The 72,089-nt window shown below is 40.1% G+C and overlaps 4 protein-coding genes across 4 annotated transcripts; 2 read left to right on the top strand and 2 right to left on the bottom strand.

Annotated features, from left to right (window-relative positions):
• Positions 1-12,162: 12,162 nt before the first annotated feature.
• LOC308090204 (uncharacterized protein) lies at positions 12,163-20,345 on the bottom strand. The gene is made up of 4 exons (XM_080435268.1): positions 19,800-20,345; positions 18,398-18,520; positions 16,172-16,221; positions 12,163-14,828 (listed from the first exon to the last, which is right to left on the bottom strand). Exons 1-4 carry the CDS (start codon positions 20,164-20,166, stop codon positions 14,769-14,771), a joined length of 600 nt encoding a protein of 199 aa, XP_080291394.1. The 5' UTR covers positions 20,167-20,345; the 3' UTR covers positions 12,163-14,768.
• A 3,768-nt stretch (positions 20,346-24,113) lies between these two features.
• Positions 24,114-36,996, bottom strand: LOC308091097 (uncharacterized protein). The gene is made up of 6 exons (XM_080436438.1): positions 36,946-36,996; positions 34,234-34,349; positions 33,123-33,151; positions 31,676-32,002; positions 28,473-28,796; positions 24,114-27,233 (listed from the first exon to the last, which is right to left on the bottom strand). The coding sequence occupies exons 2-6, from the start codon at positions 34,293-34,295 to the stop codon at positions 27,109-27,111; spliced, it is 867 nt and encodes a 288-aa protein (XP_080292564.1). The 5' UTR covers positions 34,296-34,349; positions 36,946-36,996; the 3' UTR covers positions 24,114-27,108.
• A 9,679-nt stretch (positions 36,997-46,675) lies between these two features.
• Positions 46,676-64,654, top strand: LOC308090134 (histone deacetylase complex subunit SAP30L). Its single transcript, XM_080435180.1, has 4 exons — positions 46,676-47,566; positions 52,168-52,290; positions 56,012-56,110; positions 63,697-64,654. Exons 1-4 carry the CDS (start codon positions 47,360-47,362, stop codon positions 63,823-63,825), a joined length of 558 nt encoding a protein of 185 aa, XP_080291306.1. The 5' UTR covers positions 46,676-47,359; the 3' UTR covers positions 63,826-64,654.
• Positions 64,362-69,223, top strand: LOC308090947 (uncharacterized protein; the record flags this gene model as incomplete). The annotated part of the gene is made up of 3 exons (XM_080436220.1): positions 64,362-64,462; positions 64,676-66,169; positions 66,208-69,223. 2 exons carry the CDS (start codon positions 64,362-64,364, stop codon positions 65,832-65,834), a joined length of 1,260 nt encoding a protein of 419 aa, XP_080292346.1. The 3' UTR covers positions 65,835-66,169; positions 66,208-69,223.
• Between the last annotated feature and the right edge of the window lie 2,866 nt (positions 69,224-72,089).

Genomic DNA, 72,089 nt, shown 5'->3' with positions numbered 1-72,089 from the left:
CTTGAGTAAACGTACTTTGTTACTTTCCACCACTGATGATTGATGGCAGCAAAGTGTTTATACTCTATTGTTAACCACTTGAACCCTAGTGCCCTCTTTCTTGGGGGGAGGGGGCATTCACCAGAAATGGCAGATCTACACAATGCTTATACTGTAGATCGGCAATTTGGGGCGAAAACAAGTGCAGAGTAGACCAAGTACAGAGACAACTCAGGTCTAGAGCAGTGTTTCTCAAACACTGGATCGGGACCCATTTGTGGGGCGCAGATCAATTTGTATGGGTCGCGAGTAAATATCCCTTTATTTTTGTTTCCTACATTTTATTTTTAATTATTATTAGTCCATACCCGTCCGGTGATATGCAGTCAAAGTATTTGCAGACTTTGGGTTATGCTCTTTGTACATGCATTGCATTTGTATTGCTGAACAGCCGTAAACAAAGTAGTAGTAGCAACTATTAGCACCATTCAGGTGAATTAATTATTTTTGAGGCAGGTCGACCCCCATCGAATGCTGGATTATCAGGGGATGGGCCCAGTCAAAGTATTTGCAGACGTTTAGTTATGTATGGGCAAGGCGTGTGTTCCTATGGGTCGATATCTGCTTAGCTGCGACAGTTACAACACACACATGCACGCACACGCACACGCACACACACACACACACACACACACACACACACACACACACACACACACAATTATTAAGAATTAAGAACTCAATTGAATTTGTTTTAATTAATTATATGAATAAAATAAAAGTAATCAGAGAAATTCCCTAAATTATAAAACAAATGTTTAAGAAGTACTGAAAATAGCCGATCTACAAGCTCACAAGCTCATCGCATTGCAAGCAACGCGTTGTGAGCTTGTAGACATCAAAATTCTCTTTTGGGTATCGAGCCAAAACGCTTGGGAACCACTGGTAAAGAAGGTTTAATTGGTTTACTAAATTTGTAGTAAAATATACATGTGACGTGATATGTGATTATAGGATCAGAGAGGCATTCAGCCGGTGCTCGAGGCTGGCACAGTGGTAAAGTTCCCGCCCACCACCACGTGGGTTGTAGGTTTGAATCACAGCGGTGCATCCGGCTTTGTCGAGTGTCACTGTCTATATGAACACAGCTGGCCCGTGGGCGGGTAGGGTGATGTTTGTCACTGCACATACTCCTACAGGCTGCGGCGTCCTCCTGTCCTCACTGGCAGGTGAGTCAGTATGGATACCACACCAGTGACAACACAGAAATGTGTGTGGGGAGGAATCAAATGGTATAATGACTAGAGTGGGGTGAAAAAAGTGGTAAAAAGCAAAAATAATAAAGTGGGTCTCAGCCCCTGAGCCACTGAATAACAATGAATATATTCATATTTTCCATAATATTTCAACAATACTATGTATGATTACTGCCAAGAAACATGAGTTTTACACCACAGTACTTTTACTTTACTTTATTTGTTTATTTAGACAGTACACCGCATATTAAAGAACAATACATATCAATGTAATGTAAACACACCGGATTTAGCAAAGATGCTAATTTACATCCACAGTCCCCACATAAAATACATAAAAACTAAAACAGGTAGACAAAGATGGCATTACCTAGGCCTTCTTTTTTATCTCATCTGCAGCCAGCGAGTTTATTATTATTATATTATTATTCAGTGCTATTCAGGAATCTGGGAGTTATCTTTTATTATTTATTTTTCCTTAATAAATTGTGCTTTAAGCCTCTAACTGTCCTTTGTCTTCTGTGCTGGGTTGGGCTGAGATGCCACAACATATATAGAGGTTACAGTAGGCCAGTGTTTATCAACCCTGGCAAACGTCCCAATTTTGGTCCGCGAGTACTGCTGAGGTGTGCCGTGCCGTTTGAAGAAGGTGTGAACCCAGCCCCTCGAGAACAATAGCGAGCGGCGATCGTCCGTCAATCGATACGGCCATCATCCGTTTCACACACAGCCACGGCCCACGCCCTAGTCCATTCAGTGTAGCGACCATCACCCATAGGAATGCAAATATGTTGGCCTACCTGGTACTGTATAAAAAGGGCACAGGGTATATGCTTTGGCACTCAGTATTACTACATTGTGGGTCGGAACGGGCCGATACGGCGGCCAAGAGCCAAGAGGGGCTGTCATATTATAACCTGCCATGATGATGAATGTCCGACAATAAAACACTAACTAACTAACTGTACTAACTTTAAATCAACATAAGTGTTAGATTTCTTATAAAGTGCTTCTAAATCGCTCCAGGGTGTTAGTGTGAACGTAATCCACATAGTTTTAGTGTTTAATTACTCCACGGAGATCGGGAGATGGTCTGTTCACTCGCAGCTGCGGTAACCAAAAGTCTCGCCCCAAAGCACGCTACCCCCATTTGTTTTAGCGGACCAGCGGTTCTTGTATTTGTTTTACTGAGGATAAGGTTAGAAATAAGTTTAGTATTAAGCATAGTTTTACTGATGCGAAGTTTAGGAATAAGGTTAGGTTTAGACATAGTTTACTGAGGTTACGTTTAGGAATACCAGGTGGGCGACTGTGTTTTGGGGCGAGTGTTTTGGTAACCGTCTGTAGTGGGTAACTGCGCATGCGTCCGCAATAATGCTATCACTTTTTACTCTGGTAAGGTGAAATCAGACTCCTCCAGTCAGCACTGACCCAAGTTTGTATATTTGTAGGCCAAAGACATTTTGTAATGTTTGTAAGGTTTCTTTATTACATCTTGTGTACATGAGTAAATATTTTGATATATATATATATATATATATATATATATATATATATATATATATATATATATATATATATATATATATATATATATATATATATATATATATATATATATATATATATATAGGCTATGTATACACACACACACACACACACACACACACACACACACACCGTATATCTAGGTGTGCCCTGGGATATTTTGGCTATGCCAGGTGTGTTGATGTGAAAGTGATAAACACTGCAGTATAGGCTATACTGTATGTCAACTGCACATAGTGGTGAAAATATGACTGGAAAAGTCATTGGTCTTCAATATTTTTCAGGCCAAGGACCTCTTGGCTGATAGAGCTGATTCATACTCTCACAGTAAAAGGATGTAACACGTTTAATAACGCACATCAGCAGAAGGAAGGACACATTTCTGAGAAATATGTGGGTTTGAAGTGTTTAGGGCGTCGTGCATGACACGTCCAAATGTGTTGTCAGGGCTTTTTAACAGGGTTAAACGGTCCATTAGTGGCTGTATTGATGACATGGTGGCACCCTGGGCATAACGTGTTGACTGCTGTGCACTACATCTTTTCACTGTATGGCAGGAAACTGATGACAATCTAGAAAAAGGTGCTCCTCGGAGCATGCCTCCTTCAATGCATGAGAGCCAACTGATCTTCTTATCACCTGACAGGGGATTGTTTCCCTGGTTGGACGTACCGCGTGGAAGGAACACGTTATTTCAACCAGTTCCTTTCCCCTCCATCAGGCGCCCCGGCTGTCATGGGGGAGGCGGTATAGCGACCAGGATTACTACATGTTTTTGTGAGGGTATTAACTACCCTAGGAGACACGGGGAGAACATGCAAACTCCACACAGACTAGGCCCTTTCGCCAACCCCACCTAGGGTATGGGCGCTGATGACGCAGAGGAGAAGACACACCCCCAGCTCCCACAACCAGGCCTAGCGGGAATGTAAGTGTAATTTCCTGGAAATTGCACGCTGTGTTCATGATATATGGCATTTTGTTTAAAACGGACCACTCCTGCAAACTTAGCCAATCAGGATGGAACATGAAAAATCAGACAGATCTGTGTTGATCACATGCCTATATAGAGAGATACTGTGTACCGATTTGCGTGATGTTTGGACAAAATCTGTAGGAGTAAAGGTTTTGCCTTCAGCCTGGTGGAGACAATAGATAAGAAAGAAAGAAGTATGACTAAGTTAGAGAAGTGGTCAGGCGGGTCATGTCAGAAGATCAGCCTGGGAATGTAAATTAAGGAAGCCTGCATAATGTATGGGTTATTGTTATATCAAAATAATGAAGTAGTGAAAGCACAATCAGCTGATCGATTGGTGTATCAAGTAAATACTAACTAAAGGCAGTGGTGTAAATTAACTAAGTACATTTACTCAAATACATAATTACAATTTTGTACAATTTTCATAACTTTTACTTCTACTCCACTACATCTCAGAGGCAATATTGTACTTTTACCCCACTATAATTTTATGAAAACTAGTTACTTTGTAGATTGAGATTATCTACAAAGTACAACGCGATTATATACAAGCTCAAAACGCGTCACAGTGCGACGCGTTGTGAGCTTGCAGATTGGCTATTTTCAAATTATTTTTAAAGCTGTAAAGCTGTGAAATGTGACATTCTGCATAATGAGTACTTTTACTTTTGGTACTTTAAGTATATTTTGATGCCATAACTTTTGTACTTTTACTCAAGTAAATGTTGAATACCGGACTTTTACTTGTAACAGAGTATTTCTACGTGGTATTGATACTTTTACTTAGGTAAAACATGTGAGTAGCCTACCACCACTGACTAAAGGGCCCCAGCATGATGTCTGTTTTACATACAGTGTTGTACTGCACATGCTGGACTATTTCATGACAGTTTGATATTTGACACTATTCACTTTCCCCCACACTCTAGACTGATGATAAAATATAAAAACAGAAGTATGACCACGTTGCAGAAGCTGTTAATGAATCAGCAACTTCATGTTGACAATTGACATGTGTTTCCCAGTAGATATCTCACACTAAAATGTTGCTAAATACACAAAAAGTGGTTCCTTGGCTCGTAAACAAGGTCAGCACACACACACACACACACACACACACACACACACACACACACACACACACACACACACACACACACACACACACACACACACACACACACACACACACACACACACACACACACACACTCTGCTTGCCTGTGTGCAGAGGCAGCTTGTGTGTAACCACTACCACACTGACACATGTAACTTCTTTAGAAATAGGAACCATCCATTCATGCACCTCAAAGTGTGCGAGGGCCAACATACACACTTTCACATCATGTCATGTGTTTTCTGAAATTCTTCTTTTATTATTCTTTCATATGGTATTTAGTTATTTTTTATGGTTTATTATTGCAATTCATTTTTACTCTTATATACTCATTATATAAGATGCAACATCCCCCCCCCCCACACACACACACACACACACACACGCACACACACACACACACACACACACACACACACACACACACACACACACACACACACACACACACACACACACACACACACACACACACACACACACACACACACAGAGCTGCTAGCTCTAGTATTTTGCTTTCAGGTGGAAAAATGACAAAAAAAAAGAATACAAAACCTCATTGGGATGGTCAAAGCTCAAGTCAGGTCAGACCTTATAATGCTGATGGGAAAGTTAGCTTCACATGTAAGGAGGAAATTGTTGGTTTTTCATTTATGTGACTGAAAATACAGCATCCTAAAGATGATAATGGTGACACCACAGCATAAACTACCGTTTAATAGATTTGAGGGGAAATATTATACTTGACACATCAGGGCTGATTGTAGGACCACAGAGAGGCACATAGACCCTGATCATTAGGGTCTATGCCTCTCTGTGGTCCTATGTTATCGAGTTGATTAGCACATTGGTTCTCAAAGTGGGGTCTGGGGACCCCCAGGGGTCCATGGGGGGGGGGGTTCCAGGGGGTCCCCAGCAAAATGTGTTAATATAGCACCACAATAAGTTTAACCACCTTTTATACTTTGGCTATTTTTGAAAAATCTTGAAAATGTCTGCAAATCTTTGAATATATATATTTTTAAGCAAACTTTTAACTCAAATCTGCGCTTCTGGGGGTCCCTGGAACAGCATATTTGAGATGGGGGTCCGCGGCCAAATACATATAATTTTGGGGGTCCTTGACATGAAAAAGTTTGAGAACCACTGGATCAGCACTCTGAGGCCACAGTGGCTTTGATATGCCCCGCCCACTCTGCCTCCATGCAGCTGATTTTACCGTTTTCTCCCCCGTCTCTTTCCTGTAGTCTACACTCTCACACAGACTACATACACCCTGCTTCCTGTAGAACCGGACGTGAAGCGCTTGTGCTCACAGAAAGCAGTGGGGGAAAGTAACTAACATGTACTCGAGTACTGTACTTAAGTACAAATTTGAGGTATCTTTACTTTACTGGAGTATTTTAAATTTTCAGTACTTTTACTTCTACTCCACTACATCTCAGAGGCAAATATTGTACTTTTACTCCACTACAATTATTTGAAAACTTTAGTTACTAGTTACTTTAATTTAGATTATTATTACAACACACACATAATGAGTACTTTTACTTGGTACTTTAAGTATATTATGATGCCAATACCTTTGTACTTTTACTCAAGTAAATTTGGAATACCAGACTTTTACTTGTAACAGAGTATTTCTACATTGTGGTATTGATACTTTTACTTAAGTAAAAGATGTGAGTACTTCTTCCACCACTGACAGAATGGACATAGAACTGAACTAGGCCTTTATAAGAGCGTAGCGTGCTGAGAAGGTGACAAAAAGGCTGACAAAGAGGATGATCAAAAGTAGTTACATATAAGGTCATCTGCCAGGAGCAAAGACAACAGTCTATGTGACTTCTGAGACACTGTGTACGTGACAAACACAATACCAATCCTTTATTTATTTCACTGAGTTATAATACATATTTAATACAAATTCATTCTTAACCCTTAAAGTATTTCAGTGGACTTGATGTCATTGTTTTATGTGATGGCCTTGTTGTTCTGGCATTTGACCTTTGTGACCTCAAAACAATTACAAGACCAAAGGCTAATTCATTGGACTAAAAAGATGAAATTCCAGCTTTCAAGTTATAGAAGCTGTCATTTTGTATTTCTTAGAGAGGGGGTCCCTGATATGCACTCTGACACTGGGTGCTGAGTTAACCATTTAAGCCCTATTCTGTATTATACTTTGACATACAACGAATAGCAAAGATAGCCGATCTACAAGCTCACAATGCATCGCAACGTGACGTTTTTAAACTTTGAAAATGTGTGACCATCAGTGAACGAGTGACCGATAGTGAATCCTGTACAGAGCCTGCTGGTGTGACAGAGAGGATGATGGTCAGAGATGTCACACACAGATTGTGATGTTGTGATACACGTCGCCCTCTTGTGGTTACATTCAAAGCTTTGAAAAATACTTCTAATATTTTAGTTTACTTGATGATGCAAATAAGAATAAAATACTTGAGAAACAATGAATGAATGTAATGAATCAATGTCAATCAATTGAATTGATGATATCCTGACATAATTAATTGACACACCTGTGTGTAAACACACTTTTTACACAGAGACAGGGCCAGACCGAGGCAGTAAATTAACTGGGAACCAGAGAACTGGGCACTTGACAGAATCAGGCCCGGAGCTGAGCTGAGCTGTTGAGAAACCTGGTCCTGTTTTTGTGTGAGAACTGGGTACTGTTTTGGAGGAGAACTGGGCCCATTCCCTGTTTTACATTTTAGCAGCCATTTCTAATCACTCATGAACAATGAGGTATATTGTTAACATTCAGTGCAGATACATTTACATTTATATTTACAGCAGATTAACTCTCCATAATCGTTCCTATACACAACATGCTGTGTCAACAATACAGACGGACGGACGGACGGACGGACGGGCGGACGGGCGGGCAGGCAGGCAGGCAGGCATATAAGATAAGAACAAGTAAATTCAGAGAATATTCACACATATTTATCTATTTATGCTATTTTTTTGCTATTTAAATTTAAATAAATAAAGTAAATTCAGAGAATATGTGTGACAACTGGTGAACGGGTGACCGGTAGTGAATCCTCTACAGATATCAAAGTCCCACTGAAGTGACAGAGAGGAGAATGATTAAAGATGTCACACAGGCCTCTGTGTACCTTCCTGAGACATACTGATATACAGTCACCATGTTGCTGTTTCCTTGAATGTAGTTTTATGCGTGATGCAGTTTTGAAAAGTTTAGTTGCACACAATAGAGTATCAATTTTTCAAACTTAAACCGAAACCTAAATATCATACAATAATATCTGTTTTGTATGGTTTAGGTTCAGTATTGACACAGCCCAGATGGAGGCACTGTTACACAAATCCTCTGTCTAGACCAGCTGGTCTCTGGTATACTGTAGGGGGGTCAAGGTCAGGGTAGGAATTTCATGAAGGCCATGAAGGTCAAGGCTGCCGTTGCCCTCGATCACTTTGGCCTTTCTGCCCTTCAAAAATGATCTGCCCTGAGGTCACATGACCTTGATGACCCGTCAATGCTGCCCCCATGTAGCTGATGTCACCGTCTCTTTCCTGTAATCCAAGGGTTCCCAAACCTTTCAGGCCGTGATATTACATAATATTTGACAATTTGGCCAATGTTTGGCCAGTATAGTTTGTTGTTTTTATTTTTATTTTAGAGGTATTAAAAAGGTCTTTATAAATGTGCTGATACCCTGTATATACACTTATACTGTATGTTGGTTTGTTTACTGTTGAGTGAGAAAACAATGTTGCATATTAAGATAATCAACTGGGGACCCCCCAGAATAATTTAAGGTCCCCTTGGGGGTCCCGACCCCCAGTTTGGGAACCACTGCTGTACCGTTCACAGAGACTACATCCTGCTTCTGTAGAACAGGACGGGAAAACCGTTTGTGGTTACAAACGGTTTACAAGAGCGTATAGTGCCAAAAAGGGTGACAAAGAGGATGATCAAAAATAGTTACATATATAGGTCATATGCCACTAAAATCTGCCACTCTCACTAAATGGGGGGGGGGGGGTATCTAAATGACTGGGAGGTTGTGTGTGACAGTGGCACTGAAACACAAACCAGGCAGAACCTCCTGATATGCCCCCTGCTGGAACATAAGGTCATCAGACAGAGTACAGAATTACACATGGTTTTACTAGACATCAGTGTCTTTTGTTGAGGTTGAGATTGAGGACATTGAATCCTCATCTTCAAACCAGTCCAGTGAGTCCAGAGTATGACATCTTTTTTTTCAGGAGTTTGTACAAATATCAGTAATTTGTAAATACCAATCCTTAAATGCATTCTTAACGCAAACATTCAATTCATTATTTCAGTGGACTTAATATCATTGTTTTATTTGATGACCTTGCGGTCCTGGCATTTGACCTTTGTGCCCTTAAAACAATTACAAGACCAAAGGACAAGTGGCTTAATTTGCCCCTAAAACAAAAGGGATGAAATTCCAGTCCTGAGTCCTGGTATTAATATGTTTGTCCTGCTGTATGAAAGCCTCACTGATGTGACAGAGAGAATGATGGTCAGAGATGTCACATGTTCAGTAGATCAGTGATTCTCAACCTGTGTGTGTGTGTGGGGGGGGGGGGGTCCCCTCATGATTTTGGGGAGGGGTCCCCAGATGACAGTGAAGTGACAATTTTAGGACTTTTAAGACATTTTTAATAATACCTCAACAATTAAAGACCATTACTGCATCAAAAGTAATCAACAAACTATACTATTTAACTGGTCAAACATTGGCCACATTGTCAAATAGTATAAGATTATTCTTATTTTTTTAAATAGCTCACAACGCCTCGCAATACGAGGCGGTGTGAGCTTGTAGATCGGCTATTTTCACAATATTTATCTGTGGAATCAAGTCAAACTAAATGTAATGCCTCAACTCCTACAATTCCAAGTGCTTGTCAGGGTGGGGGGTCGGTACAAGCTCGGTACAAGCTTAATTTGTGAGCTTGTAGATCTGCTATTTTCACTAGTTTGGGTCCCAGTCAAATTTCTCTATGTTGAGTTAGAGCTGTATACAAAGTCCTGAAAAGTGCCCTTTTATTTCACATATTTAAGTTTAACAATATTATTTATGAATCATTAAGGTATAGAAAAGAAAGGTAACTGTAGGTAACTGTGTACGTGTTCTCATAAAAAAATAGATAGAACTAAAAGTTTCCACTGCTTTTCTAAGTAATGCCAGCAGCTTCTGGGTACGCAGGTTCCTCCCCTTAAAGTCTCTTCTAAGTACACAAAGGTGTTAAAACCACAGCTGCTACAGATAGAAAACTTTCCAACCACAAATGTAGCTGTGCTGTGAATGGGGCCCCCATGAGGGTCCCATTCTTGTCACAGACTCAGTCACAGACTTTGCCTGTGTTGTCTACTGTAGGTCTTGTATTTCTATGTGTTGTGTTCATGTTCTACTTTTCAGGGTTCTACTGTTCATGTCTTCCCCAGATGTGTCTGAGTATGTTAGGGCTGTTCCCCAATCAGTCCTTGTCAGGTCGTCATTGTTTAGTGTCACATCATGTTGGTTTAAAGCTAAGAAACAAGCAGGTGCGCTTCCTCTGGGTGCCTTTTTGTTAGGCAGTGGGTGCTCAGATACAGAGACAAATAATATAAAATATATAGTGAAAAAAGCGGCACTTTGATTGATTGATTGAATACTTTATCAGTCAGAAATGTAAACAGCACGAGGTACAGTCAGACATTAAGGATAATAAAACACCACTGGTCACCCTCATGTGTGTTATTTGTTATCTATCAAAATAATAAGCAGTGAAAGCACGGCCAGGCGGCCAGCTGATCAGTCAGTCTATCAAATAAAAACAAACTAAAGCATGATGGTCCATAGTACCTGACCCCTATACGGTCTTTTTATAAAACATACAGTATTGTACTGCACAGGCTTAGAAATGTCCCGGTGACACCATCCTGGTGACACCATGAACCTCCTGGTGACATGGGGGGCTTTGTCAGTTTCTCTTTACAATGGAACTCACTCCTAACCCACATCATAACAGCCCCCACCCTTTCTTCTTTCAAAACTGTCATCAACACCCATCTCTTCACTCTTACTTTCCCACCCATCCTGTTTATCACCTCTATATTTATATATTTTAAATAGTTTTAGTCCTGCAGCTGTAGTCCCTTTTCTTTTCTTTTTATAAAAATGTCATATTATGACCCTACACTTGCAGTAGTATGACATATAGAGTGGCTAATTTGTATCATCAAGTGTCAGTGTTCTACTGGAAACAACAAAAACTGTACATTTAAATTACAGTGGCCCTCATACATAATGTGTTATTGTTATAACACATTATGTATCTGTCTGTCATTTAATGGAAACAAGCCAATGGCTTTCTTGGGTTTTTTAATTCCTATTAGCTGACCTTGAATTGAACTGTACTTTCATGTGCTTTTGCAATCTTCTAATAAAGTATTCAATCAATCAATCAATAATAGTAATCATAAAGTATCATTCAGATTATCAGTCAGTCTATCAAATAAATACAAAGTAAAGGTGCAGTGGCCCAGTAGAAAATAAAATGGTGCTAAATAGCACTAAAAGTGGTTATTTGGCTCCTAACCTTAATTGGTGCTATATAGCACCTGTCTTAAAGCTTCTATATACCCCTTTTGTCAAACGGTGCATTATACATGTAGCAGTGGTTCTCAAAGTGGGGTCTGGGGACCCCCAGGGGTCCTTGAGGGGGTCCCAAGGGATCCCCAGCAGAATTAGTTAATTTATCATTTAGCTTTAACCCTATACGCATTTATTCTATTTTAAAGTAGCCGATCTACAAGCTCTCAACGCATCACGATGCGACACGTTGTGAGCTTGTAGATGTGCTATTTTCAAATAATCTTGAAATCGTTTGATTAGAATTGAGAATGATCAACAATGTCACACCCTGAGACATGCTGATATATAATCACCATGTCACCCTGTGAGGAAAATAGCCCTACATCCAATTACAGAGAATGACTTGACAGTCTGCTTCTTTCACTGCATGTAGTTTTATGCATGCAGCTCAAATCAGTTTTGCAAGGTTAAAGTTTATATAGTAACTGTTGCCCCCGCTACCAGATTCCGGATAGGCGGTTTAAGATTGATGGATGGATAGTTTATAACCATACACCAAAGGGTTGGTCGCTAATTAATTGGTCCAGTGGTTTGCGAGATTAGTTCAGATTAGCTCAGATGAGCTGAGAAATGTACTGTCTGTAGCTCTACTGCTGATTTATACTGCTATCAGAATCAGAATAAACTTTATTGTCACATCACAGGTTTACAGGAGTAAAACAATGGGTGAAATTAGTATTTGGTGCAAATTCCAAAGCTTTTGTTATTTCCATAAAAGAGAAAGGGAAGAAGAATAAAAAAAATTAAAAAACAACAATTGATTTACATATTTACACATGTATCCGGTGCAGTCAGTACCTGAGGTTAGACATAAAGGTACATGAGCATAGCTGCATATATATATACGTATATTACAGTAATATGATACTGGATGCTATGGACGTAAGTCAAGGTCCGTACCGCTTTGTACATGGGATTAAGGTGCAGAGAGTCGAACTCATAGTCCATACTAGAAAAAGCGCTCCTCGGAGCACAGGTCTCCGCCAGGTCAGGTAGGTTATTGTGGCCTCCTGGTGGCGCTATATGTGGCCAATGTGAAAAGGGTGCCATTTCTTATTAGGCCTTTCACGACAATCGGACACTGCATTCATGGCTTGAGGCATTTGTGCAAAAAAAATGTTTTGCTAAATTAGACCTGCTGGTGGCGCTATAACAGGCCAATGTTAAAAGGTTGGCATTTGTTCCTCAACATAGTGTGAAGGTGCTTGCAAAGTTTGACCACAATCGTTCATGATTTGCGGAGTTTTGTTCAAAACAAGCCACTACTGCAAACTTTAGATGTCAATCTTAGCCAATGAGAATGGAATATGAAAAATCTAACACATCCGTCTTGATCACATGACTATGGAGATCATGTGTACCGATTTGCGTGAAATTTGAATACAATCGGAAGGAGTAATATAAAAATAAAAATAAATGTTTTACGTAAGTCGGCCTCCTGGTGGCGCTATAAAAGGCAGATGTGAAAAATGCAAGGCAAAGGTTTTTCCTTGACCTCTAGGGAGTGCGCATACAAAGTTTTACACAGATCGGTGCTGTTATAGGTACAAACATGAATTTGCCTGTTATAGCGCCACCATGAGGCTGATTTGAACATTTGCAAGTGCCATTTCTTCCTCTGCAAAGTGGAAATATGCGTGCAAAATTTCACGGAAATTGCATGCTGTGTTCATGATTTGAGGCATTTTGTTCAAACCGGAGTACTCCTGCAAACTTTGGAAGCCATTTTTAGCCAATCAGGATGGAATATGAAAAATTTGAAAGATACTATGTACCGATTTGTGGGATTTTTGGACAAAATCTGTAGGAGTACTGTCAAAAAATATGTTTTGCACAAATTGGCCTCCTGGTGGCGCTATAAAAGGCCCATGTGAAAAATTTGGGGCAGAAGTTCGGAATTGGCATCCAGGGAGTGTGTGTGCTCAGTTTCGCTGCGATCAAGGCAACGGTGGCGGAGATTAGCTGGTCACAGACGGACGGACGGACGGACACACGGACACACGGACACACGGACGGACGGACGGACGGACGAACGGACGGACAGGGGGTAAAACATACTCTCTCGCCATGCCTTTCGGCCTGGCGGAGACAATAAGGGTTAAAAAAGAGGGGTGGCCAAAGCTGAATTGTTAGTGAGCCCGCCTGGGACTCCGGAGGTCCTGGAGGTCCCAGGTACGATTCCAGCTCTCAGCAATGTATCAAAGTGTCCCTGAGCAAGACACTTAAAGGGCTAGACCACTTTGGTAGAGGTTTGGGTTGTGTAGTTACCTTGCCATGACGTAACTCCAAAGGTGGACAAGAAAAGTTTATGTGCTAAAAGAGTGACACTGAGAGCTGTTTCAGCGTACAATGTAAGTCAATGAGGAGCATATTTTGACTGATCAATTTCTAATCAATGGAGCAATTATGTTAGATTTCTTGTCCACCTTTGGAGTTACATCATGGCAAGGTAACTACACAACCCAAACCTCTACTAAAGTGGTCTTGCCCTTTAACCCCTCACTGCTCCCCTCTCCTCGCTCCTCTGTGGGCACTCAGCACTCAGCTGGGTAAAGCTGAAAACTGAAGTTCCCCATGGGATAGGTATAAAATAAAAAAAAGGTAACTGTCCCTGGACAGGTAGGTCCATGACCATGGGGAAGAGCAAAAGTCCAAGACCATTCTGACAGGTGGTGATCATGGCTTGTTCATCAGTCTGACGGTAGCCAGGTGGATGTGGAAGCTGTTCATGGTGGTGTTGTTGCTATGATGTCATCACTGCCTGTACATGTGTTTGTGATTTCATGATGACATCACTGTCTGTACCACTGGTGTAAAGTAACTAAGTAAATGTACTCAAGTACTGTACTTAAGTAGTAAGTACAATGTCAAGGTATTTCTACTTCACTGGAGTATTTTCCAATTTTTACTTTGTAGATTTTGATTATTATAACGAAACATACAATACTCACTAACCAGCCCTATATACATTTCGGCCATTTGAAAATAGCCGATCTACAAGCTCACAATGCATCGCGATGCGACGCATTGTGAGCTTGTAGATCTGCTATTTTCAAAAGATTTTTGAAGCCAAATCAGGTTTTCTTTATGGTTTAGGTTCAGTATCAACACCCTATGTATGTACGCCCCAAATACTTCACACACCGCCCAGATGGAGGCGCTGTTACACAACTGAAAGCAGCACCTCTGTTGGTCCAGGATCAGACATGGAGGGGTCATGCAGGATTTTTACGTATCGTCTCGTATGTTGAACTGCTAGGCTGGATTGTATCGTACTGAAACCAGTCAGGAAAAAAAGAAACATGAATACATTGTAGTCGTAGACAGTAGTATGGAGTTTGTTGTGGTGGGGAGGACACCCACTGTGCCATAGTTTAAATCTGAGACAGTATAAGTTGTATTTATTATAATTATACTAATAATACTAATAATACTAATAATTATCATTATTATTATTATTATTATTATTATTATTACCCTTATTATTATTATTACCCTTATTATTATTATTACCCTTATTATTATTAAAGCAGTAGAGTAACAATTTAGGCAGAGGATTCTCAAATCCTGTGTTGAGGGTCACACAAGAAAAGGAGCAATTTCTGGAAATGAAATATGTAAATAGAACCAACCAGTTCTTTAAAATGTTTTGGATTTTGCTGAATTATACACAGCAGTCTGTGTCAGCAGACAAGACTGATAGACAGACATATTTCTCTCATCATGCTCAAATAGTTTTGGAGGTTAGTTGTCATAAATGTACACGTATAGCGAATAACTAAAATTACAACGCAGAATAAAACAACACAAACCACGTTGTGTTACGACATTTTATTATTATTATTAAAATTATTATTAAAATTATTATTATTATTATTATTATTATTATTACCCTTATTATTATTATTAGTAGTAGTAGTAGTAGTAGTAGTAGTAGTAGTAGTATTTTTAGTATTGTTATTAATAAGAAGAAGAAGAAGAAGAAGAAGAACAATGACTTTATGTATGTACTACAGTGGTGGAAAAAGTACTCACATTTTTTACTTATGTAAAAGTATCAATACTGCAATATAGAAATATTCTGTTACAAGTAAAAGTCCGGAATTCAAAATATACTTGAGTAAAAGTAAAAAAATATTGGCACCAAAATGCACTTAAAGTACTGAAAGTAAAAGTACTAATTATGCAGAAAGTCCCATTTCAAGTTTTCAAATGTATAAAAATCTTTTGAAATAGCAGATCTACAAGCTCAATCGCGACGCATTGTGAGCTTGTAGATATGCTATTTTCAAATGGCCGAAATGTATACAGAGCTGAAGTGATTAATGTATGTTTTATAATTATAATCAAAATCTACAAAGTAACTAGTAACTAAATAAGTAACTTCAAATAAATGTAGCGGAGTAAAAATACAATATTTGCTTATGAGATGTAGAGGAGTAGAAGTAAAAATACTGAAAATTGGAAGTACTCCAGTAAAGTAAAAGTACTTCAAAAGTGTACTTAAGTAAATGTACTTAGTTACTTTACACCACTGTGTACGTACTGTACATATGTATGTTCATACGTATATGTATGTATGTTTGTATGTATGGAAGACATAGAAATGTCCACTCACCACTGGGTCGGGGGCCTTGGGTCTGTTACGGCATCGAGCTAAACAAAAACCTTTAAACATATAACAGACACACATTAATAATTAGATCAAAAGGAAAACACTTTTTTACTGTGCAAAATATTATAATTCTTTATATCATACGTAAAAGTCTAACTGAATGTCCTGAATTCCTAAAATGTAACCCAGAACTAATCTTAATGAAAAAAATATTATTTTATCCAATCTATATAGCGTATGTCAATACAATTTATTACACGGCTTGGTTGAATGCTTGATTGTAATTGGTCAATCACTGAATTCAGCTGTGTGTTATTTTTTAATAATGTCCGCTGAACTCAATAACAGACCGCCATCTAATCAAAGACTCAGAAACAAACACACAATGTCATTTACAACTAAACGTTGCTCTCAAGAATGGTTTCAAAAACATTTGAAGCGAGAAATAGACAATGCTGTAACGAGAAAGCCTATTGATTATCACACTTCCCGTTGTTTTCCGAGGCGACCGCATTGCACTGGATGCACCTGGCATAAATTAATGGACTACTTTCAATACCGCAATTAAATCCTTTGTTTTGTTGTTGCTTTTGGGTCAATTTATCAATGTATTAAGGCGCTGTGTAATAAGCGAGATAATTAATGGGGAGCAGGTCATTATTGAGAAATAAATTCCTCCAGGGTGATTAGATCGCTTCACTAGCGTCAGGGTCTAATCACCCTATCGGGATTTATTTCTCAATAATTACCATTTAAAGTAAAGTAACTAAATACATGTACTCAAGTACTGTACTTAAGTACAATTTTGAGGTATTTTTACTTATTATACTACTGGAGTATTTCCAATTTTCAGTACTTTTACTTCTACTCCACTACATCTCAGAGGCAAATATACTTTTACTCCACTACAATTATTTGAAAGCTTTAGTCACTAGTTACTTTTGATTATCATTACAAAACATAGATTAACCACTTCAGCCCTCTATACATTTCGGCCATTTGAAAATAGCCGATCTACAAGCTCACAATGCGTTGCGATGCGACACATTTCAAGCTTGTATATCTGCTATTTTCAAAAGATTTTTAAACATTTGAAAACTTCTGAAGGACATTCTGCACAATGAGTATTTTCTACTTTTGGTACTTTAAGTACATTTTGATACCAATACTTTTGTACTTTTACTCAAGTACATTTTTAATTCCGGACTTTTGCTTGTAAGAAAGTACTTCTACATTGCAGCATTGATACTTTTACTTAAGGAAAATATGTGAGTACTTTTTCCACCACTGCTTTTTACTTATTCTTTTTTACATGTCACATCAATCTCTCTATATATATATATATATATATATATATATATATATATACAGTATATACTCTACATACAGTATATACATGAACAGAGCTTTATAGTTGAGGTCATATCTTGTTTTGTAATTATTTTGTTTTATTGACTTCTTTATGCCCTATAACTTGTTTATTTGGAATATTGGCAACTATTTGTTACTTTTTGGAAAATAAACCAGTGTTGCCTTGTGCTATAACTGCTTGGTTTGACTGCTTGGACACTTATCTAATGTTTGGTCATCAATACAATACATATTTGGGATTGTACTATTGGTATTAGGAAAAGAGACCGACTCTCCATGCTTCTCCTACCCACCGATGAGCACTCATCCTGGGCATCAAAGCCAACAAAAAAAACCTGATCTACAAACCCACCTCGTGTGGCCCTTAACCAATGATATATTAACTTGGTTAAGTCATAGTGACTTCATCATTAATTAACAGGAATTAAATTAATGATGAATTCATGATACATTAATGGTGAATTAATGTATAAGCTAATCATTAATTAAGCGTAAGAGTTAATTACGACTACAAGTTATTTAAACGTGAATTTGCTAATAAGTTGTGACCGAAAAAGTTTAACACTTTGGCGCAGTGAAAATTTACATTTGAAACTAATAAGACTCAAGTAACGATCCTTTTGGTTTTATAAATTGTATTAACATACTACCATACAGATTGGTTAAAATAATGTTTTATTAATTAAAATAATTCCTGGATTGCAGCTTTAAAGTAGTGAAACAGACTCAGATCACTTCAACATTCAAGATTGATTACAGAAGTACATAAATTACCACACAGTTTTAATTATTATTGTTGGTATGAAATACCTACTCATGTGACCTTTAAAACACTAACCATCTGAAAGTTGTACAGACCTGTTATCAGAATGACGTTGAGAACCAGAGACACGACCAGAATCACGACCGGAGGTATGATGACTATGGTCCACAAGGTCAAATCCGACGGACTGTCTTTGGTTAGCAGCTTGCAGTCAACGCCTTTCCAACAAAAAGGTGAGAAATGTACCATTTGAGAAACGCGTCACTGAAATAATCTTATTCATATTTAGTTGTGGCTAACTTTTCGGAAGCTTTGCAATCAATAGTGATCCCTGTTAACCCTTATGCCTTGCTTTAAAAAAAAATTACGTTGGGAGCTAAGAACTTGAACTTTAAATAGCAATAAAATTATGAAAATATTATATGTTTTCCCAATTATAAAAAGATGAGTTCTTGTTTAAATTACATAATTATTTAATTAATCTCAATAAAAAATAACCATTTAGATGCCAGTTTTGATATATACCACTAACAACTTTTTGAAAAATACACTATAATTCAATATTCTAAAAACAAATTTGACTTTGATTATAATCAGTAGAACCGGCTGATCCATCTGAATCATAAGTGAGAAGATTGATTTCGGTGCATTATTACTTTTTGGTTTTATATTGCTTCTGTAAAGCGACTTTGAGTATCTAGAAAAGCGGTATATAAATCGTATGTATTATCATTATATATATATATATATATATATATATATATATATATTACTTTGTATAATGTCAGATTGAACAAAAAGTTGCTTTGGGCGTGTTAAGGAACATTGTGTATTTACTGCAATAAAATGATCAAAGATCAATATTTTTACCCACACATTTACATTTATTTGACTTTGATTATTATTAGTATCATTGGCTGACCCAAGAGACTGATTTTGGTGTATATTATTACTTTTTGTATAATGTCAGATTGAAAAGGGAAAGTTACGTTAGGAGTGTTAATAAGCTTTGTATTTTGAACTTTAAATTACAATAAAATTATGAAAGATCAATACCTTTTTTTCATGAAGGAGTTCTTGTTTAAATTATTTCATGATTTAATTAACCACAATAAAAAAGTTACCCTTTAAAAAACCCTGTTTTGATCGTACAACACTAACTGTATAAAAAAAATACATTAGGCTTATATTTCAATATTCTAAAATGATTTGATTTGACTTTGATTATTATTAGTATCACCGGCTGACCCATCTGAATTATAAGTGAGAAGATTGATTTGAATGCATTATTACTTTTTGTATAATGACAGATTAAACACAAAAGTTAAGTTGGGAGTATTAACTACAAGATTTGTACCATAGACTTCCATTATAACTATAATAATAATAAATAATCATTATTTGAAATTAATTTTGCAATTAATTTCACAATTTCACAACATTTTGTGATTTACTTCATTTTTACAAAACTTCAGTCAGGAATCTTAGCATGCTTACCAGAGACGAGATGGAAGATTTCATTGGAAAAGGTGGTGTTATCTACATGGGTGCAGTAAAACAATGTCATGTCTTCCAAAGTCATGTTTTGAATGAACAGACTGTTTCCCAGCTTCACAGAGTATCTTTCTTTGAAAGTCTCATTAAAATGATCAACGTCTTCCACTTTTTTATGGTAAGTTCTCAGAATCTGATCAGGGGTTTGCCCCTCTATCTCCCTGTGCCAGATGATATTATGTTTATCCAGAGAACAGGGCAAGATGGCATTTTGTCCCGGTTCCACAATTATATTGGTCTGTTTCAGAGTGTGGACAGAGGTCATAAAAACATCACAGAAAAACAACAGCATCTGTACGAGTTTCTCCATGTTGTTGTTCAGCACACACACCTACTGTCTGTCTCTACTACACTGTCTGTCTCTACTACACTGTCTGTCTCTCAGCTGTCCTGCTGTCTGTCTCTACTACACTGTCTGTCTCTCAGCTGTCCTACTGTCTGTCTCTCAGCTGTCCTACTGTCTGTCTCTACTACACTGTGTCTCTCTCATGTGCTACTGTCTGAATGCATTAGAGGTATGAAAGTGGAATAACATCTTCCTCTTTAAGAGGTTTGACGTCAGTCAAGCCTCCTCACATAAATGTGTTACGCCTACTTCAGTAACCTCAGAACCAACTGAATGTAGGTACTGAGAGAATACTATAGCAGTGACTTCCTGTTCATCATGATACACCCACACAGCTAACTTCAACAGGAAGTTAAAGCAACTCCTTATTCAGAGTGAAATCTGCAGAACTTGTTGAGATATGTTGCCGTTATAACTGTAGATTGGGGGGAACGGTGGCGCAGTCGGTAGCCCTGTCGCCTCACAGCTAGAAGGTCCTGGGTTCAATTCCCACCGGGGATGCTGTGGGCGCTGGGGGCGTGTTCTCTCCTCCGCGTCATCAGTGCCCATACCCTAGGTGGGGTTGGCGAAAGGGCCTCTCTGTGTGGAGTTTGCATGTTCTCCCCGTGTCTCCTAGGGTAGGTACCCTCACAAAAACATGAAGTAATCCTGGTCACTATACTGCCTCCCCCTGGTCAGCCAGGGCGCCTGATGGAGGGGAAAGGAACTGATTGGAATAACGTGTTCCTTCCACGCGCTACGTCCAACCAGGGAACCTCCCCCTGTCAGGAGAAAAGAAGTGGCCTGCTTGCTCCTCAGCGTCCTTACATAGTCTAAACCAGTCGTGCATGATTGGCCAATACGCTTGTGCTAGGACGCGCTGTGATTGGCCAGTAGTCACTTTGAGTGACAGTTGGGGCAAACGCTCTCACCAAAACATTATTTACTATTTTGTCCCTATCGGCACATAACTCGAACGGCGCTGAGTCGGCCCAAGCGAACCTCGCAACGTTCGGCGCGGCAACTCGCTCGCTTTAGCTCGCTCGGTGGTGCCTTGACGTGGCTCAAGTTCGCAAGAGCTTCAGCTTGGGCCCTCCCTAGGCTGGCAGAGGGAGAGTAGCGCCCAGGATTACATAGGCAATTGGCACTGGGTGAAAAAAATATGGGTTACGAAATCGTGGGATAAAAAATAATAATAATAACTGTAGATTGGAAAGCAGAAAATCTGTGGCCAGCATTCTCAGTTTCATAATTTTCTTATTAGGCTATTATTATTATTATTATTATTATTATTATTATTATTATTATTATTATTATTATTATTATTATTATTTACATTACACAGTCAATATGCAAGGGATGGACAGTGAGCCGGTCTTTATTGATGAATAAATCCAGGTGATTAGCGGAGGAGAGAATGAAGAATCTATTTGATTTGAAATGCCCATTTTGTTTTTTTATAAGACTGTTGTTTTGTTTGTGAAAGTAAATGCCTCCGCAATCCATCCCTCTGCTTTTGATATCTCCCCGGTCAGTAATTTTTATGGCCGTTGGGGATGTGTTATCCCTGCATCTGTTCAGACTAAATTAAATGCAAAGTGGAAATGTAGTCTGATGTGATTGATATTTATATTTGATATCACAATGTAATATTTAATTAAAAACATCTTAATCACATTAACCTCAGATACCTATTTTATTTGCCAATTTGGCTACATGTTTTGCCAATTTTGAATTCTGTGGTGAACTCTGTGTCCTGTTAATGCACTTTCACCATTCTGCCTTGCTGTGCTGTTATATGTCATGCTGCCATGTTTATTCTGAATTGACATGCTGCCAGTGGTGTAAAGTAACTAGTACTCAACTGTACTTACTAATTTTGAGGTATGTTTTTTACTTAAGTACTTTTACTGAGTATTTCCAATTTTCAGTTTAGTTACTTTGTAGATTTCTATTACACAAAACATGTATTACCCACTTCAGCCCTATATACATTTTGGCCATTTGAAAATAGCCGATCTACAAGCTCACAATGCGTCGCATCAGCTTGTAGATCGGCTGTAATGCAGTGATTTTTAATTCATTGCATTACAGTATTTTATTAGATATGTTTATTACTGTTATTTATTGCGGTACACTGCTGGTTCTCCTGAGTATGTTTTTTGTTTCTTTTGTAAGCATGCAAATGATAATGAAACCTTATATTATTATTCCGGAGGGAGGGGTTTACCAGGCTACCTTAAGTTCAGACAGTGTATCCCACTGAGCATGTGCACAGTAGGTGTACACTCTTATCAAGTGTTTAGCAATATTTTCTAGTAGGTGTACACTCTTATCAAGTGTTTAGCAATGTTTTCTTAATTTATTTTTCAGAATAGAATCAATTCAACAACACCCCAATCCCTACTATTGATTATACACTGTGCTGTACATTACAGCTTAACAATAACCAATATACCAATATGATATGGCCAGGGAGACATTTTTACTCAAACATAATGGTTGGAATGGATTCAGCACCCGTGAAACCCCCTAGTTCAGGGGTTTTCAACTGGTGGTCCGTGGACCACTGGTGGTCCGTGGAGGTATTGCATGTGGTCCCTAATCATGCATTCAGTATTGTAGGAAAGTGAAGATTTTTTTTTTTTTTTAGAAACTTGTATTTGAGGAATTAAAGACATTATCATCATCATCAGTGGTCCTATGAGGGCTTAACCACAAAAGAGGATCAGCTCATTGCCATGTCCACAGACTCTGTCAAGAGGCACATGTATGAAACACATGGGTTGTCAGGCACAATTCCCAAGGCTTGCAGTAAAAGCAAAATGTATTTGACCTTTTGTAACTACGTATCTCTGTGACAGTAGTATTTTCATGCTGGCATACTTGAAAAATATGTACAGGGCAAGGTTTGAGCCAGAAAATGACATGAGACATGAGACTCAACTATAGCCAAGAATAGACAAACATGGACCACCCGTGATCATGTCATGGACCACTAGTTGAGAAACAGTTCACTCAATGACCTAAGATGACACTTCAATGTTGTTGACAGCAGTTACTGGAACTTCCACAGAAAAGGGAACTGGAATCTCAAGAAGTGGAAGTGTGGCCTGGTTGAGTCATCATTATTAGGAAATGTGCCCATATAATAGCATGTGTCTGCTCTAATATAGAGGGCTGGATGAAGTAAGAGAAATTCTCAAAAACACTCAAACACTCAAAAACGCTCTGCTCACTAGCATTATATTTCAGTTAAATAATGACTGTTAATTAAGGGCTTGATTAAAAAGTGTTGCGCATAGTATTGTGCAATGAATTATATCAATTATAACAGTCATTATTTATGAACATGTGTCTATGGACAATTGGTTGAGAAACAGTGTTATAAAGGGTTAGGCATATTTTAGTTCTTATAACTCTAATCATACGGAGTTATAAGCTGATCATAATATATTATAGACCTGGGATGCATAGTGTTAGTGTTACCAAAATAAACAAAGCCCATATCCCCTCCCAACAGAACAGTGGTCCCCAGGTTGAGTCTTAGTCAGGGTGGTGGTCCCTGGTTCACAATCAGTTGAAAGCCCCTGCCCTAGTTAGACACCTCATAAGTTAATTTTAGACTTTTATTTATTTTTTCATATTTTTCACCCAAACCCTCTGGGCTCTTTAACTTTGATTGGCTCTCCAGGATTTTCCACAAGGATTTGGGTTTGCATTAATTGAGAGGTGATTCTAGACACCTATAAGAACACATTGGTGAAGAAAGCTATTGGATTTGGTAGTACATTTTTTCACAGATGGTCCAAACATCTTGCTAAAATTCCCTAACTACATGGACAAATCAAAACAAAAGAAACACAAAGTATAATTTGTTTTTCATTGATTGAATACTTTAATAACAGTTTGCAAAAACAGGGCACGGTGGCACAAATGTATAAAAAAGAATGCTAAAAGGATGACCCAGATAAGCCATTAAGGTCATGTGTATTCAATTCATCGAGACATTTAAAAACAAACAATAATATACACTATTGTGCAAAAAAATACATATGAACAAAAGATATGTGCAGTAAACAGTTGGGGGGGGGGGGGTGACATTGTCATCACAAGGAAGTGATCCTTGTGATGACAGTCTTTGACAAATTGGTTATAAATACACAATTTAAAATGAGATCCCCACGCACTCAAATCATGATGACATTTAAGAAAACAGACAGATATACACTACTATGCAAAACGTCATACAATCAGCTTACAGGTATGAGAAACAAGAAATATATACAACTAGAAAATGTGCTCCTCGGAGCACAGGTCTCCGCCAGTACTGTTCCTGATTAATCCTGTCTTACCTATTTATATTACATATTGTCACGTGTCACTTGACCAATGTTAGCTTGGCTGATGGAAGCTCACTTCAAAAAATATAAATTATTTTTTGTATGACAAAAAATATAAATGATTTTTTGAAGTGCGTCACCTATTGCTATTTATAGGTTTCTATGTCATCATGCGTCTCACTAGTCAATCAGAGCATTGGTGACAACAATATTGTCACGCGAAGCTTGACCAATGTTAGCTTGGCTGAGACGGGGGGACACACGGAAGGACGGAGACAAAAACATACTCTCCACCTCTGGCGGAGACAATAAACAGTTCGAGGAGGGGGGGGGGGGGCTTAGGTTAAGACTTTCACAGGGGCCAGTTTGGAATTGCAGCCTCCTGAAGGTGTTTTTTTAGGGCAGTTTTGAAAGTCTCTGGTACAGTAGGTTATACTCAGATTCACTCAATGCACTTCACAATACCTTTTCAGACATCTCTGTGTATTCAACATTATAAAACCTTATAACCTTTGAACCACTATCTAAGCCGGCATATAAAAATAAAACAAAACTAAATGAGTAGTCAAACCTCAGGCCTGATATCTTATTGTCTTGAGCATCGACTGAATCTGTAACAAGTGGGATTGTACTCGGCCCATCAATAAAATAATGCTGAAAATTAACAAGCTTTAAGCACTGTTGGTAACTGTGACTAGCCTGGTAAACCCTCCCTCCGGAAATCTAATTTCTATTTGATTCCAGGAGTGAGTCTGGCCTGATCGCCCATTCTGCAATATTGGCTGCGGGCTGGAGTTGGGCGGGAGTAATACAGTTGACTGACAACCCCTTCAGCCAATGATAATTTTTCCCCTTCAGCCAATCAGCAGTTCACCAGTCTAATGTGACGCAACGGGACTTTTGAGACGTTCATGCCCAAAATGGGTTGCCTTATTCGGATACATGGGTGTCACTGCCCACCCCTACCGGTTCTCTAAATTTTTATTTTTAAATAGGCTTTGTCATGATTAATTGACCACATATATGAAGTTAAACAAGTAAATTCTATCCAAACGATATCTTATAAGTAAATTCCGTGCCTCAAAATAGAAGTTAGAGAGCTTTTTGAAGTAAAAAAATAGCGGAGAATATAGCGGACATGAAAAAGATGGCTGCCGTTCGTGTTTTGGGTTCACTCGAACTCGCCACCTGATTGGCCAACTGTCGCTGTCAATCACAGAACGATGTGCGACGACGCTGATAGGCTCGGTTAGCTGGTAATTTCACTAGAAACCCCCACAATGGGCTATCAGGCCAGACTCACTCCTGGAATCAAATAGAAATGAGATTTCCGGAGGGAGGGTTTACCAGGCTAAACTGTGACTGCACAATACCCTTGTTTACATTTTTTAACTCTATGACTTCCTCTTTCTATATCAATGTAGCGCAACATCAGGCACACATGCACACGCTCACGCATACACGTGCACGTGAGTGATCGCCAATTGAAATAACGTATTTAATATGTAGGCTTAATTATTAACCCACAAGATAAAACTGAAATCCTTATCATTGGCACAGACGCTCAAAGGCTTGTAATAATGAATACACTCGGAAATCTGTCCTCACAGGTGAAACCAACTGTGAAAAACCTGGGTGTTATCCTTGACCCTGACCTCAATTTCGGAAAGCACATTAGCATATGCCACTAAAATAGCCTTTTATCATCTGAGAAACATTGCAAGAGTCAGACCCTTCCTCTCCCATGCCTTTGTACCATCAAGATTAGATTACTGTAACGCACTTTACACAGGCTTGCCTAAGAAAACTACTGAGCGGCTGCAACTCATTCAAAATGCAGCAGCCAGAATCCTAACCAACACCAGGAAAAGGGATCACATTACCCCTGTACTTGCGTCCTTGCACTGGATCCCTGTGAAGTTTAGGATAGCTTTTAAAGTTAGTTTACTTGTTTTTAAAGCCTTGAATGGTCTAGCACCTTCCTATTTGTCGGATTGCCTGCAGAAGTATGTCCCAGGCCGCACCATCAGGTCACTCGGTGCTGGACTGCTGACGTAGCTATCAACAAATGGTAAGCTCTGGTGCTTTGGTAGCTATGCACCGAGGATTTGGAACTTACTCCCCCTGCATATCAGACAGGCAAGCTTGTCCTGCCCATAACTCCATCCTGAGTCCACCACAGCTAAAAACCTGAGCGAATGTGCTCTAAATTGCGTATTTTTATCACAATGTTATATATTATTTTTTTTCATATCTGACACTCCTAATGACATAAAACTGTCCACAGTGTCTGTGTGAGATGAATCCCTCCGGAAGTCTCGCAAACCGAGATTTCGCCCATGATCACTGATGTAAACACTACGGCGGCCCATTTGGGACAAAAAACACTGTCCGATATGAACAAAAAATATAATAAAATTGCGATAAAACTACGCGATCTAGAGCATGGACCGTCCGCTCAGGTTTTTAGCTGCGGTGGACTCAGGATGGAGTTATGACATGTTTCTACTGTACCACTCCTCCTAGGATATAATAAATCATATAAAAGGTAAGAAAAACGTAGTCTAAAATTCTAGTTTAACAGTTAAATGATACAGAGAACAGAGAACATATAAGCCATGGTTATTATCACATCACATGGTACAATTACCCTGCCTCCACTCGACACTTCAGTGGATGATGCAGTGGGTTGTTTCTCTATGGGTTTGCCTGAAAAAAGAAAGAAAAAAAGGGTATAGTTAACAATTCAAAATGGCTGACAACAAAGCAGTGTTGTTATCTATCTTAACGTGTTACACAGAAACAACTCTTTAACCACAGGATGCTCTTTATGTTGCTGTTACCCAAGCCTGTCTTTTGCACAAAACACTGCAGCCCGTCTGTTAACAGGGACTCAGAACATGTCCTCCCTCCACTGGCTCCCTTTATTTTATATAGGTTTCAGTTTAAGATTTCATTGTTCATTTTTAAATCTTTAATTGGGTTGGCAGTGGCACCATTAGGCCTATATATCGGAGCTTCTTCATGTCATTACCCCCCACCAGGTCTTCCTTTCATTTGGCAAGGTCAATGAAAACCAGCCCAAAATAAGCGACTAGGCAGGTTAGTCCAATTTTATAGTCTAATGTTGTTTTAGAGCTGTGTTTATCAAACACTTTCATGTCAAGGACCCCGAAATTAATATGTATTTGGCCACGGAAGCCCATCTGAAAATATTTTGTGCCAGGGACCCCCCATGCAAGATTTGTGTTGTAAAGTGTTTCACAGACATTCCTCACATGCGTTGTGAGCTTGTAGATTGTCTATTTTCAAATAGCCGATGTATATAGGGCATAGCAGTGGGGGGCCATTTTGTGGTGCCACAGATATAAAACCCATTACTGGTTCCTACAGTGATTTCGGAAATATTTATATAAATTATTTTACGCCTCTGAACCTGTGAATGGTGAATCATGACCATAAAACATTTGATTCTGTGTCAAAACATATTTGAAAAAAGGGTATTTATTAAATATAGTATAATATAATTAAATATTCAAATATATTCAAAAATATTCAAATATATTCAAAAATATTCAAATATGTTTTGACACAGAATCAACCAGCAATTACCAATATTTACAAATTACTGTATAGTCGAGTCTGTGTCTCGCGCTGCTGGTATGAAATGCTTGCCTTAGCCGCAGCTTTCACTACACAGTAGCAGGAGTTGGTTGGGCTTGACGTGCCGGGACGGCTTGTACACGACCCAAAACCTGTCTGGTTTTCTATGTTTAACTCTATGTAAAGTGCACCCACAAACACACACACACACACGCACACCTGCACGCCCACCTGCACGCACGCCCGCCCGCACGTACGCACACACACACACACACACACACACACACACACACACACACACACACACACACACACACACACACACACACACACACACACACACACCTTTGACAGTGAGCTCCAGTTGTCGTTGGTATAACATGAGGATATCACAGTTGTAAGGCCCAGCATCGTTCAGACTGACGTTCATCAGAACCACAGAGAAGTTCCCCTCAGCGTAGAGATGAGGGAATGTACGGATTCTGTTCCTGAAGCGTTCCTGATAGGGTAATAATAAGCGTTTCTGATAGGTTTTGCCGTATATGATGTCAATGATGCTGTATAGGCCTTTGTAGTACCAGGAGACTACCAGGATTGATGAAGTGGTGTAGGAACAGGGCAGCAGAACGTCTTCACCTACAAACGCATCGATCCTCTCATGACCATACACTACGCACGCACGCACGCACGCACGCACGCACGCACGCACGCACGCACGCACGCACGCACACACACACACACACACACACACACACACACACACACACACGAAGTGAGTAAAATCCTCAACATATTCTTCACGACCATAACCTCAGATTTGGTTGAAAAACTACCCCCTCACTCTGGGTGCTATGGTGAAGAGTATGTTGACTCATTTTACGAAAAACAGGGTGTACGCAAAGATGATTTTAAACTCTCCCCTGTGAAAACAGAAGAGGTGTTTAAAAAATTGAGTGCTCTTCATCAACACAGAGCCACAGGCCTCGACAATATCCCCGCCAAATTTCTAAAAGACTCAGCCGCCTCCATTGCTCCAATCATTACCCACATAATAAACCTCTCCATCATACAGGGACGGGTCCCTAACGATTTCAAAAAAGCAAGGGTGACCCCTCTGTACAAAAAAGGAAACAAATTAGACCCTGGCAACTACCGCCCTATTTCTATTCTTAGCTCCATCTCGAAAGTCATGGAAAAAATAGTCTATGAACAGGTCGATAAGTATCTTGCCGAGAAAAATCTAATCTACAAATTCCAATCTGGTTTCAGAACAAATCACTCCACTGACACATGCCTTCTCTATTTGAACGACTCCATCAAACAAGATGTCGACAAGGGCAAATATTGCGGCATGGTCATGCTGGACCTCCAGAAGGCCTTTGACACCGTTAATCACCCAATCATGATCAATAAGCTCAAAGCAATAGGTTTTGATGATACGTCAGTGAACTGGATGAGATCCTACCTGGAAGGGAGGGAGCAAGTGGTGGAAGTAAAAGGCACCCAGTCCCCCCCTCCCTGTGACTTGTGGTGTTCCTCAAGGAAGTAGACTAGGACCTTTACTGTTCCTGATATATGTGAATGATATGTCTTCAGCCTGCGACTGCAAACTGTTCCTGTTCGCAGATGACTCGGCCCTGCTAGTCTCGGACAGGGACAGGCTGCAGGTTGAGAAAACTCTCAGCTCTGAACTCAACAAGATCTGCATCTGGCTCTCTGACAACAAACTTTCATTACACCTGGGTAAAACTGAATCCATCCTCTTTGGGTCCAGTCCTAACCTTAGCAAGGCAGAGAGTTTCACGATCAAAGTGGGTGATGATGTCATCAAAAGAAAGGATGAAATTACCTACCTGGGCTCCATCTTGGAGGCAAACCTCTCTGGTAACAAAAACGCCGAAAAAGTGATCAAAAATGTCAACCAAACAACACGCTATTTGTGGAGGATTGATCGTCTAGTCAGTAAGAATACTCTGAAGATTCTTGCAGGGGCCCTCATTCAAGGTCATTATGATTATGCATGCACTTCATGGTATCACAACACCTCCAAGGCCTTAAAGGAGAAACATGCGCTGAAACTTCCTGAGAGGCTACCGCTAACGCCGACCGATTTAACACTGGTTGCTTGTTTCTTTCCAGAACCTGGCAACTTGGTGTTGCCAGGTAGAGAAACAAGCAACCAGTGTTAAATCGGTCGGCGTTAGCCTCTCAGGAAGTTTCAGCGCATGTTTGACTATCATGAGACTCTACAATGAGTAGTAGTAGAGAAAAAAATAACTTTGCATCGGTTACAATAGACGAATTTCCCTAAGCCACGCGCTCCCATTATGACAACGGAGGGGGTTGACAAAATGACGACAGGGGAATCTCTGGAAAAAAACAACACCACTGTTTACGTCGGTAGGTGAGTAACGAGACATCAAAGATAACACTTAAAATGTCCGGAATTCTCCTTTAAAAACAAGGCTCCAAACATCCCAAAACAAACTTGTAAGGCTACTTCTTGGCCTCAATCACAAAACCCATCTAACCCCTGCTCATTTTGCTAGGATTGGATGGCTTAGGGTTGAGGACAGAGTACAGCAACTTGCTATGGGCCTGGTCTTCAAGATACACCACAACATTGGGATCCCCCTGTATTTGTCAAAATACTTCCAAAATGTTAAAGTCCATGATCATAACACCAGAGGCAGCTCCACAAATCATGTTCAACCCAGATTTGGCTCAACTAAGGGAATTAACTCGTTCTCATGATATTCATCAAAAATGTGGAATGCCCTACCAAAAGGAGTAAAGGAGTGTAAAACCCTACTCACTTTCAAAACTGCCCTAAAGATACACCTTCAGGAGGCTGCAATTCGAAAATGGCCCCTGTCTAAGTCTTAACCTAACCCCCCCCCCTCTTTCATTCTCTTCTTTTGTATATATTTTTTTCTCTCTTCATACCAGTAACCTGAAAGCTGATTGTATGACATTCTGTATAGTAGTGTGTATATCTGTCTGTCTCTTATATGTCATCATGATTTGTGTGCATGGGGTTCTCATCTTAAACAAGCCAAGTGCTTAATGAGTCTTCCAGTTTAGTAGACCTTGTATTGTGAATTTGTACTTCCATGTACTGTGATTCCCATGTCTTCTTACTAAATAAAAGTACATCAATCAATCAATCACACACACACACACACACACACACACACACACACACACACACACACACACACACACACACACACACACACACACACACACACACACACACACACACACACACACACACACACACACACAGCACAGCACATTTTCAACAGAAATAATGACTATGAGTGACTGTGGGTGAATAATGGCCCTTAAAAATAAGCATGCCTTGATGAACATATAATATCACACGCACGCACGCACGCACGCACGCACGCACACACACACACACACACACACACACACACACACACACACACACACACACACACATACACACACACACACACACACACACACACACACACACACACACACACACACACACACACGTCACACACACACACACCAACCTGTGACAATGAGCTGTAGTTGTTGTTTGTAACCAAGTATTTTACAGTAAAAGGCCCCGTTGTCGTTCAGACTGACGTTCATCAGAACCACAGAGAAGTTCCCCTCAGCGTAGAGATGAGGAAATGTACGAGTTCTGCCCCTGAAGCGTTTGTCCTGAGGTTCCAGATCAGGTTTGCCGGCGATGATGTCATAGAGGGAATGAGCGTCTTCGTAGCGCCAAAACACGTTGTAGGGCTTTGATGAAGGGCTGCTGGGGTCAGGTCTGTAGGAACAGGGTAGCAGAATGTCTGAACCTGCAAACACACTGATCCTCTCCAGACAATGCACTACAACACACACACACACACACACACACACACACACACACACACACACACACACACACACACACACACACACACACACACACACTAAATAATTAAAAACAATTATTACTAGGTCAGATTTCCAGAGAATCTTAACCCCAAAGACAAATCCTGTTAATTCATGAAATATATGGTTTTGTAGTTGTATTAAGGGGTACATCAAAATCTGCTGTATATGAGAAAAATGTGTCCATGACCGAAAAGTTTGTCCGTGAATTTTCTTGATAGACACTTTTACAAACACATTGGTGAATAAATCTCTTGGTAAGGAATTTCTTGGATTTTATTTTAGAAACTACAATTTCCCCAATGTATATGACTTTCAAGCACTTTCCTCACATTTGATCTCAAATCAGAATATTTTTAAATATGTTTCAGCATAGTGGGGGCCGCCATCTTTAAAAGGTCAATTTTGAGGAATTAGCAGCCATTTTGAGCTGCAGCATCCCTTAATACCTAAAAACACAATTTCCCTTCAGCCCTTTAAATAAGCACACATCATTTTCTGAAATTCTGCCTAAACTATATAACCAAAGACGGTCAGCAATGCAGGAATAGGCTACTGTAGACTGTTATGATGTTAATATGAACTGGAATATGTACTGTAGACTATTACGGTGTAGCACATCACTATAGGAAATATAGTGATGTGGAATGGTTGATTAAGCAATTATTTAAAGTATAGAAATATTATCAATGATTGATTATGCAATACGTTTTCTGTTTTATATAGCTTAGAAATATTATATATATATATATATATATATATATATATATATATATATATATATATATATATATATATATATATTTATATAGCATGGGAATATTTTCGTTTTCAATGATTGAGTATTATACAATTGATTTTCAATAGATTATTCAATGCAAGAAGGGTAGGCACTATAAGCTATAGCTTCAGCCTATGCCTTTTCGGTCAAGCAGTTTTGTTCTGCTTTGTTTTTGTTTTTAATTGTTTTGTCTTTTATTGTATGAAATGCCATATGTGTGTACGGTTTTTGTTGCCCAAAATAAACTTTAACTAACTAACTAATTGGTAATGCAGTGTTTATGGTGATCTTACCTGGGTTAAACAGCAGGAAGATCACAATCCTGTGAAATAAACAGTCATATTAACACTTAATAAACATACATGTCAGTCATATTAACACTTAATAAACATACATGTCAGTCATATTAACACTTAATAAACATACATGTCAGTCATATTAACACTTAATAAACATACATGTCAGTCATATTAACACTTAATAAACATACATGTCAGTCATATTAACACTTAATAAACATACATGTCAGTCATATTAACACTTAATAAACATACATGTCAGTCATATTTAAACGTATAAGAGCTCATCCTCACTAATACACACCTAGGAGGTTTAGACAACTCCTTGTTGTAGTCCTAATTATCTAGTATAGACAGACTAGAGTCTAGACTATTCAGATGACATCTGCCTGCTATCTGACCATGTGGAGCAGGCACAGCTGCTCTTGTCTAGAGTGAGCCAGAGTGTGCCAAGGTTGAAAGAAAACTGAGGTGATCACCTATAACACATGGGATGGGACTTAAACCTGTAACACTGTTAGAGGTGATCCACCTCTAACAGGAAGGACTGCGCTGAAAGAAAGTCAAGGACTTCAAATAAAGTCCTTGCTCATGGGTCAGTTTGGAGAGCTCTGAGTCTGAATGGCATGTTAAAGTCCAACATCCCCCGACATATCAAGCTCAGCTTCTAGTCTTGTTACTGTAGAGTCTGTTCATTTACAGTAGCTCTGATTGTTGGACCCTAATAAAGCATGCCCTACAGAAGTCCCTGGTCACTGGGCTAACAAGAGTAAGTAAGAAGAGAGCAGCCAGATTTGCCCCTTCATGGACTCTATTTCCTCAAAGGTTGAATTAGTTGGGGCTTGTGGACATTAGCTTTTGAGCTAGGTGGGAGTGGGTTATGGCTTAACGATGTGAGATTATGTGTTTTTATATATGTATGCATATATATGTGTGTTGTGTTTACTTATATGTGTGTATTCATTTTGTGGATACATAATTTATTTTTTGTTGTCTTATATATCAACCATATCTTTTTTTGGTCATAGACAACAGGAGCTCCCAGCCAGCAAACCTGCTGTGGGAGCCGACACACATCAATCAAGACAGTGTCCTATACACATACCGTCGCAAATGTATGAAAGATGCAGGGGTGGAAAGTACTGCCAGCTGTGCCGAGCTAGCCATATGTATGGAGGATCGAGATGACTGGAGTTGTCAGAGGGCTCGTCTGTGGGTGACCTAGAGAGATAATGAGACAAGTTGCGTTAATGTGAAGCCAGAACAAAGATGTTGCACGCACGTCCTTGTAAATACGAGAGCTGCTCTCTAAAGGACTTCTTCTAATACCCCAGTTGTATTTACACTGTAAACAGAAGGTAAAAGACAAACAACCTTTCAGCGTATAAGATCAAGATTTATTTAAAGAATTAAGACAACAAAACACATGCACTCAGCAGTGCATCAGACCTGAGGTAATCCTTGCCTAACAGATGCACTCAGCAGTGCATCAGACCTGAGGTAATCCTTGCCTAACAGATGGCAGACATATGAGGCCTACACTAAAGCTGTGGCCTCCATAACACTCTTCTTAAGTTGAGTTTTAAAAAATCAGAACATACAGCCTTTAATCAATAGATTAATCAGTTATGAGGTGGACATTAGCCAACTCATAACCACTATCTAAATATATGGCTAAAGGATCACCCAACTTAATAACTTCAAATAAATGATAAGATCAGTCCACCCACTAATATGAGTATTTGAGTACTTTAAAAAAAAAACGTTATCACATGATGACACAATACTGGCTTGAACTTTTCCCAGATAGAGGGATGGAGGTGAAAGGATAGATAAAGGACCTATTCATAGAGGCCTAAGACGTCAGAATCAAGCATATAAGCAACATTAAAATGTTTCCACAGAGACGCGTCTCAAAATATGACCTGCATGAGCCGACCTGGCTGGGTGTTGTAGGTTTTTTGTGATACATCCTCCAGGGGAAAGTAGTGTCCTTTGCTGACTGCACTACACCCCACGGGGAACATTCTTTGCGTAAAAAACATTATTGAGACAAAGTCACAATAATATAAATAAACTAAAATGGGCACTAGAAAAGTCTGAATAACTTAAAAATGATGTTGTTTGGAAGTGAAAATAATGCATTTTGTTCATATCTGTTGTAAGCAGGGAGCAGATATGTGGTCACCAATATTTTTACTGGCATCATGGCAAGGTAACTACACAACCAAAACCTCTTCCAAAGTGACATTGTGCTTCAAGTTTGTTTCCACAATGCTAACTGTAACCTAGTTTATTGTGTGCTACTGAATACCAAAGGGAAAAACATAGATACACATAGAACACATATGTTACAAGCTAAGCAACCAAAAGCAAAATGTTTATTTAGTCAGTAATTAAAATAATATATCAATATTTTAGACCGCGTCTCAGCATTGGTAATGTGTGACAAATTGTAACACAAACATACTATTTGTCCCACATTTGATTTGTTGGGATCTGGTCACCCTGCATGGCAGTTGACACAACCCGGGATTGATTTAAAACTTCACTTGTATCATAGTAATGTCCCACTTTATATTACGAAAATACTATCATTGAGAGATTTTCATGTCAATAATTTTTTGCTGTAATTATGGTTGTTGAAAATGACACACTTATTCAATAGCTTCAGCTGACATCTTGAAAAAGGCTAACTCTTTTCTGCTTCACCCAGAGATTTTAATAAATTCACAAATTCATTAATAATAATAATAATAATAATAATATTACTATTATTAATAATAATAATAATAATAATAAACTTTATTTGTATAGCACCTTTCATGACATGAAATGCAGCTCAAAGTGCTTTACAGAGCAATAATACAATTACAGTTAGAACCAAATTAACAATAAAGCAAACAAAGATAAAATAAAATAAAATAAAAGCAAGCAAAAGCAAAGGCATAAAACAACATTAAAATAGGGAATACAGTGAGGAATTAAAAATCAACCAAAGAATCAGCTAAAAGCAAGAGTGAAGTAATAGGTCTTGAGCTGTGCTTTAAAGCTATCGACAGAGGCTGCCTGTCTTAGGTGTAATGGGAGTTTATTCCACACTGTCGGTCCGTAAAAGCAGAATGCTGCTTCACCGTATTTTTTATATGTCATTGTAGGCACCTCGAGCAGGTCAGCACTTGAAGACCTGAGGGCCCGGTTTGGAACATATCTCTCTAGGCAGTCAGAGAGGTAGTATTAGTATTATTAGTATTATTAATTATTCTTGGGCCTTTTTTTCTATGGCCTGATTTGACCTAGTTTTGACCCTTTAGCCTAGTAGGATACTATGTAGTTGTTTTGTTGCCTTTGCAGTTTTTTTATGCCAATGTTTTTTAAACCTTGCAGCACTTTGAGGTTTACGAAAATGTAAAGCGTGTTATAAATAAAATGTATTATTATTAGCAACCTGCTAATTGCCAACTAGCTTGTAAAGCAAACTTTTTTTTTCTTTTTTTTTTGCGTATTTCTGTATTCTTGGTTTTTTTCATGCTAAAACATGCTGACGTAATTTTGTTCTCATTTTTGTCAAACTAAGTTCTGAAAATTGATTTTTTTGTTTTGTTTTGTTTTGTAACTAAGGTACGCTACAAATAGGGCATTGGCATATACGCCCCGGCTTCAGCCTACACCTTTTCGGTGTCACCTCTGTATCTGTAAACCAAACTGAAGTACCCACAGTATTCATGTTATGTTAAAGCACCGAAATAAACTATGTAGCCTAAAACTAATTTCATTACGTTTTGATGATAGAAAAAGTGATTTATGCTCCACTAACCTCTTCAGCAAAACACCGTACAGCGCGCGTGTGGTAAACCTACAGTATTCTCTTCCTCAAGTTAACAATGCTGTATGGGGGGTGGGTGCGTACTGTGACAGGTCCATGACTGTCATCACTCACTCACTCACTCACTCACTCACACAAACACACACACACACACACACACACACACACACACACACACACACACACACACACACACACGCACGCACGCACGCACATTCTTAACACACAGGCCCATTTCACTTTCTTTCTTTTTTTTAGATAGGAACCATGCACCTCAAAGTCTGCAAGGACCAACACAAGCACTTTGCCATCTTGTCGTAGGATTGGCGCTTTTTACTCTTATATACTCATTATGTAAGATGCAACAATAACATCTTGAATCTAGAAACTTGTTCAGTTTATGTTTCTATGAGACGTCAGGGGATGGGGTTTTTGCAGAAAGGTGTTCTTTGGAAGGCAGACGGTAGGTGGGTTGAAAGCCACCCACCTGTTATTTCCTCAAACACGCGCTATACTAAAAGACCACATCCTGTGTCCTCTGTGCCCTACGCCCGAGGGGTTTCATATCTACGGTTGCATGCACAACCATCACTCTTTGCAGCAAAATATGAAGTAAAGACTCCTGTATATGCATGCATAACACCAACACACGTGACAACACTGGTCTGTGTGAAAGACATCAAACCTCAGAATGGTAAACTAGTGTGTTTTTCTCCCAAAGCATCACAAAGCGTAGAGAAGAGACGTGTTTACAAAGCACTGTTATTGACAACATTTACATCTTTAAGTAAGTAAATAAGTATGTTACACTTTCAATAAAGCACAGCAGCAGAACGGAAACCCACCCATATTTATTAGAAATGTGTTGGCATGAAATGTGGTTTCATTTGAACACTTTAGCTTGACAGGGTCTATGTAGTTTAGCTTTGTTTTCTAAATATGCTACTGACCTCCAGTAATGAAATGTCAAACAATAAATTCAGTTTCTATTCATTTTGTAAGTGTATTTGTTTTTTGCGTGTGTGTGCGGGGGGGGGGGGGGGGTGTACATTAGGCCACCTGCCCTGCAAGCGACTAAGCGCTGTTAGTCTGTGTTTTAAACCAGCTTTGGCTCTTGCACCGTCAGTGCACAGCAGTCAACACATTTTGCCCTAAACGAGCAATGGTTGTGTCCAGTGTGAGGATTTAATATTGCCTGCAGCAAGTCCTAAGCACTGTATAAAATAATGTTTTGTGAATGATGAGCATGTAAATAAAATATAATAAATGTATTCACTTGTAGATTCACAATTGAGAGAGATAGAACAAGAAATGTAGGTACAGGCAAGATTTACAATTATTTTAAGTAGTTACAAACTTTGCTGTTTTATTTCTCGGGTGCGTAGGATGTTTGTGCATGTGATGAGGACAGCATGTGTCTGTACAGCATCTGTAAGTTCAAGCTCAATGCCAAGAACACAAAAGTAATGGCAGAACCATTGCTATACTACCAGAGAGGGACTGTGCTCGAGGTAGTCAAGGACTTCAAATGTTTTGATGTCTCGACTGCCTCGATGGAACAGTGTCTGGCCTTCAGACAAGGGCACTTGCCTGGAATGCCTTGTATGGGATGAGGAGGGAAACATGGACCCCCTATGGTGGTATGTTTTTTCCACCACTGATGGTGAGCCCACTGACACTGTGGGAGCCAACCCAAGGCTCAGCTATGAGGGTGTAGATACACTGCTGTGTGACAGCAAGGCTAGAAACACTAGAAAGGGCCTGGGCCGTAGCGTGACGGTCCAGGCACCCTAGGCTGCAATGCCAGCCTGACAGCGTTCCCGACGACCTTTGCTGCGTGTCACCCCCCCCCCCCCACCAAAAAATCTTTAAGAAGCACTGGAGAGCTCTGGACCCTGATGCTGGATAGGAGGAGTGTGGAGAGACCCAGGAGTCCTGAGTTGGTGTTGGCTATAGGCCACACCCTGCTATAGGCCACACCCTGCTATAGGCCACACCCTGTTGGCTATAGGCCAGACCCTGCATAACATCATGGATCTCTATACCAAGAGCTGGTTCTGGTGACCAATAGACATTTCTTTAATTTTTAAAGATTTATTTTTTGGCTTTTTGCCTTTATTGATAGGACAGTAGGCTGACAGGAGATGGGCAGAGAGATGGGGACATGCAGCAACGGCCGTCGGGATCGGGACTTGAACCCACGACACTCTGTCAGGCTACACTGAGCCTAGGTGCCTGGACCGCTACACCAGCGATCCGGGCCACCAGTTGACATTTCTGTCAACAAGAGTTACAAAGGGAAGTTGTGCTTCAACAATGTGATTCTCAGTGGAGTGATAAACCCCCAAACCAGTGTATCATATTCTAAACAATGACAATATGGAAAAGGTAGCAGCAGATCTCAAATTCAGGTCTAAGTGATGCGTGATTTTCTATTGTGATAGTAAGCCAAATGAAAGAAGTGAAATGTATTTCTATCCAACTATTATTGTGGGGGAAGGTTCAGGATCAATACCTTTTTTGGGTGTGTGATCCGGTCGGGAGCAGAAGCAACCCTATATGCCTCACCCCCAAATAACCCCGGCCTCGATCAAGGGCATTGTAATTTTAGGGCCTACCTAATAAAATCCTTGATGCGGCGTCGTAGTTTAGCTTATTTTTAAAATACAAAATAAATATAAATGTAAGTGTACTTTCCGGAGACTATTTACACTAGTCTACCTTTGTAATCGATTCAGCATTTAAATTGGGTAACCAAAACAAAGCGGCTCCGCAAAACCTGAAGCAGCAAAAACCGAAAGCTATTTCTTTTCTCTTTTTTTTTTGACCGGATCACACGGGCCATTTAATAACGAATACCAGGCTTTCCTCCGAGGTGGAAAGCCTGGTGATGCGAGGTTAGTAGTGAACCAGAGCTGATATTCTGGATAAAGGCCTAACTAGACAGACCAGGGCTGGATCCCTGAATGGGCATGCTGGGCCCAGGGGGCCAAAGGTCAGGGAGGCCCTCCAGATATTTAGGCCAATTGAGACCCACTCAGTCAGCAGAAGGGACATCTAAGTGGGAATCTTAATTAATTAAAGCGCTCCTCATATGTGTCATTTTTACAACATTAATAAAGTACTGAAAGCACTCAGGTATCTTATCAATACTACCTTTAGCCCCAGCATGTCTGTTTTTAAAACCATAGGCCATTGTACTGCACAGGCTTATGAAACCATCTCATATTTTGTTACTACTTACTTTTTTCCAACACTCTATGGAAGGGAACTGATAATAAAACTAGAAAAAGTGCTACTCGGAGGTCTCTATGTCAGGTAGGTTATTGTGGGCCAGCAATGTTCGGAATTCGCTAATCAGGATGGAATATGAAAAATGTATCGGATCCGTCTTGATCACTTGACTATAGAGATAATGTGTACCAATTTGCGTGATGTTTGGACGCAATTTGTAGGAGTAATATAAAGAAAATAATTTTCACAAAGATCGATCTCCTGGTGGCGCTGTAATAAAGTGGTGGCATTTGTTCCTCAAGGTTGTACGAATGTGCGTACAAAGTTTCACCGCAATCGGACATGATTTGTGGCATTTTGTTCAAAACGGGCCACTCCTGCAAACAATAGATGTCAATCTTAGCCAATCAGGATCAAATATGAAAAATCTAACAGATCCATCTTGATCACATGACTATAGGGATCATGTGTACCAATTTGCATGAACTTTTGATAACATCTAAAGTATTATCAAAATTATTATCATCCTGGAGGCGCTCTAAAAGCCAGACGTGAAAAATGCAGGGCAAAGGGTTTTTACTTGGCCTCAGATTGGTGCAGTTATTGGTTGATTTCAAAATTGGCATTTTTATTCATTTCTTTGTTATGGTTTATTATTGCTGCTACAATGTGTGAGGAACCAACCAACACAAATTCATATTTACTCTTATAATCTCGCATGTAAGATGTAACAATACAAATATGTTTGCAGAGATGGTCTTTTGCAGAGAAGTGCTCTTTGGAAAGCAGAGGGTTGTGTGGTTAGGCTTAAAGTATCGCCTGTTATTTCCTGTTCATGTCAGACCTTACTATAATGCTTATGGGAAAGTTTGCTTAACATGTGGGGAAGAAACAGTTGGTTTCTCATGTGACTGAAAATACAGCACCCTAAAGATGATAATGGTGGCACCACAGCATAAAATAACGTTAAATAGATTTGAGGGGAAATATTACTTGACACATCAGGGCTGATTGTAGGACCAAAGAGAGGCACATAGACCCTAATGATTAGGGGCTATGCCTCTCTTTGGTCCAATGTTATCGGGTGGATCAGCACTCTGAGGCCACAGTGGCGTTGATGCGTTGATGCCCCGCCCACTGGCCCCCATGCAGCTGATTTCACCGTTTTCTCCTCTGTCTCTTTCCTGTAGTTTTCACACTCACACAGACTACATACACCTGCTTCCTGTAGAACCGGACGTGAAGCGCTTGCGCTCACAGAAAGCAGTGGAGGAAAGTAACTAAGTACATGTACTCGAGTACTGTACTTAAGTACAAATTTGAGGTATCTTTACTTTACTGGAGCATTTTAAATGTTCAGTACTTTTTCTTCTACTCCACTACATCTCAGAGACAAATATTGTACTTTTACTCCACAACAATTATTTGAAAAATGTTGTTTCTAGTTACTTTGCAGATTTAGATTATCATTACAAAACATTCATAATGAGTACTTTTACTTGGTACTTTAAGTATATTTTGATGCGAATGCTTTTATAAATTTGGAATACCAGACTTTTACTTGTAACAGAATATTTCTACATTATAGTATTGATACTTTTACCTAAGTAAATGTGAGGACTTCTTCCACCACTGACAGAAAGGACTGAACCAGGCCCTTATAAGAGCGTAGCGTGCTGAGAAGGTGACAGAAAGGCTGACAAAGAGGATGATTAAAAGCAGTTACATATAAGGTCATCTGCCAGGAGCAAAGACAACAGTCTGTGTGACTTCTGAGACACTGTGTACGTGACAAACACAATACCAATCCTTTATTTATTTCACTGAGTTATACCACGTATTTAATACAAATCCATTCTTAACCCTTAAAGTATTTCAGTGGACTTCATGTCATTGTTTTATTTGATGGCCTTGTTGTCCTGGCATTTGACCTTTGTGACCTCAAAACAATTACAAGACCAAAGGCTAATTAATTGGACTAAAAAGATGAAATTCCAGCTTTCAAGTTATAGAAGCTGTCAAAAAAGGTGATAAATAGCACTTAAAGTATTTCTTAGAGAGGGGATCAGTGATATGCACTCTGACACTGGGTACTGAATTAACCATTTAAGCCCTATACTGTATTATACTTTGACATACGACGAATAGCAAAGATAGCCGATCTACAAGCTCACAATGCATCGCAAGGTGAGCTTGTGGATCGGCTAATTTTGCTTTTGAAAATGTGTGACCATTAGTGAACGAGTGACCTTAGTGAATCCTGTACAGAGCATGCTGGTGTGACAGAGAGGATGATGGTCAGAGATGTCTCACACAGAGTGTTATGTTGTGATGCATGTCGCCCTCTTGTGGTTACATTCAAAGCTTTGAAAAATACTTGGTATTTTAGTTTACTTGATGATGCAAATAAGAATAAAATACATGAGAAACAATGAATGGATGAATGAATGAATGTCAATCAATTAAACCCTACAAGTTTACACAGAGACAGGGCCAGACCGAGGCAGTAAATTAACTGGTAACCAAAGAACTGGGCACTAGACAGAATCAGGCCCTGAGCTGACACCAAAATGTACACCAAAAAATGTGATATGATATGAATCGTGTGAAAATGTGTATTTACGTAACACTAGCTCAGATAGAGATTTCTGGTTCATCCAGGCTTTGTTGTTAGAGAAGCAACGCACCTTTTTTTGGGACACACACACACACACACACACACACACACACACACGTGTGTGTGTGTGTGTGTGTGTGTGTGTGTGTGTGTGTGTGTGTGTGTGTGTGTGTGTGTGTGTGGACTCATTTCACTGTGCAAATATTATAATGTGGGGACTAAATAATTACAATCATAATCATTGTAATGCAACTACTACTAATAATGAAAACAATAATAATCTGGGCCATTGTCTCCACTCCCTTCCTTCAGGCACTTGCAAATCAAATCAACAGATGTTCCCTGATCTTCGTCTAGGTGGGGGGGATTCTCACTGACCCCCACTCACATGAACCTCCTCTTATTTTAATGTGAAGTACTGTGTTTAAATAAAGGTGAACTGAAATGTGACGTTAGTATGGTCCCACTCTCCAGCCAAAGGGCTGGAGCCAGGAGAGGGCTCCAAGCTGCTATGATGCTGTTTGTACTTGTTGCTGAATGCTGAATATAAACCAGATAATGATTCTGAACATGGACTCTGGACGTCTTCTTATTTTAAGCAGCTATGCCTGGTAACCCGCAGTCTAGTTATGCTTCATTTATCATCACATGTGTAGCAGTGGTGGAAAAAGTACTCAAATGTTTTACTTTAGTAAGTAGGCTATCATCAATACTGCAATGTAGAAATACTGTGTTACAAGAAAAGTCCGGAATTTACTTGAGTAAAAGTACAAAGGTATTGGTATCAAAATATACTTAAAGTACAAGTAAAAGTACTCATTATGCAGAATGTCCCATTTCACACAGGTTTTCAAATGTATATCAACTAGAGGTCCGGTATTTTGGAAATGGCCGAAATGTATATATAGGGCTGAATGTATGTTTTAATAATCAAGATCTACAAAGTAACTAGTAACTAAAGTTTTCAAGTAATTGTAGTGGAGTAAAAGTATAATATTTTTGTTAGATAGAGTAGAGTAGAAGTAAAAGTACAGAAAATTGGAAATACTCCAGCAAAGTAAAAATACCTCAGAATTGTACTTAAAGGGATATTTCACTTTCAAATAAAATAAACATTTTAAAAATATATTAAAAATAAATGAAAAAAGTAATGGAAAAATCACGGCCCCCTCACGCATTAGAGTGTCCTACTAACTTTTTTCATTTTTTAAAAATATTTATTTTTAATGTTTATTTTATTTAAAAGTGAAATATCCCTTTAAGTACAGTACTTGAGTAAATGTACTTAGTTACTTTACACCACTGGTGTGTAGTAAGTCAACACAGCAGCTGTTGCAGCATGACTTCAGTATTGTAAATAATGCACGCATTACAGTGCGTGTTTATTTCTATTTTTACCCATTTTGAAAATACCTGTAAGATCCCAAGTAAATACAAGAGTATGTACAAGAATGTCTACTTTGATCAGAGTTTCACTGTTCTCTTCTCTCTACAACTACAGTATGGGAATTCTGGACTTGACAGATAGCAGATCTACTAGCTCACAACGCCGCACGTCTACAACGCATTGTGGGCTTTTAGATCTACCATTTTGGGCACAAAACAACTATGACGCAACGTGATCCAAAGATACCAAGGATACGAGGCTGACGTCACACCTTCCAGTGGAAGGGTTTTACCGCGCGAGCTTTTTTATTCAACAAAATGTCCTTTTTTTTTTGTTAGTTTTTTCTACTGGCAAGAACGTCGCGACCCAACCACTTTCCCCCAGTGACGTCATTTCTGTAGAGCGACCCTTTAACGTGTTGTTTTTAGTCTTGTTGTGAATCAAAATATTACGCACACTTCCTGATTGATCATGACGTCACTGCCTCATCCTTGGCGTCTTTCAACCCAAGTCACGGCAGGGCAGGGGATCCAGGAAGCGACAACAACGTCAGATTGCCATCTCCTCCAGCCAATCACAACTCGAGGTGCTGCACACGGGCCCCGCCTTCTTTCAAACACCTACCAATGGTCGACCAGGGACTGTGTGCTAAGGCTTCCGCCTTTTGAAGGGGGGAGGGACTGCGTTGCAGTCAGTGTTGCCATGTCTGCTTATTTATAAGCGACGTTGGTCTTGTTTTACTGTAAAGTTGCTTGTAAACAGTGGTGGAAAAAGTACTCAAATTCTTTACTTAAGTAAAAGTACCAATACTGGAATATAAAAATACTCTGTTACAAGTAAAAGTCCAGAATTATAAAATTACTTGAGTAAAAGTACAAAAGTATTGGCATCAAAATGTACTTAAAGTACCAAAAGTAAAAGTACTCAATATTTGAAAATAGCCGATCTACAAGCTCACAACGCGTCGCGATGCGACGCGTTGTGAGCTTGTAGATCTGCTATTTTCAAATAGCCTATAGGTTTAAAATAGGTTTAAAGTGGTTAATGTATGTTTCATAATGTAATAATTTACATCTGAAAAGTAACTAGTAACTAAAGTTTTCAAATAATTGTAGTGGAGTAAAAGTACAATATTTGCCTCTGAGATGTAGTGGAGTAGAAGTACAAGTATTGGAAATTAGAAATACTCAAGTAAAGTACAAATACCTCAAAATTGTACTTAAATACAGTACTTAAGTAAATGTACTTAGTTACTTTCCACCACTGCTTGTAAATATTGGTAGTTGCGGGTGTTGCTTTTTTTTGTTGTCCTTGTTTCTTAAGTGCATTTGCTTATTTGGGTTCTAATGTTGTTTTTTCATGTCAAGGACCCCCAGATTAACATGTATTTGTCCACAGAACTTTATCTGAAAATATTTTGTGCCAAGGACCCCCCATACAAGATGTGTGTTGTTAAGTATAGTTGCTTATTTAGGATTGTTTCACAATTATCTTGTCCCGGCTAAACCCCATCTGAACAAGTTTTGTGCCAGGGAGCCCCGCATACCAGATTTGTGTTGTTAGAATGTTTAAAAAAATGTTCCCCAAATATTCCATATTTTATTGTTTATATTATCACATTTTCAAAGCTGGCTCATGTAGCCTAGGACCTAGGCCCTATGTCATTGGTTCTCAAAGTGGGGTCCGGGGACCCCCAGGGGTCCTTGAGGGAGTTTCAGGGGGTCCCCAGCTAAATTATAGATTAGGCACCAAATGGACCCTAATGGGTCTGTATAACTCTGAGAGTGTACAGTGTACAAATGGAACCAAATGGACCCGTTAGGGTTAAATTGACATAGATTTTACAATATAAATTGCGGTCCAAGTGATAGAAATGCCATTAAATGGGGGTCTGTAGCAGTGGTGGAAAGTAACTAAGTACATTTACTTAAGTACTGTACTTTGTTTAGGTATTTGTACTTTACTTGAGTATTTTCAATTTCCAATACTTTTACTTTTACTCCACTACATTTATTTGAAAACTTTACTAGTTACATTGTAGATTTTGTAACGGCGGTGCGACACATTGTGAGCTGTTAGATCTGCTATTTTCAAGATTTTTATGCATTTGAAAACTTGAAACTTGACATTCTGCATAATGAGTACTTCTACTTTTGGTACTTTAAGTACATTTTGATACCAATACTTTTGTACTTTTATTCAAATACATTTTTAATTTCTGGACTTTTACTTGTAACAGAGTATTTCTACATTGCAGTATTGATACTTTTACTTACGTAAGTAAAGAATTTGAGTACTTTTTCCACCACTGGTCTGTAGCCCTAATGCATGTCAAACTGGGGGTCCTTGAAATTAAAATGGTTGAGAACCACTGGCCTAGGTCGCCTCTTTTTGGGCTTGTTTTCATAGACCCGGTTGCTTGCTTCTCTCGCGCAACCCTGGCAACACTGCTCGGGTCGTTCATTGTACAAGCTGTTCTGATTGTTTCAAACAACGAAGGAGCTGCGTTTCATTTAAACTGTTCGTTCTTTTTTAAAGATAACCTTCACACCGCTGTTCTTTTATCCAGGCCGGTGCTTCTTCACAGTGTAACGCGGACGTGTGTGTGTGTTTTTTTATATAGTGTCGTTGTTTTAAAACGCACGTTGTGTTTGTGTCAACCATAGGAATTCATCACTGCGTTATCAGTCACGGCGTTAGCATTAGCATCGAAGCTAAGGAGCTCCAAGTCACCGTCTTGTCTGGGGGGAGAAGAGTGCTGTTTTGTTGGATGATGTGACACAGAGTCACACCGGGGTGGGAGAGGAAAAGAACAACAAAAGTGCTTAATTACCGAGTTATTTGTCCGTTTATCTTCTGAAATCTCAAGAATTACGGTAGAAACGCGGCTAAAAGTTGCTAAAAACAGGCTAAAGTTGAACCCAAGTCTTCCAGGAGGAGGAAGCAACAACGAGGGAGGAGGGCTGGGTTTGGGTTCAGGTTGGAAGGTGGAAAACTCCAGGAAAACCTTCCCGATTGAACAATTTTACTCGATCAGCTATCTTATCTGGCATCGATTCGGTTCTGATCGAATCGTTATTCGGTGCAATATCGGGCTCCGATCGATTAGTTATCCCCGGGTTATATATATATATAATAAGATCAGATCAGGCTAAAATAATATAATAATGAACAACGGGTTCAGCACGGAGGAGGACAGCCACGACGGCGGACCCCCGTCGGGGGGGGGTGCTCCGCCGCCGTTCTACGGCCAGAGCTGCTGCCTGATCGAGGACGGCGAGCGCTGCGGCCGATCCGCGGGCAACGCCTCCTTCAGCAAGAGGATCCAGAAGAGCATCAGCCAGAAGAAGCTCAAGCTGGACATCGACAAGAGCGTGAGAGAACAACAAGAGTTCTTTTATTAGTGTGTGTGTGTGTGTGTGTGTGTGTGTGTGAGTTAGCTCCATAAAGAACCTCTCACTCCGCTATACAGCTCCGAGATGAGGTTCTATGTCGTTACCTTCCAGAATCGGGTGAACGTCCGCCAAGGCTCCGCTGTTTACCCTTTTGTATACGTCGTATCCCAAAACTAATGGTAGATTCCAAGCCGCACGGATGTTTAAAGTTTGGTTCGGGGCATAATATTTTAGGTCCGGAGCGAAACTACCCGTTTAAATGGCTCATTTAGTCAGCCTGTGGCCATGTTTCCCATTCAACCCGGAAAACCCCCCTACGTCCGCTGCCAGTACTGCTCCCGGTTTGGCTACAATGGGAAAACATGGCCACAGGCTGACTGAATGAGCGATTTAAACGGGTAGTTTCGCTCCGTTCCTAAAATGTTATGCGCCGAACCAAACTTTAAACATCCGTGCGGCTTGGAATCTACCATTAGTTTTGGGATACAACGTATACAAAAGGGTAAACAGCGGAGCCTTGGCGGACGTTCACCCGATTCTGGAAGGTAACGACATAGAACCTCATCTCGGAGCTGTATAGCGGAGTGAGAGGTTCTTTATGGAGCTAGGATCCTAGGTGTTTGCTGCTATCGTAACGATTGATTGGCCGTCGCTTGCCGACAACCGGGGGCAGATTTTAAACGAGATCTAACACAAAAGAGCAGTTAGATCTTCTTGTGGGGCTGTGTGGGGGGGGGCATTGTCATGTTGATCACACCAGGCCGAGGGGGGGGGGGGGGGGGGAGAGGACAAGCCCTGGGACCTGTCTGTCACCGGGCTGCTAATGTTGTAAGCTTCTGATCTTGACTTCTTCTCGGTCGAGCGACATCGTGTCGCTCGCCGAAAAGGGAGCCTCGATCGCGTCCCACGTACGGCGGGTTGTTGGCGGCTCTTTGACGGCGAGCGACGGCGTCGCACTTTGTGCTTTAGCAGGTCGGCTTCTCTTTTGTCACTGAGAGCCGCTGTCCGCACTATGGAGTGTTCACACACACACACACACACACACACACACACACACACACACACACACACACACACACACACACACACACACACACACACACACACACACACACACACACACACAGAGGTTGATGTTAGTGTTCTTCATCAGATTGTCTTCTGGTTACTAATAAACATGACGCTACATGTAATCCTTGGTTATCTAGTACTCACTAGCCTGGCGTTACAGTTACTTCTGACCTTTTTGCATGTGTTGGATCAAGGTTTGACATTCGTGTGTGTGTGTGTGTGTTGCTTTTCAACGCCCCTCTCCCAAACAAATGAGATGGAAAAACGTTTTGCTCTAAAGGACACATTTCTCTCCTTTCTCCCAGCAGTCAGCTGGTTAACTATAGCTAACAATGTCAGCCACACGGCCAGGAAGACAAACCCGTAGTGGCCGTTTTTGTTTAACTTTTATATCTGGACGGGTTTAATACACGACGGTCTGTCGCTGAGCTGAAGTGTGTTGTAGTGTGTGTGTGTGTGTGTGTGTGTTTACAGTTAAGCAAGAGCCTGTTGTCGGTAAAATGGTAGTCTACATCCCATAGCCCGGACGGGTGACGTGCGCTGTGATTGGTTAGTTGACTCTCAGAGCCACAACAATGCCCCAAAAGTGTATTAATCCACTCTGTAGGCAGCTATGAGCTCTACCGTGTAGAGTTTGGGTTAATGTAAGATGTCATGTACTGTACACACACACCTCTAGTCATTTAGAATCATTAGCTTGCTTTTTCTTGAATCACTTTTGAGAAGCTCTTCCGTGTTGCTTCCAGCGTTGCTGCGACAACCGGGACAGCCAATCGCAGCTCGACTGCTCTTCCGCGCCATGGGATCTAGTCTCTGCCCCCCTTTAAAATGGCTGTTGCCAAGGAAGCCAACAAAGGTGATTCGATGTTGAGGGGAAAAGTAACCGACTGTCACTTGAATAAACACAACTCTCTGTGTGTGTGATATGTGCTGAGCTGTACTTTGTGTCCCGTCATCGTGGTTGTTCACTCAGTTTGACATGGTGTTTCTTTCAGTCCCTGCTTGTGTGCCAGGGAGATGCAACGTGATTGTGCACATATTGAGAGGGAGAGAGCATGACTGGCTGCAGGAGTTCTGAGAAATGTTTCCGAGGCAAAAAGAGAGAGATCTGGGTGGTTTAAAACACTGCTGTCAGCTGGCGATACCGTGGAACCCTGTTGTGCATTTGTTGGAAGTGAAGGGAAGAATGTTTTTATAACATTGGTAAATGCAACATTTTGGAATGCTTTGTTGAGCGGATGCTAGACGTGCATGAGACCTGGAATATATAGCATGGCAATAAATACATTTAACCACTTTCAGCCCGGCCATCCACATTTTGGACCAAACTAAAATCTTCCCCCGAAAATAGCAGAGCTACAAGCTTGCAAAGTGGTTAAAACAAAGCTTACAGATGTAAAATGATGACTGCCCCCATTTTTTCCCCTTTGTCTTGTTTCCTCGTCCATACTGGAAGAGGTTGAGCACATAGTATGTCCTAATGCCCCCCCAACGGTCTTAATTATGAGTCTTTCAGATGGTATTAGAATAGACGGCCCACAGAGAGGTTTCTACGTTGTGTGGCTGCGATAATCCCCACCGGCTGAAGAAGCGTTGTTCTATCAGGAGTTAATTGAGGTCGCAATGAAGTGTTTGATTCTCTGTAGCAGTTTTAAAAATAGCAGTGAGTGCACCGGCCCCCGTTGTGTTGAATAGGAGACAGTGTTGTCCCTGAACCATGTGTGTGTCAGCCTGCTTTGTACTTGATTTCAGTACTGGAGCATTTATGTGCCCGTAGCGATGTCACCATGACAGATTCATGCGCTAGTGCTCTACTTTGTGAATGGCCTGCATTTATGTTGCGATTAAACGGACATGCGTATCCCAAAGCCAAACGGATTGGGTGTTGGATCCAAATACACCTAGTAGTGACCTAGAATATCTGTATATATGTACCGTACATACAGTATCTTTGATTATTTGGCCTGTGTCTCTCCTGCTCTATCCTACCTTTAGCCTCTCTCTCCTCAACGAAAACTACAAATGGTGGAGCAGCACACTTCTTGACACCTGCAAACCTCTGACGTGACAATAAAGATGATAGAAAAAGAAACAATTCAGCTGCACACCAAATGGCCTGTGAAAGGATTTTTAACCCTTTAAGACCTGAGGCCGCTTCTAAAAAAAATCTAAATCCTAAAAGTTTTTTGGAAAAAAATATAAAAAATAAATTTTCACGGTTTTTCAAAAATAGCAGATCTACAAGCTCATAGCGCGGCACTCGGTGCCGCGCTATGAGCTTGTAGATCTGCTATTTTTGAATAGCCAAAGACATCTAAAGTGACACAGATGCGTTCCAGGTATCAATGGGTTAATTTGCTATGTGTTGTGTGCAGATCTTTCTGTTGCTACTGCGTTTATATAGCGCCGTGGTCCTATATACAAAGCTTGTTATCGTGCATGTATGTATTACATCAACCCATTCGTTCACACACAGGCTGCAGAGGCAGCCATGAAAGGCACCGGCCTGCTCCGACCTCCGGTGCAGTTTGGGGTGCATAGTCCTAGTCTGTTGTACTGTTAGAATGGGCACTGTGCATTACCACAGTCCCAGGTAGAAGGTGGCATATCCAGCTGGTTCCGGTTCATTCTCCCGTTGCTTAAGTTTGATTGGCTCAGCAGCAGGTTTGAACTGGAAACGCGTATATGAGCCAATTAAACTGGGCTATGAGAAACTGGAACAGCCTGAAATGGGTAAATGCCACTTCTGAAAACCTTGGACTACACATTGGGAATCACCTTTATTGTCACATCACAGGTTTACAGGTGTAAAGAAGAGGTAGGTCCACATAGCAGCAGGTATATTTACATTAGCACGAATCTACGTTTTTAACTTTCTTTTTTTTTTAATCTCCATTGAACACCTGGTTGATCTCTCTTTCTCTATGTCCAGCCTGTTGACGGGCTCACATGCACACAGAGCCTATTGCACTGAATCTGTGGCCTTGGTTTGCGCACCCTGTCTGTGAGGGTTAGTGTATATACTTGTCACTTCTGTTCTGTTCCGTGTGTGTCGGTAATGTTTGCATGCACAGCTCTGACCAAGTCCAGTTGAGTATTATGGTCTGTCCATATCAACCCACGTGCTTGTAGGTTCTAAAGTTGACCATTAGAAGGTCACAGAACGTTCCTTGCATTGGTCTCTCAGGTATCGTTGTGCTCTTCAGTAGCAGAACACGGAGCATTGCAGCATCGGGTCTGACCGTGGCTTCCAGCCGTTACGGACTCTGTCTGTGTGAAGAACCTAGTTTGGTGTTAGGGGTCTCAGGTCAAGCGACTCATAAATGCAAGGCAAAACTCTACAATGAGAAATTGGAAGCTTTAATACATGTTATAGTTCATAACATAGGTACAATTCATTCATCAACCAATGTTATACACTGTATATGTCTCACTGTACATGCATTGAGCAAAGATGTGTTTTTATGTATGGGTGTATGATTAGTTTGCTGTGTGTGTTGTTGTTGCAGGTGCGTCATCTGTACATCTGTGACTTCCACAAGAACTTCATCCAGAGCGTCCGCAACAAGAGGAAGAGGAAGACCAGTGACGATGGAGGAGAGTCTCCTGACCACGACGTAGAGGTTCCAGAGGTACGCCCCCACCAAAATAAATGCCTTATTCATACTTTGTCGTGACCCGTATAGCAGTGACACATTGTAATGTAGATTGTAGATCTGCTATTTTCAGGAAGTGACACCATCTTTATGTCGGAGTATGAATCAAGAATTAGGGTCCGTGTCAGAAAGCGTTTTGAGTAGAGATGCACCGATCAATCGGCCGCCGATCAAAGTAGCCGGTTTTATATCAAACCAGCCGCGTCGGTGACCGGCCGGTCACTGTCATAAATTCCAATTTTATGCCGGTCAAATTGTATGGGCACAGCGCAGAAACGGCATGATGATTAAGTCGTGCGAGTCTATTCTGTAAACATTAGCAAGTAGCCTATAGTGACAGCCTACAGATGGTGCTGATTACCTTTGAAATATAAGGATACATATATCGAATATATATGTTATGGAATATATTATACTCATAATGCTGCGTGCAGTTATAGCGGGACCGTACCTATGTTCCCCGGGTCCTATGTTCCCCTCTTTCCTAGGGAGAGCGGGGAACATAGGACCTAACCTAACCCTAACCCTAACCTTAGTGGGGGAACATAGAACCCGGGGAACATAGGGATGACCCCGTTATAGCCTAGTCAATGCCGTGACTGTCGGTCCGTCAATCACAGAGAATTTAAAGGCAGTAAGTGCGTCACCAGGCTTCTCAGACGGTCCATGCAGTTGAAGTTACTTTTAGTTTCAGTGACAGACAACTGCATGGCAAAAGCTGATGCAGGCTACAGAAAAAAAACAGCATTTAACACATTGGGTGCCAGAGGTTTATTAAAATATTATACGTTGAGTGCCAGCATTTCTTCCATCCACTTGCGTTATACATTTCGTGCTGTGAGAAGCCCCGACGCGGAAATGCATGTAAACAAAGCGTGCGTGCGAGACGGCGGAGGGTCCCGACTAACGCCTGGAACAATAATATTTCCAACGCGACCCTCCATTGCAGCGTGATCGCCGATCGAAAACGGCTCGTTTCCACCACATTAAAAAGAAATGGAGATATTAAGCTTTTAATCAAGGAGATAACATTGAAAACGCCGACCGGAAGGATTTTTAACATGGAGCCACATCCAGCCTCTTCTTCTCAGAAACTGCTTGGGTGATGTCAAAGTTTCGTTTTAGCGCCCCACGTGGCCCACATGTATAAAAATAGAATTGGGTCAAAAACGGTCCGGACCGTTTTCGGCACTTCTCGTTTGGACCCTCAAAAACGGTCCGGACCGTTTTTGGCATTCAATGTGTTAATAAACATCCCTGTTATTTTAGCCAGTTCCAAAGAAAAATCACCCCCCTGTCTCTCTTTGCATATGTTGCTGAAAAGACAGTACAACTTTGGCACGGCCTGTGTGTGTGTGTGTGTGTGTGCTCATACAGACAGTAGCTGCTCATTCCTCCTACCTGCAGGGTTGCCTCTTGTTCCAAATAAATTACTAGGCGCCATCTAAAAAGTCCTTAATGCAGTAAGCAGCTTCCAAGGACAACTCAAAAAGACGTGATATTATGTCATGATATCATCCATCCACACCGCTGGTTTAATTCATGTGCCTACAGACGTCTCGTAATATATCCAGCTGTAGCCTATTAAAGCTCGTTAAGACTCTTCCGAAAGTTTAACAAAGTCCACTGAGCAACAGAGAGTAGTTTAACTTTTTAAGTCCCAGAGGTTAAAACAAGCCAAAACAGTGACATACGGTAATATTTTGCCTTTGATATCATTGAAAGAGACTAGACTAGAGAGACATAAGGTAAATGTATCACCATGAAAACAATTAAATGCAGGGATATATGTCCTGCTATGTGTCTGAATGGGAAAACCTTATTTATTTATTTGAGCGTTTAGTCAAAATAAGAAAATAATTTTGCATTAGGATAAGATTTTGTTTGTTAAAAAAATATATATAAGAATAATTGTAATAACTGATCTCAATATAGACCCATAATAAGTTTTAATCATGCAGCTGTATAACAGTGACAGCCATGACAGTAATGGTACAAATAAAAATGCATTTAAAAAATGATATAGGCGACAGCAGGGGTCTTCAACGTTTTTCTGGCCAAGGACCCCCTAGCTGAGAGAGAGATCAAGCAGGGACCCCCTCTATATTGTATAAAATTGTGTGTCAGATTAAACTTTTTTTACTTGGTCTGCCTACCTCTTTGCCAGTTCTCAAGTTCTCATTAAAGGGATGCTAGGTTTGAAGTGGTTAATGTAAAAACATATTTATCATATCACTCAAAGATTTGGTGTCCCCCCCTGTAGTAACTCTGAGGATCCCCTAGGGGTCCCGGACCCCCTGTTGAAGACCCCTGAGCTACAGTATTTAATGTTCCTCTCTTTGTAATCACTTTATAACCTGACACCGTCAAATGGAAGAAAGCTTGCGACACACATTTTGTTTCACAGCGTACTTGCATCTGAGACTCCGGGCGCAGAATCGATGACAGACAGTTTTTCTTTTTTTCAAGCTACTAGGCAGGTGATTGGATGATCCCGCCCCTAGCAGCCGCTGATTGGTTCGGACACGCAGTGTTCGGCCATCTCTACTCCCTTCGCAATCCCAGACCTCCCTGAAATCAAATGCAAATGAGATTTGCGGAGGGAGGGGGTTTACCAGGCTAATCACTTTAGGCCTTTCGTTGCATCAATATTCTAGCCATGTCATAATATTAGACTGGATATCTTCTGTGATTTTGGATATTGTACTATTGTGATATGGCATAAGTGTTCTTTTCCTGTTTTTTTTATTGGTACTCTGTATTGGCGAATACACAAAATGAAGTACTTGTTCTCGGCCTGAAAAAAAATCTAGTTGTCTAGTTCTTAGATAGAAAACCGGTATCGGCAGGTCAGACTTAAAAAAAAAACGGTTATCGGTGTCGGCTAAGGATTTTTCAATCGGTGCATGTCTAGTTTTAAGCTGGTGGCACCTGCCTGCCATGCATTTATTTCTCTGGTAAAGACGCTCTGCAGTGCTCCTCTCCCCTGCACCCGAGCGCCCCGTTTCAGCGCTCTCTGCGTCCGCCGTTTTCTCTTTTGGCGCAGCACCCTTTGTGCTTCAAGCAGAGAATAGCTCAACTTTTGGAGGAGAGCGCTGCTCTATTGATCCTCCTGGCAATCAGAACAAGAACTGCATTAAAAACGGAAGGCAGTGCTTCCTGCTTCTTACTCGGGGAGAAACGTCTTGAGTTTTTTTTTTTTTTTCTAGGGGCTTTTATTGAGTCTTTGAGTTTTTTTTTTTCGTTTTTTTTCCCCACAATGTTTGTAACCCATTTTTTTCACCCAATTGCCTAAGCTGTAATCACGGGCGCTACTCTCCCTCTGCCAGACTTGGGGAGCCCCAAACTGAGCTCATGCTTCCTTCAATGCATGAGTAGTGATTATCACATGACAGGGGGGGAGTTTCCCCGGTAGGACGTAGCGCGTGGAAGGAACACGTTATTCCAACCAGTTCCTTTCCCCTCCATCAGGCGCCCCGGCTGACCAGGGGGAAGCAGTATAGTGACCAGGATTACTGCATGTTTTTTGTGAGGGTACCTACCCTAGGGGACACGGGGAGAACATGCGTCTTGAGGTTTTAATGTAGTTGTTGATTGGTTTGCAGCCATTCCTGCTCTCTGTTATATTCTGCCTTTTGTGTTGCTGTCGACGTGACTGATTTGGACGTGTGTGTGTGTGTGTGTGTGTGTTTCTCAGGTGGATCTGTTCCAGTTGCAGGTGAACACATTGAGGCGTTATAAGAGACACTACAAGCTTCAGACCAGGCCTGGTCTCAACAAGGCCCAGCTTGCAGAGGTAACACCACACCTGGACAGCTGACAACAAGACAGGCCACTTTTTGCCCATACGTGGGCTATAGGGGTACAACCGTTAATCGGAGAAATCGACTAAGCATAGTCTAGGCGCGCTACTGGAGGGAAGTGCACGTGTGTGCACTGGGGTTACAAAGAATGTTTTCATACCTCAATATTTATGTAAGATCTCAATGTCGGGTTTTTCATGACCCGCCACGGAACCGAACCCGCCTCAACCCGCGCCGCAAAACTATATATAAATCAAAGATAATCATGAGTCAGTGTGAGTGAACTGCTGCGCGACACCGTAGGCTACATCGCATATCAGTATAAACAAATTAATATATGTTTTGGCCTTTATATCTCATTCAACCTTAATATGCAAAACCTACAGCTTGTGTTTAGTTTTGTTAATGTAATACATGAATGATGGCGCAAGAGAGGTTGATTACTTGCCTTAGTTGCCTGCAATGTGTGTCACCAACTTTCGCCACTAACACTTTATCCATAGCAGACAGACGGTCACTGTGCTTGCTTGTATAATATCCACGACCCATACGAGTTCTGGTTTTGACGGGTTTTATTATCGTCAAGTGGGTCCGGCTTGGTTCATATTCTATCGCTTCGGGACCCCGGTTCTGTTTATCATTACACCCGAGCGAACCACCCGTACGCAGCGCTGATTAGGAGGAGATGCAGCTGTGTTTAGCTTCATTTGTGCTTCGCCGTATGGCGGTGTTGTTGCGTATCGAAAATATCAAGACATACAAGCTCACAACGCGACGCGTTGCGACGTGTTGTGAGCTTGTAGGTCTGATATTTTCAGCGCGCAACACCATGGTACGAAGAATAGGCTGATCTATGGGATAACTGCAGCACAGCACCAGGCTGTCAGGAATGAACCCACACTGACATTGTCAGATCATGATAAAAACTTTAAATAATTATGATGGGTTTTAACTAGGGGTGGGACGATATATCGATATATCGATATATCGCGATACTTTCTCCCCCGATAAATAATCTATATCCTCCCGGAAAATATCGATATTAAAAATAAAAATAAAAGTTTTTTTTTTTAAGTTTGTGATACGTTGTTTTTCCTACTCTGTATTTATGTAATGATGATTTTGAACTGTTTGGTGCTATTTTATGTGTTTATGAATTGAATACAAGGACTATCGTGATATATCGTTGGTGAATTTTCATGCAATATATCGTGATATCGCAATATATCGATATTTTCAGATATCATGATATATCGTTGGTGAATTTTCATGCAATATATCGTGATATCGCAATATATCGGCATTTTCAGATATCGTGATATATATTCTTATCGTGGGCCTAATATCGTGATACATATCGTATCGTGAGGTAACCATATCGTCCCACCCCTAGTTTTAACACATTCCATGCCAGAGTTTAATATCATAATGTACTCACCAGTGCCAGCGTTTTATTGTTGTTTTTTTGTTTTTTTCATGTCGCCATAGACCTCGCTAAATCCGTTCAAATTGCGCGTTCATTTGGTTCTAAACACACAGAGGATCTGTGTGAGACGAGCAGTGAAGACTGCTTCGATTTGTGATCCGCCATCTTGAAGCTACAGCGGTGAACGCTAAACAGTGATCAGCGAGGAGAAAAACAACAACCGAGATAATCGACTTTTAGGTTTCGTCCTAGACAGGAAGCGGATACGATCGGAAAAACCGGAACCCGGATAATTCCGTTTACGGTGGTGCTACCGTTACAAAAGTGCACTTTCTTTTTTTCTCGAAAAAACAAAACAAAAAACCACTTTGCGTAGATCTACGCGATTGGCACGTGTCGGCTTTAAATAGGTTCGCGTAGATCTACGTGATTGGCAGTCAATGTGTTAATAGCGTCACATGTATCATGGGACACAGAACTACGTTATGTTAGTGGTATGTTTTTCTGACTGCTCAGGAGGTAGAGCAGCCGCTTCCCCTAGAGTTGCTGTCAAGATGTCCTTGAGCAAGACTCTTATTTAACCTATTCAATCCGCGTCACTGTCATTTTGGATTTCTTTGGCTATTCAAAAATAGCAGATCTACAAGCTCATAGCGTGGCACGGAGTGCCACGCTATGAGCTTGTAGATCTGCTATTTTTGAAAAAAAGTTAAAATTTTAGTCTTTGAATATATATATATTTTTAAAGTTGTTACTGTCAAATGTCTCAAATGTCTTATTGTTTCTGAAAAAAACTATTGTTGCTATGTCAGTGGTGCTCAAACCTTTTCATGTCAAGGACCCCCAAAATGATATGTATTTGGCCGCGGACCCCCATCTCAAAATATGTTGTTCCAGGGACCCCCAGAAAGCAAAGATTTTAGTTTAAATGTTCGCTTTAAAAATATATATATTCAAAGATTAGCAAAAATGGTCATAGCGTGCTATGAGCTTGTAGATCTGCTATTTTTGAATAGCCAAAGAAATCTGAAATGACTAGAGTTGCGTTCCAGCATGAGCTTTGGATAAAGGTGCTACATAAATGCACCATTTACCAGTTTGTAGATCGGCTCGCTAGTTTTGTGCAACACCTTTTGTACGGCGAAGTATAAAATAGTGCAAAGTATCAACTAGGGCTTAAGGGATCAAAGTGTTCCCTTCATTATTTTGAGCAGTGTATATGGCATTGAATTCATCGGTTGGTACTTGATTTTATTATTGTGACATGTGTAATGTACATCTTGAAGGTATACATTAAAAGCATACAATTGGGGAAGAGATTCTTCACAAGTATAATGTGAAATTCCATTGAGCCTATGGCTATGTAAGAGATCATATGCGTACAGGGACTTAGCATGTTTTTCGCCTTCCATTTCACACTTTGTTCTCGTCACAAATTTCTCAACAACCTCAAAGAGCAAAAAACTGAAGTCACTCAGACTCAAATCTTCCATCATCTCTTGTACCGACATAAAGAGATAAAGGGGATTACGCCCGGAGAACCATTAAATGCACTGGACTCACTCCGAATCCTCCCAGAGGAGACATTTAATAACCCCGAGCTGAACCCCAAACACTGGCTCGTTTGATTTATAACAACAACCGTGGAGGGGGAACGAAGGAAACACACACACCTCTACTTAAGGAGCTTGGCAGCTCTACTGAATGGCGCTCGGCGGTAATTGGTTGGAAGCTGTTGACTGGTGGGTTTATTAATGATGTGTAAGGCTCATTAATAGGGGGCCTGAACCTCTCCTGAAAGCCTGGGGAAACATTCAACTTACAGCCTCGCTTTCATTCATTTCCCACCGTTTAGCCAGCTGGCTAGCTAGCCCAACTCTAGTTAGCGTCCACCAACCCCCCACCCCCCCCGTCCCGTCCCGTCCCGTCCCGTGTTGGCAGCGCAGCATAGAGGGGGCATTTGTGAGCGTTGGGGCCGGGGGAGCCAGCTGTGAGATTACATTGAGCCCACCTGTCGATTAGGTGACTTCGCCTAACGATCACCCCCATGACCAATTACCGCAGAATGGCCGGCCCCCGCCACACCAAATATATCACAGCCCGTAAACGAAGGGATAGTTATGAACCAAAGGGCCTGAGCTGAAAAGAGCCCCGGCCACACCTCACACAGGAAAATGACCAAATGCACTTTGGAAAACGTGAATTATAGACCCGACAGTCCCGGCGTAATCTTTAGCAAAAGCGCACTGAAAAATAATTGGGACCACAAACTGATTTAAAAGTTGCACATGAGAATGAATGTGTCCATGACTTAATGATTATAACCCCGTGTACATTCACATTAGGGCCGCAACTAGCCATTTATTTTAAGAGCAATTCTATCAATAACATTTTCTACTAATCAAATAATCTAGTCATAAAATCAAAACATTTTATGACTAGTCTGATCAACCACTTAACACATTGTGTGCCAGAGGTTTATTAAAATAGGGTACATCCAGTGCCAGCATATCTTCCATCCACTTACGCTGATATGTGTCGTGCTGTAGAAGCCCCGACGCGGACGTGCATGTAAACGAAGCCTGCGTGCTTAGTCGGGACCCTCCCGACGCCTGGAACAATAATATTTCTAACGCAATCCTCCATTACAGAGTGAGCGCCGATCGAAAACGGCTCACTTCCACCACGTTAAGAAGAAATGGAGATATTAAGCTTTTAGTCAAGGAGTTAACATTGGAGCGGACGAACGGAAGCATTTTTGACATGGATCCACATCCGGCCTCTCCTTCTTAGAGACTCCTTGGATGATCCCAAAGTTTCGTTAGAGCGCCCCACGTGGGAAAAATATATAAAAAAAAGAAATGGGCCAATAACGGTCCGGACCGCTTATGGCACATAACGCATAGCTTCTCAAAAACAGTCCGGACCGTTTTTGGCACACAATGTGTTAATTCTTTTGAGCAGTTTGTTAGCAGTATGTACACAGTTCATGAAAACTCAAAATAATAAGGGATCAAAGTGTTCCCTACATTTATTTTAAAACTAGGCAGAGAGTCTACTTTCCTTAGTTTCAAGTCGTGTTGAAGTCTCGCAGAGCAAAGCACATAGAAGCTTCACGCTCCCAGTTTGGTTCTTGCACTTGGAAGAGACGAGACCACATCTTGTGATCTCAGTTTATACTTTACTTTATTAGTTTATTTAGACGGGACAATGCACGTTAATGAACATTCAATGCATGAACGTGAATTCAATCTAACTGAACATGATCTCATGTAAACATGCCAGACTTGGCCTAAGGATAATTTCCACCCCGCAGTCCCTGCATAACTGCAGTCAGATTTCTGTGCAATCAAAGTGCAAAGGTATGATCTCAGTTTACGTAGAGTGGCTTTATAAATTAACAAGCACCAATGTTCTTGCAAATGTCAGACGTGGCCGAGCAGCCGTGGAGTCAAGAGTACAAATAGAGTTTGGGACAAATCTCAGTGCTGTGTGACCCAAGTGTGACATGCAGTATCTTTACCCATTATATCTGGGGACGCATCTCTGTCATTTTTTTCTTCTTTGGCTATTCAAAAATAGCAGATATACAAGCTTATATTGCGGCACCGAGTGCCGCAATATAAGCTTGTAGATCTGCTATTTTTGAAAAATGTGTGCAAATCTTTTGAATATATGACTTTGAAAAAACTTAAATCTTTGCTTCTGAGGGTTCTACAAATGTCTTCTAAATCCTATATATATATATTTTTTTTAAAGTATGTTTCTATATCAGTGGTTCTCAAGCTTTTTCATGTCAAGGACTCCCAAAATTATATGTATTTGGCCACGGACCCCCAGAAGCAAAGATTTGAGTCAAAAATGTTCCCTTTAAAAACAATATATATATTATATTCAAATATTTGCACAAATAATCACGGTTTAAAATAAATAGCAGATCTACAAGCTCATAGCCGCGCTATGAGCTTGTAGATCTGCTATTTTTGAATAGCCAAAGAGAAATCTAAAATGACAGAAATGCGTCCCCGGATTGAATGGGTTAACATGTTCATGCAATGTGCAGATAAACTCATGTTCAACCATAATCACCTACCAGTATGAATGTTACAACAAGGCCTCAAAGGAGAAACGTTTCTGAATTAAAAACCCTAGCGTCTTAGTTTTTAAGATGATTAAAGTGATGTTGAAAGGAAAGGCGGTCATCAAGCCAAACGCCACGCTATTTATAATAGGAGGCCACTTCTAACTAGTTTCCCCGACTAGTAATTATATCCTAAGTGTTCTCAGGCTTACTCCTAACATTTGACCACGGCATCATTATAGATTAATCAGCATTTAAAACCAGCTTAAACCAGTGTTTTAAGTGGTTAAGGCGATGAGTGCTACAGTATATATCAATGATAAGGCACAGACCTGTATGGTTTAAGAGCCAGCAACATTAGAGCATACTTTCTGTAGTGTTAACAGACACCACACACAACTCCAGTCTGAAGTCTCTTCCCTACACCCCATGTTGCTGCAAATAGCATTCTGATGTTGGCTTGTTCACACACATTGCAAGGAAACGTAATGTCTACTTTTATTAGTGGATAGTGCAGCTGACCTACAAGCAGTGGTGGAAAAAGTACTCAAATTCTTTACTTAAGTAAAAATACTGCAATATAGAAATACTCTGTTACAAGTAAAAGTCCAGAATAAAAAAAATACTTAAGTAAAAGTGCAAAAGTATTGGCATCAAAATATACTTAAAGTACCAAAAGTGAAAGTACTAAAATATTTGAAAATAGCAGATCTACAAGCTCACAACGCGTCGCGATCTGCTATTTTCAAATAGCCTAGGTATAAAATAGGGCTGAAGTGGTTAATGCATGTTTTATAATATCATAATTTATATCTGAAAAGTAACTAAAGTTTTCAAATAATTGTAGTGGAGTATAAAAGTACAATATTTGCCTCTGAGATGTAGTGGAGTAGAAGTAAAAGTATTGGAAATTGGAAATACTCATACTTTACGCCACTGCCTACAAGAGACATCTCAGTGGATTATTGTTGTCAGACAGTTCAAGGACCCTGTGCACACAGGAGATGTGATTGTGTATTCAGTCCAAGGTTTCCGTTTGCAGGTACATACCGCTAGTGGTGTCAAAAATAATCGAATAATCGATTAATTGCAATGCGGACATGGACAATTATGAATCGATTCACAAATGTCAAATAATCGATTAATCGAGTTTGAAAAAGAAAATATGTTTTTTTATTTAATTTTTTTTATATATATATATTTGTTTTGTTTTTTAATCATGTTGCTAATTGCACAGAAGCAGGCAGAATTATATGTCGTTCAGTATATCTGACTGCTTGTATTGACTGACGAAAAAGTTTCCATGTTGTGCAGTAATATAGAAAAGTGTGATGCATGGCGATGCATCGTCGAATCGAATTATTACAAGGTTAATTGTAATCGAATCGTTACCTGGTTAATCGTAATCGAATTGAATCATGAGGGCAGTGCCAATGCACACCTCTACATACCGCCCGTTATCCCATTCAAATCTTAATTGGCCGTTAAATATAAATATCGGCGGCCACCTTAACCATGGATTTGTTTGTGATTTTTCATATTGAATAAAGTAACATTGCATTGCATTTAAAATCCACCCGTTCACCGCCATTGACTTTTGGGAAAAACGTCCAGAACACAAGATAACGTGATCCGAAGATTTACTGCTTCATCCACTTCATGGTTAACTTATTACTTGAAAATTCTGTATCTCGGCCCCTGTGTTTACTATGTATTTTTGGCGAAACATGCCATTTTCAAGTGGGTATAACAAGAGAACGGGAGAGAACGATGACATTTTTGATTTCCGCCGTGATGGGGATCAATCATACTGGAGATAAATATTTTGTGGTTCTTGAAAAATTTGTCAGAATGCTTAAAAATGCTGGCAGAAGCTACCTGCCAGCATTAGAAAGCCCCTGGCAGTGAATGTGTTAAAAAGCATCACACAATAGTGGAAAACTAAAGGTTATCACAATGTCGGTAGAAAATGATTTGCCCATATTACCCAGCCCTACGTTCTACACAAAGATGTCTGACCTCTGAAAGATTGACATTAATTAGTCCTTATTTTCTCTCTCTCTTTCTCTCAGACGGTGAGTCGTCATTTCAGGAACATTCCGGTGAACGAGAAGGAGACCCTGACGTATTTTATTTATATGGTGAAGAGCAGCAAGAGCCGGTTGGACCAGAAAGCAGACGGCAGCAAACAGCTGGACTAGACGACCTCCTCCTCCCAACGCCACAGCTACCAAAAAAACTACAACCTCCGCCCATGACAGTAAACCAAAAAAACTACAACACCCACCCACCCACCCACCAACCACCACAACAGTAACCAAAAACTGCACCTGTACAAAGCCCCACAAGGACCGCACCGACACAATCTGACCAACAAAACCATCGACAATTCACCACGTTAACACTGACCTCCCTTATTTTAGGCATGGTGTTATAGGTGAACACTTTCATAGAAAGGAAAACATATCTTTCAAACATTCAACTAAATTATTGTTTTTAAATAGCAGCTCTACAAGCAGAACACGACGGCATGCATTGTTTTGGATATTTGTCGTTTCAACAGAGTGCATAGGGCATGTGTGATTATCCACGTATGCCCTATTTTCTTTACCTTCAGAAAACCCCAAGAAATGTTTTGCTCTTTTCACCTATAACATGCCCAGAATAGAGCCACCAGGGTTTAAAGATGGAGCCACCAGGCTTAAGGTAGTTACGGACAAACGGCAGCCACACAACAATGACAATAATAATATGCGACAGCCACCACCACCAGAGGTCACCTGTCCCCCTGCTGTCCTCCTCCACCAGTCTGACAGCAGGAGCCCAGGGACACATCATGTGACTCGGGAGGACAAAAGTGTCACAGGAGGCTATAGCGTTTGGGTCGCGATGCATTCATCTGTGTGTGTGCGTCTTACTCGCGCCACGTGAACTCTCGTGTTGCACTGCTTTGTCAAAACACACGGTTAAGAACGTGTTTCCTATACCTCCTTTTTAAGTTCTGGTGGCGGTTTCTTCTCTAACCCTAACCCCCCCTTTCCCCCCCCCAAGTCCTAAAGACAGTCCACAACCCAGTCCTAAGGACAGTTCACAACCCAGTCCTAAGGACAGTCCACAACCCAGTCCTAAGGACAGTCCACAACCCAGTCCTAAGGACAGTTCACAACCCAGTCCAAAAGACAGTCCACAACCCAGTCCTAAAGACAGTCCACAACCCAGTCCTCAAGACAGTCCACAACCCAGTCCTCAAGACAGTCCACAACCCAGTCCTCAAGACAGTCCACAACCCAGTCCTCAAGACAGTCCACAACCCAGTCCTCAAGACAGTCCACAACACAGTCCACAACCCAGTCCTCAAGACAGTCCACAACCCAGTCCTCAAGACAGTCCACAACCCAGTCCTAAAGACAGTCCACAACCCAGTCCTAAAGACAGTCCACAACCCAGTCCTCAAGACAGTCCACAACCCAGTCCTCAAGACAGTCCACAACCCAGTCCTCAAGACAGTCCACAACCCAGTCCTAAAGACAGTCCACAACCCAGTCCTAAAGACAGTCCACAACCCAGTCCTAAAGACAGTCCACAACCCAGTCCTAAAGACAGTCCACAACCCAGTCCTCAAGACAGTCCACAACCCAGTCCTCAAGACAGTTCACAACCCAGTCCTCAAGACAGTTCACAACCCAGTCCTCAAGACAGTTCACAACCCAGTCCTCAAGACAGTTCACAACCCAGTCCTAAAGACAGTCCACAACCCAGTCCTCAAGACAGTCCACAACCCAGTCCTCAAGACAGTCCACAACCCAGTCCTAAAGACAGTTCACAACCCAGTCCTAAAGACAGTCCACAACCCAGTCCTAAAGACAGTCCACAACCCAGTCCTAAAGACAGTCCTAAAGACAGTCCACAACCCAGTCCTCAAGACAGTCCACAACCCAGTCCTCAAGACAGTTCACAACCCAGTCCTCAAGACAGTTCACAACCCAGTCCTCAAGACAGTCCACAACCCAGTCCTAAAGACAGTTCACAACCCAGTCCTCAAGACAGTCCACAACCCAGTCCTCAAGACAGTTCACAACCCAGTCCTAAAGACAGTCCACAACCCAGTCCTCAAGACAGTCCACAACCCAGTCCTAAAGACAGTTCACAACCCAGTCCTCAAGACAGTTCACAACCCAGTCCTAAAGACAGTTCACAACCCACGAGTTGACTCTCACACACTCGGAGTGCACATATGTACAAATATATCAGATGTATCTACTGTAAGTAGCTGGTCGAATGCAATGTATGATGATTGCCTTAAGAAAAAGAAAATGTAGTTTTTTTTTTTCTGTGGATACTTATAGGTTTACTTTAGTTTCGTGTTTTTTTGGTCTTTGCAGAGTCGTCTGTTCCGTTTGGTTTCGGGGAGGAGAATGCGTGTGCCAAAGCACAGTTGTGAATGCCAGACGGGGATTGATTGTATTTCTGTTTTACTTGTTGAATGAGCGGCTTGTTGAAAACGGTTTGTGAGCAGAGCCCCTCCCATATCGGCCGTTATTTGACGTTCATTTTTTGACTATAGCTTACCTGCAGTCATGCAGGCGGTTTGTCCCGAGAGACACTTTCAATTACGGTGTCCCTATGGTGGACAGCTTATAGGCGAACATTTTCAAAAGTTTTTAATGTCTTTTGTAAAACTTTCATGAAAATAACACCATCTACACACTTGTAGATCGGCTATTGTTGAAATTGTTGAATAGGACTAACTAAAATGACTTTTTTTTTTAATGAAATGTCAAAAACAACGGTAATTGATATACAGACTATCCCCAATTGGGCTCTTATTTGGAGAGGTTCTCTAATATCAAACCTGGGGCGTCAGGGTTTAAGACGTACATTTACTTCAGCTTGAAATTTAAATGACAACTCTTGTTAATATTAATATACACAAACGCATACTAAAGCCTTTCATTTTTAAATAACTGGCGAGTATCAGAACCTTGTGGTGAAAGATGACTCATCATAATTCACACATTTTTAAGGCAATTATTCTCAATAATTTATTGTAATGACAGTCGCCTGTTTTCAACTCGAAAAGGCAAACCACTTCCTGATTTGAATTCCAGCTTACCTGAAACCCTTGAGAGAGACACACACACACACACACACACACACACACACACACACACACACACACACACACACACAAAATATGCAGCTGTAAACTACAGCGTCCAGTCAGGTTCAACTGCAAACACCCACATTTAGTCGTCCATCACTATCGATTTTACAACTGTTGGCTCTCACTGGTCCAATATTCTACCGCTTTTTGTTGGAATTGTCTTTAGTTTGTCCTTTACTGTACAGTAAAAGGAAAGTTGTCTGTAGAATGTTTTTTTGTTTATGATTTTCTTTTCTTTTCATTGTCTGAAACTGAAATGAAAGTGTATTAGCAGGCTGTAAAAGTGAAAGCACCATTTTAATGATATTATTTAAGATGTCTTTTGTCCTCCATTAAACGGTAGAAGTGCCAGATCTGTGGATTCTTAGACCAGGTCTGCTTTTTAAACCTCGTCACTGTCAAGTGGAAACCATGTACGTCCACAAGCATTACTTTTCTTGAAACGGGAAAATATAAGTCGCAAGCTCTTAATACTTTTAATTGTCTAAAAAAGAAACTCAGACTTAAACAACGTTCAACCTGCTCTCCCTATTCTGGGCATGTCAATACAGGAAGAAATATTCATATTTTTTTGTAGATCTGCTACTTCTGATATTTTTGTGTGATCAAGGAGGGCATTAATTTACGAAAAAAACACAAAGTTATAGTATGGAGTTAAGCGGTTTCTGCCCGACAGCAATGATATATATATACATGTATGTCTTTGTACGTCTATTAGTGCAGGAGAAGCTGTTTTTTTTTGCAGTGGGCCCCTCACTGAATGGAGGAATGATGCCACACATTGTGAGCTTGTAGATTCCGTTTTTTTCCACTTCTTTTGCTCAAAATACATGCAAACATTTTAGCTTTCCTGACCCGACAGTGACGTTGTGTTGTCTACAGGAGTCGTGTTTCAACAAGCGGGACACAACCAATTAACAAAAGGTTCAAATCATCTCCATATTCAGATGATTAATTGACAACCTCTTGTTATGAACAAGAAATGTTTTCTTCAGGTTATAAACTTGGATTATAACTTCAATATTCCTGCTTTTTCAAACGACCCTCCTGTGCAATAGTGTGTTTAACTAAAGGAGAATCTTCTAAAATATTGTAATGATCTGCAGTGTCTTGCTCAGGGGCACTATGTGAGGAGGAACTGGAAGTCGAACCGTAGACCTTCCGCTGTCCCTCCTGACTTCAGCTCCACATGTCACAATGTGACTTAGAACCCAACGCGACTGAATTGGTATCAATAGGATTCAGGAATTAATTTAACATGTCAAACCACCACTCTAAGCCTCCGTCCCATTCTGGTGTGAACATCTGACAAAAAAAAACAGATCTACAAGCTCACAATATATCGCAAAATGTGACACGTGAGCTTGTAGATGTGCTATTTTCGTCTTGATGTTGGCCCTAAAATAGGGCCGCTGATTCATGTGGTTCATGTCACTGAGCTCTTGAGAACGTTCAGAGTGTGTGTGTAAGTGCATTTTAAAGGTGTTTGGTTCTAGTTGTAAACATGTTGAACCACACTGACCTGGGTGTGTGTGTGTGTTTTCTGCTACAGTACAGCAGACGGTGTGACCTCAAACCCTGCCTTTCAGAAGCCCTGTATGTGAATACATTTAAAAAAAGACAAATCTGAATCTTTTTGGTAATCATGTCTCACCGGTCGAGTCATAATTTAATGTACTTTGTTTCATCCACCAGAGAGTCCCAATTTAACGCCCTCCGACCGCTGGGGACGTGTTTGTTTGTTTGTGGACGATATAGTTTTATTTCCACACCGTTTTGGACAGAGTTGTTTATCTTTAGGTCTGCTATTCTTAAAACAAAAAACGAAACGAAAGAACACTTGGTATTTTTAAAATACTAAAAGTGGCAAAGAGAGGAAGTCATGGATTTATTCACCCCTGTGACCTGTAGACAAACATACAAAGGCGTTAATGTGGATCAATGCACCGTCAACTATTTAAACCGTTTTATTCTTCTGCTTGAGAATTTGGAAACTTTTTGCCCCCCCCCCCCTATAAATGACGCCAGGGTAGAAGTGGTCAACACCTGTAGGTGACGATGGGAGGAGACCTCTGGCTCTGTCAACCAATCACAAAGTGGTATTTGTTGGGTCTTTACGCCGACGACTGTGTTTTCTAGCGGCGGCGACATGAATTTGTCCACCGAGGTTGTTTTTATTCCGTTTTCTCGTCGATTGGTTTTTTGTTTGTATGAGTTGTTTTAATGTAACTTCTGTCTGTCAGACCTTTATTGATGCGCCATCATCAGTGCAGTCTGTTCACTTTGTTTTTGCTTGTAGATTATTTTTTTTTAGTGCCATGTAGACACCCCGCCTCTGTTACCATATTAGGCCATGCTGCATTAACCTTATTGATGTACTAGAATATACATATTTAAATATGGCTGCTTATTAATAAACGTACAAGTACAAGGAGCGACGTGTTTGAGATGTGCTTCATTTTACCCATACATTTCACACAAACACTGATGTTGGCCTACAAAGCAACCAAAGGCATTGCACCCCCATATCCAGTGGTGAAAGAAGTAACTAAGTACATTTTACTCCACTACAATTATTTGAAAACTTCAGTTACTTTGTAGATTTAGATTATTATTACAAAACGCACCCTAACCACTTCAGCCCTATATATATATATATATATATATATATATATATATATATATATATATATATATATATATATATATATATATATATATATACACATTCTTCGGCTATTTGAACCGATCTACAAGCTCACAATGCTGCAAGATCTCATTGAGATCTTGTAGAGAACCTTCCCCTAAAACATATGGGACAACGCTCCACACGTCCCAGACTCTTCTCCCTCCTCCTGGCTCCCAAACAGTGGAGCAAAACTCCCCATAGACCATATTCACACGGCGGCCATATTGGAATTTAACATTGAAAGTGCCGCCACCCGGGGTGGCTACTTTCATTGACTTAATAGAAACATGGCCGCCGTGTGAATATGGTCTATTGCAGTTAGAACTGCAGACTCACTCCCAACTTTCCGCCGTTATCAAAAGACCTAACTCTTGACTCTAGAGACTCCACCTTGACCTTAGCCCATAGAATTTGACATACTCTTGACGACCTTGCAGTCCTCATACAAATGTAATTCACATAGCATGTTATTTAGACAGATTCCAGGTTCATTTGATTAGCTTGTCATCCGATAGTTTCAATGTGCAGATTATTATTTCTTGATGTTTTGTTTAGACAGATGCTAGGTTCTTGGTTCGCCTGTGATCCTATAGTTTACTGCATTTGTATGTGATTCCATTTGTACACCCTTTGAGTTAAATGAACACTGAGGATTTTACTGTACGTATATTTTAGGGACTTTGGTGAGACTGGTATAGGTATAGTAATCTCCAGAGTATAGTGGTGGGAGCCAATCAAAAGCCGGTATAGTGTGGCGCTCAACACTGTCTTAGATGGGAATCATACCAGTGGTGCAGGTAAGGGTTACTGTGTCATACACAGTCATAGAACATTTGCATCAAACTGTGACTTTCCTATAGTGCCCAGTTATCATCTACTGTCACCTGTATAGCCTAACATCTGAAGCCCTGTTTTATTTGATATATTTCAGAAATACTTGTAGATCTGCTACTTGAATTTCCTGTATAGCCTATATTTGCTATTTTTTTAAATGTATAATTGACCAAAAATACGGATGGTATAAATGTCCAGGTTGAAAGTAGTTAAAGGTAGTGTAAGTGATATTTTATTTGGTTAAAACCAGTGGTGTAAAGTAACTAAGTACATTTACTCAAGTACTGTACTTAAGTAAATTTTTGATTTAGCCTACTTTTACTTTACTGGAGTATTTCCAATTTGCTGTACTTTTACTTCTACTCCACTACATCTCAGAGGCAAATATTGTACTTTTACTCCACTACAATTATTTGAAAACTTTAGTTACTTTGCAGATATACATTATTGCATTATAAAACATACATTAACCACTTTAGCCCTATTTTATATTATTTATACCTAGGCTGTTTGAAAATAGCCGATCTTGTGAGCTTGTAGATCTGCTATTTTCAAACATTTTAGTACTTTCACTTTTGGTACTTTAAGTATTTTTTGATGCCAATACTTTTGTACTTTTACTCAAGTACATTTTGAATTCTGGACTTTTACTTGTAACAGGAGTATTTCTATATTGCAGTATTGATACTTTTACTTAAGTAAAGAATTTGAGTACTTTTTCCACCACTGCTCTTTAATGAACAGAAAATGTTGGGTTGAAATGTTGTATCCAGCCAATCAGGAAGGAGACCCATTTATCAGCTTCAATTGTATAGTGTTCCATTTCCAATGGTGTCATCACTTACAATTCCACTTGTTTATGTATTCATGTAGGAGAGTTCTCTCTCCTGATTGGATCAAATGGGTATCCCGACCTGTAGATGCATTTTCTGTTTACTAAAGAGCAGGAGAGACATGGAGACTTCTGTTACTGAACACACACTCTAGTCTATAGCAATGATTATGCTCAGAATATAGAGATATTTAACACGTATTTAACACTTATTTTAACAACATAAATCACTTACCCTACCTTTTAAATACAAGACAAACCATAATGCTAAGACATATTTCTCAACAAATGGATTTTGCTGCTGTGTGTAGCCTACAGTATATTTAAAAGTCCCTTTGGGGTCCATAATAACCCTTTGGGGTCCATAATAATAAATAAAGCACAACATGAAATCCTCCCACTAAATAGGTGGTAGTGTCATCTATCTACCACTTGATGGCGCAGTTGGACCATTTCTACACCAAGGGAAGATGTTTCATTTGTTTTGGGGTGAAAAATGAAAGCCCACAATTTACATTTTAGCAGTGGTGGAAAGTAACCAAGTACATGTACTCAAGTACTGCAGGGTGCTTTGGCTTGAAGATGATCATGATGATGATGATGAGGATAATATGAATAATAATAATGATGATAATAATAATGATACTAATATTAATAATAATGATAATACTGATTATAAATAATAATACTGATTATGATAATAATAATAATAATCATGATACTAATATATGTAATAATGATAATAATACTGATTATAAATAATAATGATTATGATGATAATAATAATGATGATAATAATAATAATCATGATAATAATAATAATAATAATAATCATGATACTAATATTAATAATAATAATAATACTGATTATAAATAATTTTATTAATAATAATAATAATATTAAGGATAAATAATAATGATAATAATAATAATAATGATAATAATA

Source organism: Gymnoscopelus braueri (genome assembly GCF_963280865.1).
Source record: "Gymnoscopelus braueri genome assembly, chromosome: 8".
Classification (NCBI taxonomy): Eukaryota; Metazoa; Chordata; class Actinopteri; order Myctophiformes; family Myctophidae; genus Gymnoscopelus; species Gymnoscopelus braueri.
Note: the sequence above shows the minus strand (reverse complement) of the source record. Positions and strands in the feature narration are given on the sequence as shown.

Coding starts and splice junctions, on each gene's coding strand:
- LOC308090204 (XM_080435268.1), bottom strand. CDS start 20,166: ATGGAGAAACTCGTACAGATGCTGTTGTTTTTCTGTGATGTTTTTATG. Junction 18,521..19,799: donor AATCTTCCATCTCGTCTCTG/GTAAGCATGCTA, acceptor TTTGTTGGAAAG/GCGTTGACTGCAAGCTGCTA. Junction 16,222..18,397: donor CAACGTCATTCTGATAACAG/GTCTGTACAACT, acceptor ATATGTTTAAAG/GTTTTTGTTTAGCTCGATGC.
- LOC308091097 (XM_080436438.1), bottom strand. CDS start 34,295: ATGGCTAGCTCGGCACAGCTGGCAGTACTTTCCACCCCTGCATCTTTC. Junction 32,003..33,122: donor CTTCCTGCTGTTTAACCCAG/GTAAGATCACCA, acceptor TGTGTGTTGTAG/TGCATTGTCTGGAGAGGATC. Junction 27,234..28,472: donor ACTGGAGCTCACTGTCAAAG/GTGTGTGTGTGT, acceptor TTCTTTTTTCAG/GCAAACCCATAGAGAAACAA.
- LOC308090134 (XM_080435180.1), top strand. CDS start 47,360: ATGAACAACGGGTTCAGCACGGAGGAGGACAGCCACGACGGCGGACCC. Junction 47,567..52,167: donor AGCTGGACATCGACAAGAGC/GTGAGAGAACAA, acceptor TTGTTGTTGCAG/GTGCGTCATCTGTACATCTG. Junction 52,291..56,011: donor ACGACGTAGAGGTTCCAGAG/GTACGCCCCCAC, acceptor TGTGTTTCTCAG/GTGGATCTGTTCCAGTTGCA.